The sequence below is a fragment of the Aegilops tauschii genome, chromosome 1, assembly GCF_002575655.3.
Source record: "Aegilops tauschii subsp. strangulata cultivar AL8/78 chromosome 1, Aet v6.0, whole genome shotgun sequence".
NCBI lineage: Eukaryota > Viridiplantae > Streptophyta > Magnoliopsida > Poales > Poaceae > Aegilops > Aegilops tauschii.
This window is the reverse complement of record NC_053035.3, coordinates 452,782,248-452,852,777: the sequence shown is the minus strand read 5'-3', so window position 1 is coordinate 452,852,777 and position 70,530 is coordinate 452,782,248. Positions and strand designations below refer to the sequence as shown.

Below are 70,530 nucleotides of genomic sequence, written 5' to 3'. Positions count from 1 at the left end.
AGAGCTATATAATAAAGTTTAGTTTGAGTTTTGTCTCTTTATTTTTATGTTGCAATCAAATAAAAATAAATAATGAAAAAGTTCATATGCTAATCTTATGGTAAGTGATGACATCACATAAGGAAAAGTGTAAGTGGTAAAATTTGTTGAAGGTTGACAAACATAGCATTGGTCAATGATGCAACTCATGAAAGAATTAATAAAGAAAGAGAAGATTCACATTCAAATACACTATCTTGGACATCTTTTATGATTGCAAGGCCCCATTAATTATTATATGTCAAAATTGTTGATGTTGGACAAGGAAGACAACGTAATGAATTATGTTTATTCATATTCACACAGAAGTTATATTGTCATAGATCCTTCAACATGTGGTGCTTGCTCAATATCTTTTCTAGCTAAAAATTATGTACTAAGTAGAGATGTTAATTGTGCATCCAAAAACCCTAGACCCAACTCACTATTTGAGAGTCCACCATACCTACCTATGGATTGAGTAAGATCCTTCAAGTAAGTTGTCATCGGTGCAAAAAGACAATAAAAATTGCTTCTAAAAGTGTTTGATCATTTAGTTAAGAGAAAATGGAGCGTTGTATGAACTTGTGATGGCAAAGTAATAAAAGCGACGGACTGCGTAATAAAGGTTGCTATCATAAGGGGCAATATAACGTGACGTTCTTTTGCATTAAGGGATTGAGCATACAAACAAAAAGTGCATGAAAACCTCTCCTTCCCTCTGCGAAGGGCCTATCTTTGACTTTTATGTGTTTACTTTTATGCAAGAGTCAAAGTATCCGTCCCTATTCTTTTTTATTTTCTCTTTTCGCAAGCATCATGTGGTGAGGAAAGATCTAGGCACATATATCTAGTTGGATGTGAGTAAGCATGAGTTATTATTGTTGACATCGCCCTTGAGATGAATAAGTTGGGAAGCAAAACTATAATCCCCTATCTTTCTATGTGTCTGGTTGAAACTTTTTGTTCATGGGTATGTTGTTGGTGTTAGCAATCATAGAAGACTAAATGATGGTTGAGTATGTGGACTTGACAAGAGGCTCTGATACGTGACCCTTCCTGAAAATATGATGAATTGTAGTTGCAAAGTTGACTGAGAACATACTTTGTTGGTCTTCAATAAAGTTTATGCTTTTACTTCGATGTTGTGATGAATTGTCACTTGTTCACGAGAAGTTATATGATAAAATTTATATGACAAAGCTTTGTGATAAAATTTTGTTGATGTTACAATAATAAGCATGATGCTACTATGTCCGTACTTTGATTTTATCGACACCTCTCTCTCAAAACATGTGGACATGATTTTCGATATCGGCTTTCGCATGAGGACAAGCGAGGTCTAAGCTTGGGGGAGTTGATACGTCCATGTTAATTTGCATCATGTTTTCTACTATTATTTATAATGTTTTTATGCATAATAATGCTTTATGGAGTAATTCTAATGCCTTTTCTCTCATAATATGCAACGTTTACACAAAGAGGGAGAATACCGGCAGCTGGAATTCTGGACCTGAAAAAGCTACGTCAGGACACCTATTCTGCACATCTTCAAATGAGCTAAAAATTTATGGAGAATTATTTTAGAATATAAAAAATACTGGAGCAAATAACTACCAGAGGGGGGCCAACTGGTGACCACAAGACACCAGGGAGCACCAGGCCCCCCAGGCGCGCCCTGGTGGGTTGTGGCCAGCCCGGCCCACCTCCGGTGCCCATCTCTGGTACTTAAGGTCTTTTGACCTAGAAAAAAATAGGAGGGGACTTTCGGGATGAAGCACCGCCGTCTCGAGGCGAAACTTGGGCAGGAGCACTTTTGTCTTCCGGCGGAGCGATTCCGCCGGGGGAACTTCCCTCCCAGAGGGGGAAATCGAAGCCATCGTCATCACCAACAACCCTCTCATCTTTGGGAGGCCAATATCCATCAACATATTCAACAGCACCATCTCCTCTCAAACCCTGGTTCATCTCTTGTGTTCAATCTTTGTACCGGAACCTCAGATTGGTACTTGTGGGTGACTAGTAGTGTTGATTACATCTTGTAGTTGATTACTATATGGTTTATTTGGTGGAAGATTATATGTTTAGATCCATTACGATATTTAATACCCCTCTGATCTTGAGCATGATATTATTTGTGAGTAGTTACCTTTGTTCTTGAGGCCACGGGAGAAATCATGTTGCAAGTAATCATGTGAATTTGATATGTGTTCGACATTTTGATGATATGTATGTTGAGATTCCATTAGTGGTGTCATGTGAACGTCGACTACATGACACATCACCATCTTTGGGCCTAAGGGAATGCATTGTGGAGTAGCTATTAGATGATGGGTTGCTAGAGTGACAGAGCTTAAACCTTAGTTTATGTGCTACTTCGTAAGGGGCTGATTTGGATCCATATGATTAATGTTATGGTTAGATTTTATCTTAATACTTTTCTCGTAGTTGCGAATGCTTGCGAGAGGGTTAATCATAAGTAGGAGGCTTGTTCAAGTAAGAATAGTACCCAAGCACCGGTCCACCCACATATCAAATCATCAAAGTAGTGAACGCGAATCAAACTAACATAATGAAAGCGACTAAATGAAATTCCCATGTGCCCTCAAGAACGCTTTGGTTATTATAAGAGACCGTTTTGGCTTGTCCTTCGCCACAAAAGGATTGGACTAGCTTGCTGCACTTTATTTACCGATACCGTTACTTGTTCATTACAAATTACCTTGCTATCAAACTATCTGTTACCGACAATTTCAATGCTTGCATACATTACCTTGCTGAAAATCGCTTGTCGTTTCCTTCTGCTCCTTGTTGGGTTTGACGCTCTTACTTATCGAAAGGACTATGATTGATCCCCTATATTTGTGGGTCATCAATCCAACACATGTTCTTTCTTTATACAAGTATGCTTTTTCTAGATTTCGTTGGTTTGTCTATAGAGACATGTGATTATTTTTCCCGTTACTTTTGTTTCCTTTTAGTATTTCATATCTCCAGTCACGGGGGTCAAGTTCAAGATGAAGCAAGAGGTCATGGACTAAGATGGAGGAACACTACATCGAATCTAATGACCGTGTTGCTTGTAGCACGCCTCATGTATGTGATACGTCTCTAAGGTATCTATAATTTTTTATTGTTCCATACTATTATAGTATCAATTTTGGATGTTTTATATGCAATTTATATATCTTTTTTGGGACTAACCTGTTAACCTAGTGATACGTCCCAAACGTATCTACTTTTTCAAACACTTATGATCTTATTTTAGACTCTAATTTGTATGATTTGAATGGAACTAACTCGGACTGACGTTGTGTTTAGCAGAATTGCACTGGTGTTATTTTTTTGTAGAAATCAAAGTTCTCGGATTGAGCTGAAAATTTATGAAAAATATTTTCAGAATATACTAAAAATACTGACAAAATGAACTACCTTATCTCCATATCTTTTCTTATTAGTTGAAAGCTACATAACATCCATCAACAGATACACTTACAGTATATTTTTGGTTGGCATTAAAGCTACACTTTACATTTAACTCGCATATGTCCTCTTGTTAATGATCTGAGTATCCGTTCTCACTGCTCCGTGACAACTTCAACTTCGTATTCATTAGATTGTAGATGGATATTTGATCTTATTTGGTTGTCTACTCCCTCCGTCCTTTAAAGAGTGTACTTTCAACTTTATTGGAGGATCAAACTATCTCAAAGTTTGACCAAGTTTGTGGAAAAATATATCAATGTTTGTGAAACAAATAGGTATATGATGAAAATATATTTTATGATAGATATAATGCTACTAATTTGATGGCGTAAATATTGATGTATTATTATATAAATACGGTCAAACGTAAAAATGATTGATTTTCCTACAAAGTTGGAGGTACACTCTTTTAAGGACGGAGGGAGTATGCTTGAAGAAAAATAGAAACAGCAAAAATGATATTATTTTTACTGTTTCAGTCTTTTATGTACGTTAATATTATCTTTAATGTAGATTTTATTTTGTAAGAGATAATTATCTGGATCATTGTTCTCTATGAACACATCGTGTTGTTAGATTTTTTTATCAACTTAAATCACAAGTTAAGTGGATTTCAATTACTTCTTCATTGTTATGGGCTATCATTTCTATACATACAAAATTTTGCATGCGTTATATGCAACTGGTATCTATGGCCCGTGACAACGCACGGGTATTCTACTAGTATATATAATATCTTCGAAGATGTTAACTGAATTGAGATCAAAAATATTTTGGCAGTAGTAGAAACTACTATTCCTTCCAATTCAAATTAATTGATGCAGCCCCCGCCTCCCCCTAGCGGGCACTGTATCTTTTTTTAACACAGTGCAATCGAAGTCGCTTACATACACGAGCATGCACTCCTCCTCTATGAATGGACGCACACACGCCCAGTGGCGGCGCCAGGGGTCTTCCCTGGACTTCTATGGAATACCAAAGAATTGCTAATCCATTAGTATACTGCTGCTAGCTTGCTGTATATTTGTTGTTATATTGCTATAAAAATTGCACAAATGAATACCAATGAATACCAAGGAAGAAATTCCTGGCGCCGCCACTGCACACGCCCTGTCCTTATGAGCACCTCCGAGAGACTAAGCCACTGATCGAATATCGCCGGAAGCCTGAAATAAATTTAGAAATAATATGAGTACCAATATCAATTCTAAGAGCATCTCCAATAGACGGTCCAAATGTAAAAATACCTAACTTTTGGACCGTCTGAGGCAAAAAACGCTGCTCCAACAGACGGTTCATATGTAAAAAATGGACCGCGGCCTCCTCGTGATGTAAAATACAACACCTCGCGGTGCAAATTTACATCACGAGGTGCATCTGGCCCAAAACCAGCCGCCGCCCGTGAACGCCCAACCGCCAGTTCCTTTCCTTTCCCGCCCGCCTGTGCCCATCCGCCCGCCCGCGACCCGCCCTGCCGCCGCCGCCCCCCGCCGTCCGGCGCCGCCATGGCCGAAGGCGACGACCCCGCCGCCTTCTCCGCCGCCGCCGCTGCCGGTGGGCTGACCCACGTGGCCGCCGCCGCTGCCATCTCGCCCGCAACCGCTGCCATGTCGCCGCCGCTCGCCCGCCGCCCCGGATTCGCACCGCCCCGGCCGGTGGCCACTGCACCGGCGGCGAAGCCGGCGAAGCCGGCGAAGGGATGAGGCGGCGGAAAACGGCCGGCCAACCGCAGCCGCAACCCGACCAATAGTTCTACGCGGCCGGTGAAGGTCTCCAAGGCGGCCGCGGCGGCTCGGGGCGACGACTCGCAGCCGGTGCGGCCGGCGGCCTCCTCCAGCAGCCACACATCCATTCCTCAACCTCCCCTGCCGCCACCGCCTGCCGTGGAGGAAGATGTGGCCACGCCGACGGCCACCGCCTCCAACATGTTCGACGAAATGTCGCAAAGGTATAAATTTTCCGGTTGTGCTCTCGTTTGTTGTTTCAAATTGTATGTGTTCTTGATTGTTTGTGCATCCAATTGTAGTCTTGATGATGAAGCTTTCATGCACACGACAAATATGGCAAATGATGATTACATGTATGCGTCACAAGAATAGGAAACCCAATATGATGATGACAATCTTGATGTGGACGACGAGGGCTTTGTTGTCAAGGGAAGAAATGGAAATTATACCACCGCAGAGGATGTGTTGATATGCACCGCTTGGAAGAAAATCTCTCAAGATGCAAGCATTGGAAGCGACCAAACGGTGAACACCTATTGGCAACGTATCAAGGAGTACTTCGATGAGCGCAACACAAGTGGTCACTTCCGTTCGAGCGACTCTCTACGCCAACGTTGCTCCACCATCAACGCCGAATGCCAAAAGTGGGTCGGTTGCTTGTCAAACGTTGCTCGCATGAACCCAAGTGGTTGCGGTGATAGTGACTTGGTAAATATCTCCTCTTCGTGCGTGCTTTGTCAAATATTTCCTCTTTGTTCCACATGTTGATGATGATGTGTTGCTTGTTTTATTGTAGAAAATGATTGCACAAGGATTGTTTGGAGAGAGGAACATGAAAGGCGAGAAGAAGAAAAGGAAAGGAAAAGCTTTCACTTTTCATCATTGCTACAAAGAGCTCAAGGATGAGGAAAAGTGGAAAACTAGAGAGACTTTTGAATCGTCGAAGAAGAAGAGTGTGGTGCTTGAGGATGAAGAAGATGTCGCCATTGAGGAGACGAGCCCCACTCCTCACTCCGCGACAAAATCTTATAGGCTCAATGGAAACAAGAAAGCGAAGGGAACCAAGGCCGGAGACAATGATCTCAAGGAAGGATTTGATTCCATTGTCATGGCGAGGAAAGAGTATGCCGAAGAGAAAATAATCTTGAAGCTCAAGGAAATAGAGGAGAGAAGTGAGGCCGGGCGGCTGATGACCCACAAGTATAGGGGATCTATCGTAGTCCTTTCGATAAGTAAGAGTGTCGAACCCAACGAGGAGCAGAAGGAAATGACAAGCGGTTTTCAGTAAGGTATTCTCTGCAAGCACTGAAATTATCGGTAACAGATAGCTTTGTGACAAGGTAATTTGTAACGAGTAACAAGTAATGAAAGTAAATAAGGTGCAGCAAGATGGCCCAATCCTTTTTGTAGCAAAGGACAAGCCTGGACAAACTCTTATATAGAGAAAAGCGCTCCCGAGGACACATGGGAATTATCGTCAAGCTAGTTTTCATCACGTTCATATGATTCGCGTTCGTTACTTTGATAATTTGGTATGTGGGTGGACCGGTGCTTGGGTGCTGCCCTTTCTTGGACAAGCATCCCACTTATGATTAACCCCTATTGCAAGCATCCGCAACTGCAAGAGAAGTATTAAGGTAAACCTAACCATAGCATGAAACATATGGATCCAAATCAGCCCCTTACGAAGCAACTCATAAACTAGGGTTTAAGCTTCTATCACTCTAGCAACCCATCATCTACTCATTACTTCCCAATGCCCTCCTCTAGGCCCAAACAATGGTGAAGTGTCATGTAGTCGACGTTCACATAACTCCACTAGAGGAAAGACAACATACATCTCATCAAAATATCGAACGAATACCAAATTCACATGACTACTTATAGCAAGACTTCTCCCATGTCCTCAGGAACAAACGTAACTACTCACAAATCATACTCATGTCCATAATCAGAGGGGTATTAATATGCATAAAGGATCTGAACATATGATCTTCCACCAAATAAACCAACTAGCATCAACTACAAGGAGTAATCAACACTACTAGCAACACACAGGTACCAATCTGAGGCTTTGGGACAAAGATTGGATACAAGAGATGAACTAGGGTTTAGAGGAGATGGTGCTGGTGAAGATGTTGATGGTGATGATTTCCCCCTCCCAGAGGGATGTTTCCCCGGCAGAACAGCTCCGCCGGAGCCCTAGATTGGTTCCGCCAAGGTTCCGCCTCATGGCGGCGGTGTTTCATCCCGAAAGCTTGCTTATGATTTTTCCAGGGTAAAAGACTTCATATAGCAGAAGATGGGCATCGGAGGCCTGCCAGGGGGCCCACGAGGCAGGGGCGCGCCCCCACCCTCGTGGCCAGGGTGTGTGTCGAATTTCGGGTTCCGGCAAAACCTTTGAGGTTTGAACACTGGGGTGCGCGCGAAGATCTCCCCCTACCTAATCACGCCCTCAACCTCGCCACGATCTCAAAGGCTAGCTCGACGAACTTGCAACACAAGAGACACAAGATTTATAGTGGTTCGGGCCACCGTTGTGGTGTAATACCCTACTCCAGTGTGGTGTGGTGGATTGCCTCTCGGGCTGAGGATGAACAGTACAAGGGGAAGAACAGCCTCCTGAGGCGAGGTGTTCTTGTGCTTGGTGGGTGTAAGGATGGGATGGATCTAGTCCAAGATGAGATGGAGCCTACTGTGGTGGCTAGTCCTATTTATAGAGGCCCTGGTCCTCTTCCCAAATATTGAGCGGGAAGGGAGCCAACAACGGCCAATTTGAAAGGGGACACCTAGTACAAGCTATCATGACTAAAGGTGGTCTTCGCCTGCCAAAGGCTCTGGTGGTGACGCCGTCTTGGGCTCCATGGTGACCTCCGTCCTGCCGGTCTTGGTATCGTTGCACCGATATGGAAACCTTTGCCTGATGCCTCGGTACTCATCGCTTGCGCTTGCCTCTTTAGCACCAAAGAGGAAACGAGGACACTGTGCGCGCTGGCGCCCACCTAGCGCCCTCCTGGTCTTGGTCATCATGGCTGACGCCATAGGAACCTCGCGAGGTTTGCCTTGCCTTGATCTCTCCGCCCTTCGCGAGCCAGCCTGGTGAGGCCGCTCCAGAGGAGGTCTCGTGTCGTCCTCCTCGCGAGGCTTGGCCCCTCGCGAGGGTCTTGAGTGCTTGTTGGTGAAGACGGGCCATACCGGGCCGCGAGTGGAGCCACGCTGTGGGCCGCAGGTAGGCAAGTCTGGGGACCCCCGTTCCCAGAACGCCGACAGTAGCCCCCGGGCCCAAGGCGCGCTCGGACTTGGCTTCGAGGCGAAGCCAAAGGGCAAGTGCGGAGCGTCGCGGGCCCCAACAGCCTGCGGCCTTGGTTGACGCGTGGCGACTGATTGGACGTGGGCGGCCCCGCTTCCCCACGCAGCCTTGAAATCCGCCTGGCTAGGCGGCCACGGCATCCTATACAGTTATTCCCCCACTGCTGGCGATGCATTCCCCAACTTCTCCGCTTCCTTGTACCTCTGCTTCCTCTTCCAATCAGACTCGAGCTCAGCCTCTCAATCGCCATGGTGCCGAACCAAGCGGATAAAGGGAAGAAGCCCTTGTCCTCAGCCAACTCACCTCCGGCCGTCGAGCCCGCCGTCGGCCGATCGCGGGTGCTCAACCAGGAAGCCATGGATAAGGTCCGCCCTGCGCTTACTACCGGCTTCAACAAATGGGGAGGGACGGTGGCCTGGCCTGCGTCCCGAGCCTCCATTGATAGGACGGCCACCGAGGTCCAGTTCTTCATCGGCGCCCTGTGGGCTGGCTTGGTTCCTCCCTTCCCCGCCTTCTTCGAGGCCATGCTTTCCCATTACCAAATCCATATGATGCATCTTGATCCCCAATCTGTCGCCCTTCTTGCTGTCTTCGCTTCGTCTGCGAGGCCATGGTGGGCATTGCTCCTTCTGTGGCCCTCTTGCGCCATTTCTTCTCGCTGCACCTGACCGACCCCCGGCAGTGCTCGGGGTGTCTGAGCTTCCAGGCCGTGGCGGCGACAGCCGGCTCGGGGATCGACTTTGATCTCCCGCCGTCTTCGAGCGAGTTTCGGAAGCGGTGGGTGTACGTTGATGTCGGAGTACACAGTCCCCTGCTCTCGCCTCCTTCGTCCCCCGCCATCCCCAGCTCCGGCTGGGGTCACGAGGAGCTCGTGAGCTCCTGTCTCTCTTTCGTCTGGTTCCGGCTGAGGAGGCTGAAGGATCTTGGTGTGACCGCGCCCATGGTGATGGAGGAGTTCCTCCGGCGCTGTATTGCCCCACTCCAGCGCCATTCCCAGCCGATGTGGGCTCTGACCGGCGACCAGGACCGTATGAGGCTTCAGGAGTCGGGGCTTCCGGCCGAGGCGCGAAGGACGGTGCTCGAAGTCCTGGCCGGTGACCCCTCGCCGGGCGATTTTTGTCGCAGGGGGTAGTTGCTTGTACAACTGCTCGAACAGGGTGGAGTTTGCGGGGCAGATGCCCCCTTTGATGAATGGGGGCTGCGTCCAGTCGGCCTTGTGGGGCCTCGTGAGAATCCCGTCACCGTGGTTCCTCTCCGTGTCGCCGGTGCCGAGCTTGCCCCAAGAGTGGGTGCAGGGAGGCCGGCACTGCTAGAGGGCGGAGGCGCGGGTGCCGAGGCGTCGACGCCGCCTGAGGCTCCCGAGGCGTCATCCTCGGGAATCTATGGTTCTCGCCCTGGGGCGGCAGCTGAAGGGGTGACGCAGTCTGCTGCTCCTGAGGCCGAAACTCCTGAGGCCTCGGCGAGTCATCGCGAGGCGGAGCCCGTTAGCTCTGTTCAGCCTGGCGCTCCCGAGGTCATCTCCTTGGATGCTTCACCAGCCGCGCACCGCGCTGGTCGCCACGTACAGCGATTGGGCCTATTCCGCGTGGACTTTGAGGCGCTCCGCAAGAGGAAGGGGTCTCCAAGCTGCAACAGTAGCACTGTTCGGTCGTTGAAGCATAGGAAGTACATCGCCATAGACGAGTAAGTACCTTATCCTTGTAATCCTTCAAGTGTTGCTTCCCTTCCTGACGGTGGCTCTTCAGGATCCCTTCTGCCAAGGCTGTGGAGCCTCCTGAGGAGCAACTTCCTCTTGCCTCATCTTCCTCGCTAGCCTTGAGCGCCCCAAGCCGGCGCGCCGCCTCCGGCGTGGGGTCGGCTGGAGAAGCAAGCAAGCCTGCAATGCGCCTTGAGCCCGTGCCCTTGCTAGCTCTTATCCGCGGCCTCGCTTGGGGTGCGGCCGGCGTGCCAAGGGCTCCTCCTCTAGTTGTGGACGGCGGCTGGATGGCTTCGATCTTGGGCTCCTCTTCAAGTTGTGGGCTTACGCCTACCCGGGCCCCCATGGGGCCCGGCCAGCGGTCGAGGGGGCGGCAGCCCTAGCCCCCTGTCGAGAGGGGGCGAGTCGCTTCGAACCCCGTCGGCAGTTCCCGTGGCGGGGGACGGAATCGGCCGCGCGCTTGAGTTTGCACACGAACGAAGCGTCGTCCGCCACGAGCTTTTCCAAGAGGCGATGGGCGCGATGAACCGGCTTGGCGAGGAACTTCCGGACATAGACGCACGCCTCGAGGCCGAGGGTCTTCGGCTGATGGAGGAGCGGCATAAGTTGAAGGTGGCAATCAACCTCGGGCGCCACCAGCGCGAGCTTGACAATGCGAAGGCCGAGGCGTCCCTCGCGACCTCGCGCGAGGCCTGCTTCCGAGCCTTGGAAGAAGCCCGGGAAGCCGACCGCCGCCGCGAGATCACAAAGAAACGCGCGTGGGAGCTCCAGGCTTGGAGCGCCTCCTTGGAGCAGCAGGTGGAGGCACGCCAAGCCGCCCTTGCCTCGATGAGGGGGACGCCCGCCGAGGAGGAAGAGATCTTGAAGCGCGAAGAAGCGCTAGAGCTGGAAGCCATGGAGCGCAGCCTTGAGCTTGAGCGGCTGGAGACGAGGGAGCGCCAAGTCGCTCTGGCGGAGGATGTCGTCGGCGCGCGCGAGGCCCGAGCCCAGGAGGATGTCGACTGCAGCGTGGCCGAGGCTCGCGCGGATCTTGCGGGCAGGTACGACCTAAAGCTGAAGCTCGTAGCGGCCGAGGCTGCGGGCAGGACTGCTGCCCTCAAGTCTAGGCTAACTGAGGTGGAACGGCGTGAAGAGGCCACTGCAGCCGCCCTGGCCTCGGCGCAGGCTGAGCTGGCCTCCGCCCGTGCCGAGTTGCTTCCTCTTCAGCAGCGGGTCGCCGACGCCGAGTCCATCACGCAGCAGAACAGGGAGGAAGTGCTTCAACGGCGAACGCTGGAGCGCGTGCACGCCCCCATGCTCGAGGGCCTCAGGAACAGGGCCAACGCGGCGCTGGGCCACATCTGTGATGAGAATGCCCCTCATCCCCACACGAACGACTACGCCAGCCACCTCCGCTTCTTTACCGACGTGGTGACGCGCCTGGAGAATCGCTCTGAGAGAGCTCGCCAACTTGTTGAAGAGAGGAGTCGCGGTCTGCTTGGGCGTGCGTTCTCACGCGTCTTTAGCCATCTCCAAAACACCTATCCCAACTTTGATTTTGACGCCGCCATTGCTCCCGTACCCGAGGCCATCCGAGGTGACCTGGCGCGATGGGTGGAAAATAATGTGGACGCGCTGGTCAGGGCCTTCACTTCCGATGATGATGCGGTGGTGGTCGCGGTAGACGTGGTCGACGACGGCGAGGGCGGCGCTGGTGACGGTGACGGGGACGCCAGCGATGCGTCTGAAGGCGACCCGGGGGACGCCGTGAGCGACATGTCCGATTGAGCATGTGCTTCTCTGTTGTTTATCCTGCATGCTAAAACTCGGGCACGGCCCCGGAAGTTGTAAGAGCATTTTGGGAGGGGAAGTCCCTCGTGTAAACAAATTGTTGTCTCTATTTCTTAGGCCAAGCTGAATATATGTCTTCACGAACCCGTGAACCCTGCGGCGAGTTTGTTGTTGTAGTTTACCTTAACCTGAGCAGGCCCCGAGCTGGCCCGTGAGGTCGCGAGTTTCTGAGGAGCCTGTGAGGAGCTTGCCGATCCGCCCGAGGGGGCCTCATGAGAAGCAAGCGCCAGTTATGACAGGGCATGTGTGCAACGCTCGCATGCCATGCCCAGCCCCGCTCGCGAGGGGCTCGCGAGGAGGAGGCAGCGGGCGCAAACTCTGAATTAAGGCAGGAACCAAATTGCGAGAAATCGCACGAACGAGAAAAGGCACCCCCCGCGCATGTCAACGAAAATTCAACTTCAACTTAAATCCAAAGCCAAAAAGCAGGGCTACAGAAAAGAGGTTAAAAGCAAATGGCCGCGTCCGGCACCTAGCCTAGTCTTCTTGTCTTCTCACCAGGGCGGAGCTAAGTGCTGCCACTAGGACGTGGGAGGGAGCCCCCGAGGCCCGAGGGCGGCACTCTTGAGACTCCGGGGCGTGTACAGCCCCACCATTATTACGTGAGAGTGTCATGAGCGGAGACCTTCACAGGCGCGAGCCTTGCTTCATATCGCCAGACGAGGGCCCCGCCTTGCGCCGCCCTCGACCACCATTGGGGGCGTCTGGTAACCAGGACGTCACCAAGGGGCAAAGGGGACGCCAGCGGCGCCCTCCGCGACCACGGGTCCTCTGCCGGGGGGAAGGCTCTCCAGTGCCTCCCCGGCAGAGGGCCTACCTCCGGGGGACGCCTTGCTCCGTGCGGCGCGGGGAGGTGCCTTGCTCCCGCCCCGCTCCTGCAGCCCCCAGTGCGCTCCTCCTGGCGGAAGGGAGGCTGTCGAGCTAGGGCCGCCATCCGCCGTTGTGACCTGATCCTCCTGTGACCCATGGTTAGCGTAAGCTTGCTCCTGGGAGACTAGTGGTACCCTGTAGTTGTTGTCGCCGGCGCGGTTGGTGAGGCTCCCGGTAGGCTCCTGGAAGGTCTCAGCTTCTAGCGCCTCCTCCTCCCAGCCCTGCTCGAGGAACGAGTTGGGGTCGTCTTCCAGCGCATACTCCTGGTCCACCATGCGGGGCACGTAGGCCTCCGAGGCCGTCGCCTCGAAGACCTCGCCGTAGTGCCCCATGCTCCACGTCGCCCGGCCCAGCGCGCCGCCCTGAGGATGGTGGGGCGGCATCCCACCGGGGCTGTAGGTGGCAATGCTCGTACCCGCGCTTATTGGGAGTGGCACGGGTACGATTGGGCGTCCGGTGCCGTTAGTTACGCCGGTGTCGATGAAGCCCAAGGGTGCGCCTGGGGGCACCCGGGCGTGGCGAGGCCCGCCATGCGATCCGGCCGTGGCATGTGGTGCAAGCAAAGAGCAGAAGGGTGGTGCTCCCGAGGCCGCGGCGTCCAGGAGTTTGGCGACACGCTCCAGCAGCGCATCCCGGCCGCTCTCCATCAACCGGCACCGCAGCAGCTCCCGAGCCACCGTGAGCGCGGCCCTCATGTTTGCTTGTTCCCGTCGGGTGTGCGGTGTCCTGGCCGCGGCGTGGCTTGATGCCCTTGCGGCTGCTCGCGCTTGTCGAGGAGTAAGGGCGGATGGCGCGTGACCGCGTCGCCCGCGCCCCGCGGTGTTTAGCGGCGCGCGCGATGCTTGGGGCGCGGGGTTGAGGTCTTCTTGGGCAGACAGCGCCGCCCGGGCCGGCCAAGCTGCCCAGCGGTCGGCGTTGGTCCTCGGGTCGCCGGACATCGGAGTCGAGGAGTGTCGGCGGATCAACTGGCGGAAGGAAAGCTCCAGCGCACCCCTACCTGGCGCGCCAAATGTCGGATTTCGGGTTCCGGCAAAACCCTTAAGTTTCGAACACTGGGGTGCGCGCAAATCTCCCCCTACCTAATCATGCCCTCAACCTTGCCACGATCTCAAAGGCTAGCTCGACGAACTCGCAACACAAGAGACACAAGATTTATACTGGTTCGGGCCACCGTTGTGGTGTAATACCCTACTCCAGTGTGGTGTGGTGGATTGCCTCTCGGGCTGAGGATGAACAGTACAAGGGGAAGAACAGCCTCCTGAGGCGAGGTGTTCTTGTGCTTGGTGGGTGTAAGGATGGGATGGATCTAGTCCAAGATGAGATGGCGCCTACTGTGGTGGCTAGTCCTATTTATAGAGGCCCTGGTCCTCTTCCCAAATATTGAGCGGGAAGGGAGCCAACAACGGCCAATTTGAAAGGGGACAGCTAGTACAAGCTATCCTGACTAAAGGTGGTCTTCGTCTGCCAAAGGCTCTGGTGGTGACGCCGTCTTGGGCTCCACGGTGACCTCCGTCCTGCCGTCCTGCTGGTCTTGGTCTTGTTGCACCGATATGGAAACCTTTGCCTGATGCCTCGGTACTCATCGCCTGCGCTTGCCTCTTTAGCACCAAAGAGGAAACGAGGACACTGTGCGCGCTGGCGCCCACCTGGCGACCGCCTGGTCTTGGTCGTCATGGCTGACGCCGTAGGAACCTCGCGAAGTTTGCCTTGCCTTGATCTCTCCGCCCCTCACGAGCCAGCCTGGTGAGGCCGCTCCCGAGGAGGTCTCGTGTCGTCCGCCTCGCGAGGCTTGGCCCCTCGCGAGGGTCTTGAGTGCTTGTTGGTGAAGATGGGTCGTACTGGGCCGCGAGTGGAGCCACGCCGTGGGCCGCAGGTAGGCAAGTCTGGGGACCCCCGTTCCCGGAACGCCGATAGTGTGGGCCCCCTCTGGTTGATTCTTTCTCCAGTATTTTTTATTAATTCCAAAAACTGCCTCCATGAAGTTTCAGGACTTTTGGAGCTGTGCAGAATAGGTCTCTAATATTTGCTCCTTTTCCAGCCCAGAATTCCAGCTGCCGGCATTCTCCCTCTTCATGTAAACCTTGCAAAATAAGAGAGAAAGGGCATAAGTATTGTGACATAACGTGTAATAACAGCCCATAATGCAATAAATATCGATATAAAAGCATGATGCAAAATGGACGTATCAGTGGCGAAAGGCGGCGGCCGAGGAGAAGAGGGTGGCGGCCGAGGAGAGGTTGGCCGCGGCCGAGGAGAGGAAGGTGGACCTAGAGGAGAAGAAGGCCGCGGCCGATGAGAGGAAGATGGTTGAGGAGAGGACACTCAAGTTTATGTTTATGGACACATCAACTCTTGATGCCAAGGCAAAGGCATATGTTGAACTTTGTCGCGATGAAATGCTCATGAAGAAGCAAATGCTCATGAGGCAAATGATGATGGGAGGAGGCATGGGAGGTGCCATGGGAGGAGGCATGGGAGGTGCCATGGGTGGTTACATGAACATGATTGGAGGTTCCATGAATGGTGCATTTGGCGGAAACATGGGAGGTGGCTTCGGTGGCAACATAGAAGGTGGCTTTGGCGGCATGAGAGGTGGCTTTGGCGGCAACATGATGGGTGGCTTGGGAGGTGGCTATGGCGGCAACATGAGTGGCGTTGGAGTTGGCTTTGTCGGCAACATGACCGGTATGGGACGCAATGGAGATGCTTCCGGTGGTGCTCACGGCAACGAAAGTTCACCGCTTGTTGAGAACGTCGACAAAGACGGTGGTGAAGATGATGATCGTACCACCGTTCACAACGCCGGTGGTGTTGATGACCCGCATGAGTAATATTCATGTGCATTTCAATTTCTAGGGCGAAAAACTTTGATTGACGATGCTCTTTTGGTAGAGGGATTTGATACTAGGATGGTGATGCACTTTTGATTGAAACTATGATGATGATGCACTCTATTTTCGAATTTCTGATGCTATTTCAATGCAAAACCGCGGCTGAACAGTGGCTGGCAGCAGCCGCGCGGCCGTTTTCAGATTTTTACATCTTTGGTTTGGACCATCTATTGGAGTTGCTCTTTTGGACCATCCGTTGGAGTTGAGCGTTTTTTGAAGCTCCAAAATGCACTTTTTGGCGGTTCAAATTTTACATCTCCGGTTTTGAACCGTCAAAATTTGGACCATCTATTGGAAATGCTCTAAGGGTGTGTTTGAATTATGGCCAAAATGCACCCTATCAAAATTTTGGTCATGGTCCAAAGATTGGTCTTTGTTTGGATTGCTGCCTTTTTTGACAAGTCAATGAACTCTAGCCAACTTCAGTTTATTTATTTTTTTTACCAATGTTGATCAAATCATGGGCAACCAAAATTTTGGCTAGCCAACGCTTTGACGAGGCAACGTTGGGCATAAACTAAACACACCCTAAGACTTAAATCCTGACCACGATATCACTCTCCTCCTCGGCACTGTTTCTCAACAAGTAAAAACGACCGGAGGCTTATCGTCTCAACGTGCCCTCGCTAGCTTCCATCCACTCTCCAGCCGAAGACGTCTGTCTCTGCTTCGTTCGCGTCTTTCCTCTCGTCGGGCTGCCTCGCCTCCATTCATCAAATTCCAAAATGGCATCCTCTTCTTCTTTCCTCCGTTCTCCGGCCTCCTTCCAGCCGGCCACCGGAGCCTGCGGCCACGTCCGCTGGGCCCAGCCGTTGGCACCCCCCAAACCGCACCGCTCGCCACTCCCGCCGGCGGCCACGCCCGGGGTGCCGCGCAGGCTCCTCCTGCCGGCGGCCGCTGGCATCTGGGACTTCCTCTCCGGCGGTGCGGCCGGTGCAGCGGCCGCGCCCCTTGCCGTCCGGCGAGGTATGCAGCTCTTCCAGCAGGTCAGAGCCGCAGAGGATCAAATATAAGCCTCCTTCCACGCCTTTTCCCCACTCTGCTTCCGTAACTACAACTACAGAGGATCCCCTCCGCTCCCTCGCCTCATGTTCTTCCGTTGCGTTGCAGGGAGATGTGGCTGGGTCAGTGGCGGAGTTCGATCGCGCGATCGAGCTGGATCCGCGGCAGAAAGCATGTACGTACGTGCTCCTCCTAATCCACCATTGTTGTCAGTTCAGTCAAAGAAACAAGATCACCAGCTGCAGCCATGACCGTGTTTGTGTGGGTGTTTTCAGATCTCTGGCAGAGGGGGCTGTCGCTGTATTACCTCGACAGGTGCATAATCCAATGAGTAATCAGGCACCTGACATCTGCAACTGCAACTATCCTACCCACCGTTGGGTTTCAGTTTTCTTTCATTTTCGGACATTGGCATATTACATATACAGGTTCGAGGACGCCGCGGAGCAGTTCAGGCTGGACGTTGCTGCCAACCCCAACGACACCGAAGAGTCGATATGGTGTTTCCTCTCTGAAGCTCAGCTGTATGGGGTGGACGGGGCAAGGAACCGCTTCTTGGAGGCAATTCTCTTCTCTTTATACTGTAAACAAAATTCAGTTATAACACTAACACATGCTCCCTCTGTAAATAAATATAAGAGCGTTTAGTGGTGATCTAAACACTCTTATATTTCTTTACAGAAGGAGTACTTATGTGTGTAATTTGTTGTATGAACCAAATGTGGTATGGACATAGGACATAACCGTGTCTGACATGTACAACTTTTTGGTACTCTATACAACGACCCCTAACAAAAAGGGCCACCATGTACAAAATGTTGACCGCTGATGATCAAATGGTAACTCATTCTGAATTTCACTCTTCAGGTTGGTTTAGATCGAAGACCCGTGATGCGCGAAGCTTACGCCTTGTTCAAAGATGGTGGGGACCCTGAAAAGGTGAGCTTATTTGAGCTGCAATGCATATATCTGATCTGATCTGCGTCCTTGTAAATTTCCGCAGAAAGTTAACTTTTTGTGGTTTTCATGTCTCCAGTTAGCTTCAAATTTTTCTAGTAGCTCTGGTGGCGAACTCTTCTATGCATCATTATACGCTGGACTTTACTATGAATCTCAGGTACAAATCAATTGAACAATCTCTGTGTTGATATTTGTGTTCTTGTCAAGGCCATTTACGGATCTTGTAATACTTGTAGCTGAGCTAATCCGCGACAAGCTGCTATTTCAAAAACCGTGTGCTGTTTCTTTGTAGAATGACATTTATACATCTTTATTTTGTACAATCACCTTCCTCGTTGCACCCGCTTAAGTCCATAACTTGCAGCTATAAAAAATTTATCAACACATCACCGCAGAAAGTAAACATCTACTCCCTCCGTTCCAAATTACTCGTCGTGCTTTTAGTTCAAATTTGAACTAAAACCACGACGAGTAATTTGGAACGGAGGGAGTACATCAACATGTAACTCATCAGATTATTTTCTTGCAGCTTGTAATTTTGTGTTAGAACTGGGACAGTTTACACATCTTGTAACCAGGCTAATATATTATTTTATGAAATTTCATGATATCCATGGCTATGGACTTACCGCACTATAAACTCCCTATGTTCTAATAATCAAATGATTTATTATTTTCATTGCTTACGGAACAGAAGGACGCAGACCTGGCAAAATCTCATATTGTTGCTGCATGCAAGACACCTTATGGATCAAGGTCTTGCTTTCATTCCCCTTACACCTAGTTCAGAGATAAACTAAGTGACAGCTGAGGCACATTTTACTAACATTATACTTCCTGGAATAGGTCTGGTGATTACATGGCTTCCCTTGCAGTGGTTCATTGTCAGTGCCGCAACTGGACCCTCGAGGGATAGGAATCTTGAAATAGAAATGATACTAATCATCGTCATGGATTGCATTGGAGCCAACAAATAGGCAGCACCTTACAGAGAAGGCAGCCGGTGCTAAGGCTATAGATATCAAAACAGAACCAAAAAAAAGTAGCAAATGGAGCCTAAATTATTGGTCAATTTTGTTTATGGTTATCTGTATGGTATGAGAATTACTAGATCATTTTAAATTCGGTTCATTTGGTAAATTCTCGGGAAATCAATGGTTAACCGAACTAGCTGAACGTAAGAATTATAACCTTGATCTTTCTCAGAGTTGTGCACCAACAGAGCAAGTATGGGTAGGCCTTGTAGTTCGCATTGCGTGTGCATTGTGTATGTGTCATGCACACATGTTGTTGAGGTGTTTCTCGTAATGTACCTAACAACAGTGCGGAAGTCGCACGTAATTTGTATGACTGTCAGACGTCACGTCAGGTTGTTACAAGCTCTTCTATTCATGGCGGTCGTCTGGTTCTCTTGAAGGAAAGTGGGCGTCGAAGTGTTTTTCGCAATGCACCTACTAACAGTGAAAACTACACGTAATTTGTGGTGCTAGATACATCCATTTGAGGATCAAGCTTTTTCGGACGGAGGAAGTATGACAGTGTGGCATCACCTCAGGTTGCCATATGGACATGGGGCCTAGATTTTATCTAGGTTCAGGCCCCTGCAATGCGAGTAACAATCCTGGTATCAAGTTGCTTTGAGTGGTGGCCTCTTGAACGGAACCCACATGTGGAGTTGCACAGGGAACTTTCAGATTGCAGTATTGGGAAATGCTATAGAGTTGGTTGATTTGAATGAAATGAAAAACAGATTTGGATATGCATTATGTAAATGTGGGTGACATACCCTTAAGCTAATAGTTTGAAAAACGATTTTCTATTGTGGGACGGAGGGAGTACATGCTAATAGCAGTTGCTTCACGTGTACGATCGTTTTGTACTACCTCCCTTTCCAAAACCAACCTTCGAACAACATAGTTCGCACAAGGCCCCGCCCGCATGAACAGTACATTCAAAAATATAGCAAGGCAAATCAAAAATCCGGAGAAAAATGGCATAAATATGCTTAGTGTTCTAGGTGTGTGTGCACAGTTTTACGAAGAAATGACATTTGTGATGCTCTGGACAAAGAGAATAAAATCAATGCTCCAAAATGTCTATTTCCAAAGCCTTTTGTAGAGCCAATTTTTCCTTTTTGTCTGCAACCATCTCCGAGGACTTGTCTCCATGAAATTTTGAACGCTCCTAACATCTTTGGCAGCAAAGAAAATAAATCGGAATTTTATTTATTTGTCTTTTTTTTTGAGAAACCAGAATTTTATTTATTTGTTTTTCAATTTGACTATTCCTGAGGGAGCATATGAGCTTGGGCTTCGAAAACAGTCACCGGCATGTTTCATTCATCATACAATTAAGCAACACAAAGTCAGGAACTGCCGGGAACCATAATAATTGTCCTCATTCAACTCCACCCACAATAATTTCACTACATTTACAACCTAGATAACAATCTGGATCGTGCTTGCCAGTACGGGAAGACTTCTCAATCAGAATTTTACCGAGCACACAAAAATAGCAAGATGTTTGAACTCATAGCTAACCTAACACTAGACTGTAAGACTGTTGCCACCAAAAACGTGGTAACATTCAGCTGCTATCCTTTCCTATCCTTCGTAGAACCACTAGACACACATGTTGCTGCAAGCACTCAACACGTCAGGATAACCGACAAATCTGTCTGAGTGGCAATCACGCACGACTTAAAACAATCCGAAGAAACGATGTCGCTCCTGGCTTCTGCTGCTGCTTCGTCCAGATCCTGCTGGAGTCACTGATATCCTGTCCGCATTGGCGAGCGCCCACCTGTTGAAATCCGGCGAGGACAGTAACTGCTGCATACCTTTTCTTGTCTCTTCTTTGGTGACTGCTTCGTATTCCTCTTTCGTAAACTTTCTCCTCTCTGGGGTAGTGTGGTAGGTCGAATAGTAGCTGTCCCTATCAAGAACTTGTGACGATATTTTCTTCTGTGAGCCTGGACAGGTAAAATCAAGTGGTACGCTGAGACAACAATAGTGAACTTGGAGAATCATGCGACAGAAGGATGGCAAACCTGAAAGAGGTGAATTTCTTCTTGGCGTATGTTTCAGGTATTCACCATGAAGCTTGCTGAACCCATCTTGGTGAGTTCCATTCGTGTTGGAATACCCTCCCAAATCTTCATAGCGGGAGAGACCGCGTGTGATTCCCTTGGAAAGTCCACTGCATAAAGATATTCAGTCAGTCCCTTTATCTTTTCAAGAGAAGATATATTCATTTAAGTTAGTTGTGATTTTCCAGGAGATGCAAATAGTTCTTGTCGTGACAACTGACAAGAATGTTTATCAAACGGAAAAGGACCACTTTCAAACCTGACGTATTAAAATCATTTAAATTGCAACCTCGAACTATTGATACTATCCACTTTATCCCTCAGGTCAATTCATTAGTGATATTGGGTGGCATGGTCAACATCCCTGCCACATCGTTCCCATGATCATTAAAATTTCATTCCGTATCCAATTTTTACCGCTTCTTTCTTCCGTTCCTAGCATTTCTTTTTGTGGAAGTAGTTTTATCTGAATGGTGTAGTTTTTTTTTTTTTTGCAAGTGAACCCCAATTGCTTCTGTTAAAACTGTGTTGGCCATGTACCCAGGAGCTTGCTAGCTTGCTCCTGGCTGATACCACCACACTGAGTTACATAAACCAGCTGGTTCACCCGAAAGACTAGAACCATGAGCATAGGTGGGTAATATACTTCAACTGTGTGCTCCTATAACAACAATAAATTACATACCTAGAGATACTAATATTAACAATTAACACTATTGATGAGCAGGAGTATACCACTATACCAGCTTCTGCTTAGCGATATTACATAGTTTTAAAACCATGAATAACAAAAGGTTGTAAGCCTGTAATTAGCAAGTTCGTATTCAACTTTAGATAATAGAAAGGGGCATATACAATAATAATAGGATATACTACATCATAATTTGTACCTTGATAAATGGCGCATAAATCCTGACATCCCTTCAATCCTTGAAACTGTCTTGATGATTATGCAAAAGACTAAAGCTGCAAATGCAAGGAGATAGTCCAGAGAACTCTACAGGAATCAAAGATGCAAAACTGCCAGTCAGTGAAGTGATAACTAGTAGAATAGTCAGCAAACAGCCATCGTTACAAAAAAAAATACCTGGAGGATCAAGACAGCAGAAACAATCAAGATAGCCCACTCGACGAAATAGGCCACGCCAGCATCAACAGATCCTTCTTCCGTTAGAACAAGTTTACGGACACCCCAGAAACCAAACCAGGCTCCAGCTAGGATGACGCAAACGAGAAGGAATATACCCAGCTGCAAATGTATTTTACATGTTCTTATGTCAAATTGTCAATAGAGCAATGATAGAAATGAAACTCAAACAGAATAATGATGTTAAAACATTAATGATGCCTATATGGTACTACAATTTAAAGAGACTGGTATAACAATATAAAAACATTAACAATCCCTTTCTAGGGCAATATAATAGAACCCGGCTATTAGACAACAGGAACTCAAAAAGACAAGCATTTGTAACATATTGAGAAGAATCGTAAACTGTAATTCAGTAGTACAGTTTATACTTCATAGTGATCTATCAAGACAAAACAGAGAAAATATAAGCCTCAAGAATGTCAAAGTCATGGGGCAATTTAAATTGTTATGCCTTAAATAAGTGGCAATGTAAATGTAGGTGGAAATTAAACAAGCACAATGAACCATAGCTGACATTATTCCTGGATGGAGAACTTACATACAGGATTATGCATGTCTTCGGCGATTCCCATTTCCACAAGAATTGAACGCAGAAGTCCCGACAAATAGTGCAGAAAATATGTTGTCATGCCAACCTGTTGTTTTGAGAAATCATCATGATGTCCAAGAGTGTGAAAATGAAATTAGAAAAGAAAACTTTCTCAATGGTCAAATGAATACTCACAACTGAAGAGTATGCAAAAATAGCAAGCGAACTCTTTCTGCCAGTAGGCAAAAGCTTCATTCCCTGAAAGAAGATATACCAAAAAGAGGCAGGTAGTGAGAAATAAAAATAACATCTCGGAAAGTGACTGCCTAACCAAGTAGCAGACAAAAAGACTTTACAAACCAAGCATGACTTCTGGGAAATTAGGCATCATAAACAGCACAAAGCATGTGAATACATTCAGGAAAAACAAATGAACAGGGAAAGAAATTGCAGGATTCTGTCCAATAGTGCCATATATGCTACTCTAATTATCATGGCCCAACTGGTATTGTGAAGTACAGAGAATAAGAGAACTTCACTCAACCATTATGAAAACTGACTCATCCACCAATGCTAGTTATCTCTACTTATCAGATTAAGTGGCACTCTACAGAGAACAGGGCATAGAGGAAGAGCTTACCTGAAAGAGTATAATCAGCACCACAAGGAAAATGCCGATGGTCATGGCGCCACCATAGTAGAACACCAGTGACTGGCTAAGCGTGTGCGCCAGAGCCATCAGCACCATCCCCAACACCAGGAACACCACCCTATGGAGCAAGAACTCTGCAGAGACAAACACAAAAGCACCAATTCCCAAATCAACATCTCGCGAAACAGTTGCCGTCAAGGTGCACATACATACAACAAGCAAAGCCACGGAAATGCAAGAAGAACGAGAACCACACACCTTCCTCCGTGGACACCACGACGGATCTCGAAGGGTCCGCCGGCATCCGGAAGTCGAGGATCCGGTTGTCGTACGGCGAGAGGGACTGCGCCCAGAGCCCGCTCTTGGGCACCTTGTGCCATTGCGACGCGGCGCACTTGCAAGGGCCAATCGTGGCATTCCTGCGGACACCACCACCAAGAAATCAGGCCGAGACGTCCAAGCAAGCACGAGAAGAAGAAAAGGTAGGTAGGGTTTCGGTTCGGAATTTTCGCTTACCGGTGGAAGCAGAGCTCGAGGGCGTCGGGGCGGGAGGCGTTGGCGCGGAACCGCAGGGCGTGGAAGAAGCGGGACGGGTCGCGGAAGCGGGAGGCGCGGCCGCGGAGGTGGACGCGCGTGCAGAAGGGGCCCCGGGCGTCCCCGGCGAGGGGCTCCGCCGGCGGGAGGCGGAGGGAGGCCGGCGGGTGCGAGGCGACTGCGAGACGGTTAGGGTTAGGGTTTAGGGGGATTTGGGGGGGCGGGGTGCGAGGCGTAGAGCTTACCTGTTAGCTCGGCGGCGGCGGTGGCGGGGATGGAGAGGGCGCTGGCGGTGCTGCCGAGGAGGACGGCGAGTAGGAGGAGGAGACGGCGCGGCGGCGGCGGCGGCGGCATGGCGTCGGCGGTGAAGTGGTGGATTTGGGGATTTTTCTGGGGGGAGGGGAGGCGGGAGAAATCAAGTAGGCGAGGAGCGTGTGTGTTGGCTTTTTCTTTTTTCTTTTTTTTGAAACGCGTGTGTGTTGGCTTTGAAACAACGCTGTCTGTGGGAAACTGGGAGTCGGCAAGTCTGTCCGGGTTTTTTTTTTTTTTTTGCCTTCTCTCGTAAGTCATCTCCTCTCCTCGGAACGCTGCTTCTCGAAGGAGAGAGCAGAGCTGCTTACGGGAGAAGCCATCAAAAGAGAGATAGAGCGGAAATGCTTTTGGGAGGCCGAGCTCCGTGGAGGCCTTCAAGTGCAAAATTCAAAATCCGTGAAAATTTATACTTTTACATTTTAGAAAATCCTGAAAAAAAATACAGACATAAATGAAGGCATAATGCACAAGTGCGTAAATTTTTAGAACGAAATGCATTGAAATGAGGGTTGTGCAAAAAAATTCTGGGACTTTTAACACACGATACTATTTACCGTCCCAGGCCATGAATTTTACACACATACACCTCACATCCTTGTTTACTTGTATAAAAACATTCAGTTTTTTTAACCAAAAAATTTTGGAATTTGGATTTTATTTTTAGAAAATCGACCTCCATCAAAACGCCATACTCTATATAGAGCAACTATATTTGGGCCTGGCAAATCGGCCCACAAAACATCAACGGACGCGCCCTGTCAAACCCTTAAAAGTGTTGCTACACAGTCGCACTTTCCATGTCAAATCCTTAAATCCATGCACGTCGATCATATAGCATAAATTCATCACAATTCAACAATGCAACGAAGCAAAATAAATCATAATTACACTTTGGACATGCTAAAAATGAAATTCCACGTCCAGACCAGGGCTGACCATTTGGCTTTGAAACAGTGTTGTTGGCAGGTTGACTGATATTCGTGAAACCTAGGCAACCAGGACCCTTTTTTTTCGCTTTGCTTTCCCTACTCTCGTAAGTCACCTCCTCCCTGAATGCCTACTTTCGTAAGTCACCTCCTCCCTGAACAGGGAACGTTGTGCTTCTGGAATGGGAGGAGGCGAGTGGCTTATGGAAGAAATCAACAGAAGAACTGGATCTAGGGCCGGTGTCGCAAGCACGCCGTGTGGTGTTGCGCGACTGGTGGCCGCGTGAATGCTGCAAGCCGGATGGGGGGCGCGATGCTCAGAGGTTAGGCCACCTGGTGTTGCAAGGGTCAGGGCCGCCGCGCTGCTGCAAGGGAGTGCTCGTCGGTGCTGCAGCAGTAAAGGAGTGACCATCAACATTGCAAGCGGAGGATGTGGCGATGTGAGCAGCAATGTGCTAGGGGAGAAGGGGGCTCGTCATGAACCACTTATGCGAGGGGAGGGGGGGGCTCATCATGAGCCACTCGTGCAAGGAGCAAACACCCGGCAATGCTACAAGTGGGAGCGTTGTTGCATGGCCATCACCACAGCTGCTGCAATGGGTACCTGGGTACAACGGCACCCCTGATGAAACCCAGCAGTGCTGCAAGCCCAATAACATGAGGATGTGTTGCTGCAACGAGAGGAGAAATGACGGCATGCTGCATCGACAGATCCAACAGACTCACAAGCCAGCTGATGCCGCTGTCCCCATATTATCACTCGCACCGTATCTGATGGATCACTCGCATCAGAGGACAGTAGAAACCTGAAGATGACGGACAAAGGAAGGAGCAGTTCATAGCCTACAAAATTCTGATAAGCGACAACCATCGGATTTACAAAGTCATGACAGACACAGGGATGAATGGTCCACATGCAGCAGAGTTATTTGTTTCAATATAGGATCCGTGCAGAAATATATGGTGATAGGAAAATCTAAACTTGACAGCGTCGATGATATTGGTAAAGGTGGCACTTGAGATGGTACAGCAATCTCACTTCCCACCGAGGGTTGGGAACTGGTTCTGGTCCTGAATTGCCGGTGCGGGCGGTGGGCCGTGATAACCCCCACCACCAAATCCGCCTCTGAAGCCTCCGCGGTCTCCACGGCCCCTGCCGCCACGGCCACGGCCGCCATAGAACCTTTCTCCTTCAGCAGGCTTCAGGAACTCGTTGATGCTCACAGACTACAAACATCAGAGAACAATCCGCAGTTAGTAATTGTTATCTAGCAGGAAGACCAAAGTGCAGGTATAAAACTGGGCGCACTAAGCAAGAAAGGTAATTGCTGTTTTAACAACAGGACAGGGGAATAACAGATGAATCCAAGACACTAACATGTCCAGAAAGGCCTACAATTTAGCACTTCAGTAACTAAGGGCGTGTACAATGGTTCTATCTTAGGAGTACCACATAGGATAAATGATGAAGTGGAGGAGAGAGAAACAAGATTAAGAGATGATTTCTTAGCATAATATCTCCAAACACATATTTAGGAAAAACTGGTTACTAGAGATTATGCTAAGAGATAACCCTTGTACATCTTTTTTTATTGTCATATCTAAACTACACGGTGGCCTAAGATAAGACTAACTTTATCAACCACTGTACATGCCCTAAGTGGTTATTGACAATATGTAGCATGATGTCTAGAAAGACGCAAACTGAGAATCAGAAAAGTTATTGCAAGATTGCACCAGCATCACAACATTACTGTTAGTATTTAGGCAGCTTAACAAGAAAAGTACAAATATTTCTAAATATTGCAAGAGATGTAATGTCAGACCTTCTTAGCACGCTCTTCACGTTCAGCATTCTCTTTCTTCTTCAAAGCCTCCTTATCAGCACCCTAAGGAAATACATAAAAAAAATCAATCACACGTCTCCAGGGAGTTAAGAGACATGGAGTACAAGGCATAATGGGTTAACTTACCAGTTTGATGAAAACTTCATCATTTCCTTTCTTGGTGGAAAGTAGTTGCATAGCCTGCAGATCCTTATCAATTTCAACCTTCCTCTCTTCAGACTTCTTCAAAGCAGCAAGTGCTTTCCTCTTCTCCTCCATTACTTTCTCAAATTCATCAAGAGTCATCTCCTAAGATCATCAAACATTTCATTCAAATGATTGCAACAAATATAGGTATACTCTTTAGAAACAAGCATAGCATACAGCATGACCTCAACAGATATATGATACAATAATACAAAAAGGAAATGTTTAAATACAATGAGAATGGCTGCATAAATCATGTCTGAAAAGAGCTACTGTGTGACTTGCCTGATAAAATGTACATGTGTGTAATAAACTAATAATCATTCAGCCACCACGAACACGAACAGAAGAAATAGCCATAATCAACATTAATTTGAAATTCAGACGATGGTATTGCATATCACGACCAGACTGACAAACTGCTGTAAATAATTATCTGTTGGTCTATGAATATCAAAAGCAAGGTGAAGAAATTAGCAAGTCCTTCCAAAACAGATGTTGTACATGATCAGTGAAGTGAGCAGAGCAAAGGCCTATGGCAAACTGCTATGCTTACTTCTGTCAGTCCTATAAGTACATACCAAATGCAAGGCATAGCAAATGGCAACTTTCGGGATGTTACGAGTCCAAACAAATCAATTAGACAAGCATGCACTTGTGAATGCACTAATTGAACACTCAAAGAGAAATATTGCAAAAATCTCACTGGCTCGCAGAAGACAACAAGATTACGAAGTTATCTCTATATTTAAAAATCCATAATAAAAGAATGAAAATTCCAAGCTAGCAAAAAATGCAAGACATAATAGTGTGTATGAATTAAAGCAAATGCATGCTGCATAAGACTCAATATGACTGACAAACCATGAAGCGAAACAAAACAAAAAACAATGGGGCGAGATAAGTAAAATACAAAAAGGATAACTATAACTAGACTTAAAAGTAGCAAGCCAAAACCCACACTTTGTTCAAGTTGAGAAGAGAACTAAATGTGCATGTCATTATGCCTTAGAAATATAACTATAACTAGACTTAGAAATATAACTATAACTAGACAACTTTATCAAAAAATTATCATTCATAAGGACCACAGCGTGAAGGAAGCATACATTATCCTCTTCCTTTTCTTCTTCCACAACTGCAGCGCCATCTTTGGTGGCCTTGTTCTCATCTGCCTGTGGTGCATCCTCTGGTGCGCCCTGCTTCTCAGGTGCAGGGGCCTTCTCATCCTGCTTCAGGGCCTCAGTTTCCCTGGTCACCAAAACAACACCACAGGTTACCTCCCATTTCACCACTCTGCGTATAAATAGCCTACATCATAGAGCAGCAGAGCAGATATCTTACTGGGCAACAATTTCATCAGAGGTAGTTCCCCAGTTCCCACGGCCAGCACCCTCGCGTTTTATCTCATACCCACGGCCTGTGCCGCTTTGGCGCTCATAGTTCCTTCGAGGTGGCCTCTCAGAATCATCACCAAACTCGCCTTCACGATACCCACCACGACGGCCTCCCCCCTGGTAGGGTTGCCGAGGGGCCCTCTCTCTATCCTGGGCGCCTTCCTCACCTCCAGTTCTGGCACCATAACCTCCCCTGTAGCCATTTGTGTCTTCACTGGCGTAGTCGCGATTCTGACCGTACCCTCCTCGGCCACCTCTGCCTGAGCCACGTTCACCGCGACCATATCCTCCACGGGAGAGTGGACCACCACCACGAGACTCATTGGCTGAAATACATACACAGAACAGGAGTTAAACCCGCACAAAAAAATGGTCTTTCACGGCAGCAATGTCTAGAACTGAATCAAAATCGCCAACTTCAAAACAATCTTCATCAACATGAATCTTTAGTGTAATTGCAGATACTACTAGTAACTAGCAACAGACTATCCTACAGCAGTTGCCGGAAGGCCACCTTTCCGCGAAAAAAAAAACTTCCCGCGGACCCTAAACCCCAGATCCAGCATCTCCGCAACTCGCTACTAAACCCGGACCCTGGACTTACCAGCCTGACCAGGCGGAGGCGGCTTGGTGGGCAGATTGGCGACCGTCCGCGCGCCGCCCTTGCCGGCGGCGGGCGGCGCGGCGGCCTTCTTGGCCTCGGCCTTCTGCGCCAGGGCGGCCGCCTTGGCCAGGAGCTGCGTGGGGTCGTCGCCCTCGTCGTCGCCGAGGAGGTCGAAGGGGTTCACGGTCGCCATGGATGGCAGAAAAAGTCAGGTCACTCTGCGCTCGCTCGCCGGGATTTGTGTGTGGGGTGACCGGGGAACTGCCCTACTCGCTACCAGTCTCTCCCGCCGGACTTCTGCATCGCCATCGCTCGGCCCGGGGAGGATTCGCGCGAGTCTAGGGCTCAGACGGCGGCGGCGGCGGCGGCGGCGAGGGGATGGGGACGGAGCAGGTTGGGGGAGAGGGGGTGTGTGTGGGACGAAGAAACCCTAGCCGCACTATCCCGGACTAGTACTAGTGCCGCGAGTCCCTATCCCCTCGCTGTCGTCTTGCCGGCCGAAATGACCGCCGTGCCCTCGCGCCGATGGGCTGTTTAGCTGGAGGTGGCCCGGGGATTTGGGGTGATTACGGGATTTCACGGGTCGGGTAGGGCCCTCGGCGCTCGTGGGGGCGCTGGGCCGTGGGATTCCGATCGAGCGGCTGGGATCGCCCCGCGGGGGTTCGCCTGTCGGCGTTGCGGTATTCCTCGTGGTGACTGCTCACTCGCGGCTCGCGAATCGTGGCTTTAATCTAATTTTTAATTGAAAAATAATGCCTGTTGATATACTGCAGGGTTTTGGTGACCAGGCTGCAGAATTTTTGAAAGATTCAAAATTCAATCTTTTTAATTTCATAAAAAAATTAAAAACAATATGCAAGTGTACAAGGATGAAATGTATATGTGTGTAATAATTCAGGATAAAATACCTTGAAATGCGATATGTACACAAAAAAGAACAAATTCTTGAGGATGAATAGTAGCATCTGCTTAAAAGCTCCATATTTGTTTTTTACGCACAACCCTCATTTCAACGTGTTTCTTCCTGGAAATTTACACACATGTACATTGTGCCTCCATGTATATATGTATTTTTTTAAAGAGATTTGGAACATATAAATATGAATTTTAAAATTTGCAAATGGAGGCCTCCAAAAGCAATTTTTGGTTCTAGCCACTAAAACATCCCACATTTGATTACATAAGGTTTATATAGAACTAACGGAGACCCAGACCAAGTTCATGAGCTTATTATCCTAAGGCGTAACAAATGTGATAGGATTCTTTTTTTGACGTCCTTGTGTCCCCCGAGATGAAACAAGAAAATACAAATCTTAACTCTCCCAGGGTAGAACAATCTTACAGGAATACGTATAAGTGTATAGCCAAATTTATGTGGCCACTAGATCATGTAACAGTATGCACGAACCTAAAGAAAGAAATATGTGCAACACCTGCATGTATAAATAAATACCATATCACTGATGATAAGGGGAACTTACATCTATATGAAGTATGTTCATTGCAATTTTTCTTCTTCCTTGTTGATGATCTTCTGGGCTTCAACGAACTTTCAAGTGTTTTGCGAGCCTTCACATTCTTTCTCGGTTTTTTGCGGAAAATCTCATGCTACGAGGAGAATTAGCTAAATATAAGCACCAAATATCTATAAATTGTTTGTTTATAAAAATTTCAAAACTTTAATGATGTCAAAGCAGTATATTGTTTGATAAAGTTGAAAATTCAAACATTTGGACATGTATTTGACTAATTACATAATATATTCGCAATATACATAACTACAAACAACACAACATATTATGCAGATTTTTTTACACTTTTAAGCTGACACATTTATGATATTCAATTTTCATGTTATGCTGGTCTAAGCAGCAAAATATGCAATATCAGTACCATGGAGACACCGCTCTTACAGGAAGTTTTGTAGGCTGTTCAAAGATACCAACACACCAGTAAAGAAAAAGAATGGTGGTTAGTTCCAAGTATGGTCTAATGAAGGTAGACCAAATGCATGCATATTTTAGAAAATGAGTTCCTTTTGTTATATTATTAAATTACATTACATTTGCATCGAAAAAGCTATGTTGTCCCTATTGTAGAGAAGAAAGTATGTTTAATTCTGGTGTCCACACAATGAAAAGAAAAGCAACATTATTTGTTATTCCAACCTATGATGGATATACTTTTTGGCAGAATGGTTTGATACAAAATAATTTTCCGTATCAATATAGTCGAGGTGCACACACATTTGTATGATGGGAGGGCAATCCCAAAATACATGGTTGCAAAAAACCGAATCAAGGATAGTCATTTGGATATGGCACATGGAAAACATATGAAAACTACATCAGTCATACATGAATCTTCCATGAATAAATGAACATGTGAAACTAGAATGATAACGTAAATTCCTACAAAATGAGAAGTAGAAGAATGCATTCCATAAGAATCCGAAAGCATCAACCCTATGACCCGACTTCAATAAAAGATAGATCAAATGATCATAATCATATAAAAAAATAGAAATTAAGCCAGCCTAACTTGACTATTGATTTCAAGAATAACACAAAAAGCAAAATTTGCATGATAACAATGTCAAAAAGATTTTCGATCCACAACTTTTGGGATATACCTTATTATTTACACATGAAAGGATGTGTGCATGAAGTATATATTCACATTTTAAACAGTATAATATCAAAATAGGTCAACAATGTACCTTCTTCTAAGGCAAGTGAAGTCTTTAAAATGAAAACTTTACTTTGAGATGAGATATTGTTGGAAGACCATGACTCGGATAAGACATAATGTTGGAATGTTACCATATCAGCAGACTTCTCAAAATTGTACACTTCATGCACGCTTGCCCTCTGAACAAGTGCATGTTTTTTAACTTCCCCGGTATTAATGTAGTGAGTTGCATAATTCAATGACCTGAATACTTTGTGGCTAACAGGATCCGTGAAGTACTGCATCATTAATCATGATCAAAAATTGAAAAATATTTCAACAAAGAACGAAGGAAGGGTTTTATTTTTAATTTTATATACCGAGTCTTTCCTTATTCTTTCCTCGGATTTTCTGTATACGACCTCTTTGACCCATCCTTGTGGCAGCCCATGTGGGTTGAACTCCACTGTTGCTAGAATCTACAAAGTAAGGCATCAAAGCTTTGGGAAGTCAATTCATCATAGACATAAATAATTGCTTATATAGGGATAGTAAGAAATGCACATTATCTTGAGAGTCTGTGTCACATTGCCCATCTGTATCACATTTGAATATTTTCTTTTCCTTAGTATAGAGTAGTACATCCTCTTTAGAAAATACTCGTACTTCCAATGGTGAGAAAAGATAAAACTGCAAATAATAATAATAATACAATCAAATCAACATTATTTACAAAAGTGAGTAAATTATCATCTTGCCATTTTTAGTTAGTGTTTTTCTAGGGCGTGTGAAGGGGATAAAAACTACCTTGTACATCTTCTCCATCTTTTCTCCCCCTGCTCTGACCTCTACCAACCATCCATCCGGAAGCCATTCGTGTGCCTATGCATATAATGATAGAATGATATAGATAATGGATATAAAAGTATACAATGGCCTCGTCATAGTAAGAAAATATACATGAGGCGTGCTACAAGCAACACAATCATTAGATTCGATGTAGTGTTCCTCCATCTCGGAGAAAAGGTAGTCCAAGACCTGTTCCTTCAACCTGAACTTGACCCCCGTGACTGGAGATATGAAATACTAAAAGGGAACAAAAGTAAAGGGAAAATAATCACATATCTCCAGTAGACAAACCAACAAAATCTAGAAAAAGCATACAAACTTGTATAAAGAATGAACATGTGTTGGATCTATCTAACAACATGTATGTGTGCATATGTTTGGTAGTACACATCATACCTTGTAGAGGGCGCCATTATCATCACGTCTGACCTCCATGATCCAGCCATCTGGGAGCCAATCTGGTGGCTGCTCCATGCCATCTTCCAACTTCTCCTTAAGATCCTCCAGTAGTGTCACTTCCTCATCATCTGAGATTGATTCTTCCATCCTAGAACCCTCAAACTCGAGACCTTCTCTTTCAAACCCTCGCCTTGTTTTTTCAGATCCAAAAGAGCATGAGAACGAGAGTGTTGGCAAATCTGGGAGTGGCTAGAAATCTAAACTATTCGGTGGTAGAAATTCGCCGCCGCCGCCGCGACTCGATTAGGGCTAGAGAGCACACCAATCACCCACAATTGCTCTGTTCGCTACCTTTTATAGACCGATCTTATTTCCCTCCCTGGCTTGGGCCAACAGCTATGCTAGATGGGCTTCTTGGGCCAGTTAACCACAAGAATAACTGCCCTTAGGAAGCCACGGGGATGGTCATGCTCAAGCTAATTCTATGGCTATCCAATGGACAGAGATGGCCATGGCATGTGATCTGACGGCTAAAAAGGCTAAATGCATGAGAAGGCTAGGAGAGTGCCCAGTACTGTTCTAAATGTGCAGGACCATTGTTGTGAATCATGTGAACAACGCCGAGTGACATGTTATGATAGATAGTACAAATAGACAACTAGGGCTGGACCAAAAGCTCATAGCTGGCAAGCTTAATGAACGCTCGATAATTCGGCTCGTTAAGCTCGTAGCTCATTTCTTAATGAACAGAGCTAATCATTGATTTCAGCTTGTTAAGCTTAACGAGCGAGCTAACGAGTTTCACGAGTAGCTCGTTAAGCTCGTTAGTAACAACACAACACATATTTTCATCTTACGTGACAAACTTTTTGTAGCATCTCAGCGCATCTATTCAATCTAATCGACATATGCGGCAACAAACTACTGCAATTTTTTTTTGTAGTCACCATATTTCATCTTGGAATCCGCACCTACACATTCATGATGTACAACGTAACACATTATAATTTGTTAACGAGCGGTCGCGAGCTTAACGAGCTTCAAACGAGCCGAGCCAAGCAGGGTTTTCTACTCGTTAATCTTAACGAGCCGAGCCTTAACGAGCACGAGCTTAACGAGCCGAGCTACTCGTTAGTCCACAGACAACTCATATAATGGGGTGGTTGGAGTATCCGAATTTGGATTTTAGACTTGGGGAGGGGGGGGGTTGTGAAATTTGGAACAATGTGGAGAAGAAAAACAAGTTGTAAAACGTCAAGGAAAAAAGGCTGAATTCCTTACCAAAAGTGAAAGATTTGTTTCCACTTGTTAATAATGAGATGGAGTATAGATTTGTTTTCTGAATCAGATGGAGTATAACTCGTGTTCATATTTTATTCATAAAATGTGCCCCCTTTATTGTGTATGTTCATTACTAGAAAAATAAATGTTTGTATGTATGTGCATATCATATTGAATTTCACTAATTCTTGTGGCCAAAGAATTACATTTTACAATGTTGATGCAGATAAGTCCTTTCCATGTCATGCACTTGCCATGTCATTTAGATATAAACTCGTAGCAAGTTTTACAATGCATCGTGCCAAGTTTGATGAACGATCTTTAAGAGGGAGTTATGTTTGATAGTTGGGTTCAATCTTGCAAATAAGCTACCATAGTGACATAAAGTGAAAAGGGCATGTATTGTATTGTTGCCACTAAGAATAAAAAGAGAGTTGAGTAGTTGTCCTTTAAACGCAGTGCAAAGACAATATATTATCGACATTATGTCGTCTTACTTGATGCAATGCTCTATTTTGCTTCACTACTGCAGGATGGCCCAAACGCGACACTACAATCAGAGACCCTTCAACGAAACTGTGTGCGATGCCATAATCGCAAATGGTGGTGTAAAAAACCCGTCAAAAAAGGTGCAAAACGTTTGCGATGACGGATGCATCAAACACGGTTCAGATATTAGTTGCGTGTGCGATGCAGGGCATAAGGTTCAGCTAAATTAACTGTTTGGGATGAGGAGGAACAAAAGAAATGGGCAGCCAAATGAAGGCGTGTGCGATATACAGCATACGGTTCATTAGGATGAACCGTGTGTGATTAGGCAACACAATGGAAACGGTTTAACTAAACAAGATGTGTGTGATACGCGACAAACACGTCCATAATCAGAAATGTGTGCAAAGACCAATAATAACACAGACGATTGCTGCTAATAAGCGTGTGATTTGCTCTGTCTATAGTAGAATAACATGTGTATATATATATATATATATATATATATATATATATAACTTGAATAAACATCCAATTACATAAGTGACTATACAGATCATTCGCACACACCTCAATAAACAATTGCATGCATTCTAAAGTAGGAGAAATTATCGTCTAGCCAGGGCCATCGCCCGCTCCGCCGCCGCGGCTCGAAGGCGGGAGGTGGCCGTCGTGGCCACCACCCCACTGCCGGCCACTGTGGCCATCACCCGCTCCGCCACCGCGGCCCGAAGGCGGGAGGTGGTGGTCATGGCAGCCACCCCGTCATCGGCCGACGTGGCCGCCAGCCCAACGTCGACCGCCGAGGTCATCACCCGCTCCGCCACCGCCGCCCGAAGGCGGGAGCGGAGGTGGATGCCCGCACGTGCGTCAGCGACCTTGCGCGCTACACCGAATTCCTGCGGGAGGAGGAGGAGCGCCTCGTTGAGCACGCAAAGAGCCTTACCACCGCCGTGGCCGCGGCACACGCCGCCTCAAAGGCGAGGAATCAGGAGATCTACGAGGAGAACCACCACTTCGAGAGGGGTCGTCTGGAGTGGCAGAGGGCGTTCAGGCGAGCGTCGCTGAAGCTGCAACAGTGGCAGACACCGTATTGCGGTTGCCCAGCTCGTCGGTAGGCTCCTCCTCCTCCGCCTCTTACTGAGCGCGCTCGGCAGAGGAGAGACAGCCGGAACTAGTACAAAGCCCCTCCGTAGTAGTAGTAGTATTTATGGGCTATTTTGTTCAGTTCATCTGACTATAGATGTGGTGGAACTGTACAACGTACTTAAAATTAGCTAGTATATATAGTTGAACTAGCTATTTCAGTACGTGGTTGGCAATAATTGGGGAAAAGTTTGGTTGGTTCAGCTGTCGAATTGAACGGTTTGTATAAATTAAGAATGACTGCTTAATCTATGAATGAAATCTATACTTAATTACTGAATTTTAGTTGCAAAAATTAGATAGTGCTAGTGATTTTTAGCTGCATATTTTGACAAATCATAGTGTTACAAGGATTGACAAATCTTACCAAATTTACGTGGTTGCACACGGGTCATCAAAAACAACCGTTTGCGTTGAAGGGATGCACAAATCCTGCGCTGCTCTCACTTTGCATACGGGTGTTCTATCTAAAACGTTTGCAATTAAGAGCTGCAGAAATCCTGCTCGGCACATTTTCTCTTGGCTTCCTGGGAAAGTTGTCGGTTTTGCATACGGGTGTTCTAACTAAAACGTTTGCGATGAGTGTTTTATATTTAAAAAACCGAATTAAATTGCGGCTTGGGCGCCATTAATGGAGAGGATGCAAGCAAGCACTACAAAAAAAGACACATCAATGACATTTTGGGCCGAACGAATTTTTTTCCTGTCATACATATGACACTTCTATGACGATAATTGTGACAAAACCCGGTATCATCATAGATGTGGTGGGCTCCTACTTCTATGATAAAAAATCATGACAAAAAATGGGCTTTTCATCCTGGGCGGGCCGGAGACGCAGCTGCATGACATTCTTTGGGCCGTCCATGACGGAAAAAACCGTGGTAGAAGCGAGGGCAAGGAAAATTTCGGGGAGTTCCCGGTTACGGTGGGAGGTCGGGGGCCGAGCGATGCGCGTTTCTCTCGTACACGTACGCGCGTGTGTGCGAGGCGTTGGCTCTAACTGAACCTGAGCGAGGTGTTGGGCTCTAACTGAGCGATTGCACTGCAGGCTACGCGTTACTGAACCCGAGCGATCGATCGATGGCTATTAACTGAACCCAATCGAGCGATTCCTTCGCTACTGCTGCTAACTGAAGCCGATCGATGCTGCCTCTGGGATGAACAGTGAGCGTTGCCGGGGGGGGGGGGTTGGATGAACAGTGAGCGGTGGCGTTGCCTCTGGATGAACAGGACCCCGTGGTGTGGTGGAGGGCTGGATGAACAGTAGACGGTGGAGGGGTGCCCATGGAGGGGTGGTTGAACAGGACCCCGTGGTGTGGAGGGCTGGATGAACAGTAGACGGTGGAGGGGTGCCCGTGGAGGGGTGGTTGAACAGGACCCGGTGGTGTGGAGGGCTGGATGAACAGTAGACGGTGGAGGGGTGGTTGAATAGTAGCCAGTGGAGTAGCGCGCGGTGGAGGCTGGATGAACAGGAGCCCGTGGAGGCTGGAGGAGGTCGACGGTGGAGATGAATAGTATCCCGTGGAGTCCCGTTTTGCGGTACGCCACACCGCTCCCGATGAACAGGACCCCCGTTTCGACCGTAGGAGTTCCGTTTCGTCCGTTTTGCGGTACGCCACACCCCTCCCGATCAACAGGACCCCCGTTTCGACCGTAGGAGGTCCGTTTCCTCCGTTCTGCGGTACGCTAGGCCTCGTTTCCATCGCCTGTTCTGTCCAAGCCCTCCCAATGAACACGACCACGCATTCCGTTCCGACCCAGCCGGTTGGCTCCCACGCGTTCCGTTGCCTCCCGATGAACACGACGCATTCCGTTGCCTCCTCATGAACACGACGCATTCCGTTGCCTCCCCATGAACACGACGCATTCCATTGCCTCCCCATGAACACGACGACGACGTTGTTTCTCCGTTCCGACCCAGCCATGTACACGAGCCCTGGCCGTACGTATGCGCGAGTAGGCGTTCGAGACCCCGCCCGTATGTACGCATACGTGGCCGTATTTTCTTTCTTGCACCCTGGCCGCTGTACGTACGTGTACATGCTACGTGCGCGCCTCTACTACGGCACGTACGCGCCTCTACTACGACACGTGCGCGCCTCTACATCCACCAGTATATATGTACGTACACGTTCGCGACCAGAATGACAACGCTACGTACGCTTTGACTAGGTGGGTCCCGACTATCAGGCACTTCCTTGCGTGCGAAGATGTAGCTGGTGGGTTCGAGCAGTCAGGGCGCGAATCGTTTTTTTTTTGCCTGGACGCACTTCCTTGCGTGCGAAGGTGTAGCTGGTGGGTCCCAGCAGTCAGGGGGGAACGTTTTTTCGCGAAATACGGTGGCCCGTCCGGTGGGTCCCCGCTGTTAGGTGGAGGAATAATTATTTTGCACGTAATAAGGAGGCACTTCCTTGCTGCGGCCGTGGACCCAGCTGTCAGCCTCTCCACGTACAGTCCACGTCCGATGGAAGCCGTTCCTTGACCACGTTGACCACGCCGCGCCGAGAGCACCAGGGCGGTGGACGACGGCGAGGCCTAGGAAGGGGACGACGCGGAGCCGGGGAAGACGCGGCAGTGGATGCCCACGCGTAGAGGAGTACGAGGGTTCACTGGTTCGCTGCGGTGTGAGGAAGCCGTCGCCGCAGAATAACAGGGGGTGTGGGTGAGTAGAGGGATGGCCTGGCCAGCGTTGGGAGTAGTAGGGGGTGGTGAGGCCTCCACCGCATCGCAGCCGGCCACGGGAGGCAGGAGCACGAGGCACGACCGGCGCTGGTTTGGGCGGCTGGAGCAAGAAGACCAGAGGTTGAAGAAGCACTACGGCCGTTGGATGGACATCGTACGGTCACTAGAGCTAGAATCGTGCATATCGACTAAGTTGACAAAGCCCTCCGTCCCCATCAACTTAGTAGGCCCACAAGTTAGCCTGCCACTATACTGGGTCCCAGCTAACATGGGGAGTGTTCATTTTTTTGTGCGTAATAAGGAGGCACTTCCTTGCGTGCGAAGATATAGCTGGTGGGTCCGAGCTGTCAGCGGCGGTAACGTTTTTTTCGCGAAATACAGAGGCCCTTTCGGTGGGTCCCTGATGTCAGGTGGAGGAATCATTATTTTGCGCGTAATAAGGAGGCATTTCCTTGCGTGCGGCCGTGGACCCAGCTGTCGGCCTCTCCACGTACAGTCCACTTCAGATGCATGTCGGTCGTTGACCACGTTGACCAGGCCGCGCCGAGAGCACCAGGGCGGTGGACGACGGCGAGGCCTAGGAAGGGAACGACACGGAGGCAGGGAAGACTCGGAAGTTGTTTCCCACGCGGAGGGGAGTACGACTGTACGAGGGTTTACTGGTTCGTCTGCCGTCGCCGGAGGATAACAGCAGGTGTGGGTGAGTAGAGGGATGGCTAGGCCAGCGATGGGAGTACGGTGGGGCGGTGAGGCCTGCGCGGCAGCAGAGCCGGCCGCGGGGAGGAGGGAGCAGGCAGTCCCGCCGGCGCTTGTTTGAGCGGCTGGAGCAGGAAGAGTAGAGATTGAAGAAGCACGACGGCCGTTGGATGGCCATCCAACAGTCACTGCTTGTGCGTCAACCTTTTTTTTAGGAAAGCCTCAAATCTGTGGAAAACAACATACAACCCATCTGCCATTATTTCTAATAATTTACAGCCCATTTGCTAATTATTAAGGTTTTTTTTGGAGCCCATGTTCTTTTTGTTAGCATTACAGCCCATATTGTGGCCACGGTTAAAAAATTATACGAAATTTTGCATATTTCGGTGCGGTCCGAACTGTTTTTAATCCCGAAATTTCGACTCGCATTCAAACTGATTTTAAAAATAAATGTATATCAATATAAAATCCAACAAATTCTCCACGCATAAAAATTAATGTAATTTAAAATCTCGAAATGAAAAAAAAATTGAAACTAATTGCCGGTTTGATGTGTTTTAAAAATGTACAGCCCATTTCTCATTACTGTGGGCCATTTTCTCGGCCAGCCGAATGAAAGCTCTCCTCGTCTTGAAAGATTTGCAGCCCAACAGGCCTGACAAAGCGACTTACTTGGCAAATCACAAAAAAACTGGGATGTGGCCGTGGACCCAGCTGTCAGCCTCTCCACGTACAGTACTCTTCCGATGGAAGTCGTTCCTTGACCACGTTGACCACGCCGCGCGGAGAGCACCACGGCAGTGGACGACGACGAGGCCTAGGAAGGGGACGACGCGGAGCTGGGGAAGACGCGGCAGTGGAAGCCCGCGCGGAGAGGAGTACGAGGGTTCACTGGTTCGGCTGCGGTGTGAGGCTGCCGTCGCCGCAGGGCCTGGCCAGCGGTGGGAATAGTAGGGGCGGTGAGGCCTCCGCGGCAGCACAGCCGGCCACGGGAGGCAGGAGCATGCGGCACGACCGGCGCTGCTTTGGGCGGCTGGAGCAAGAAGACCAGAGGTTGAAGAAGCACTACGGTCGTTGGATGGACATCGTACGGTCACTGGAGCTAGAATCGTTCATATTGACTAAGTTGACAAAGCCCTCCGTCCCCATCAACTTAGTAGGCCCACAAGTCAGTCTCCCGCCATGGTGGGTCCCAGCTAGCAGGGGGAGTATTCATTTTTCTGTGCGTAATAAGGAGGCATTTCCGGTGGGTCCGAGCTGACAGCGGGGGCGAACGTTTTTTTCACGAAATACGGTGGTCCGTCCGATGGGTCCCAGCAGTCAGGGGCAAACGTTTTTTTCGCGAAATACGGTGGCCTGTACGGTGGGTCCCAGCAGTCAGGGGGAAACATTTTTTCCGCGAAATACTAGTGGCCCGTCCGGTGGGTCCCTGCTGTTAGGTGGAGGAATAATTATTTTGCGCGTAATAAGGAGGCACTTCCTTGCGGCTGCCGTGGACCCAGCTGTCAGCCTCTCCACGTACAGTACTCTTCCAATGGAAGTCGGTCGTTGACCACATTGACCACCCCGCGCCGAGAGTACCACGGCGGTGGACGACGGCGAGGCCTAGGAAGGGGACGACGCGGAGCCGGGGAAGACGCGGAAGTGGATGCCCACACGGAGAGGAGTATGAGGGTTCACTGGTTTGGCTGCGGTGTGAGGCTGCCGTCGCCGCAGAATAACAGGGGGAGTGGGTGAGTGGAGGGATGGCCTGGCCAGCAGTGGGAGTAGTATGGGGACGGTGAGGCCTCCGCGGTAGCACAGCCGGCCACGGGAGGCAGGAGCATGCGGCACGACTGGCGCTGCTTTGGGCGGCTGGGGCAAGAAGACCAGAGGTTGAAGAAGCACTACGGCAGTTGGATGGACATCGTTGACCACGCCGCGCCGAGAGCACCAGGGCGGTGGACGACGGCGAGGCCTACGAAGGGAGCGACACAGAGCCGGGGAAGACATGGCAATGGCTGCCCACGCGGTGGAGAGTATGAGGGTTGACTGGTTCGGCTGCCGTCGCCGGAAAATAACAGGAGGTGTGGGTGAGTAGAGGGATAGACAGGCCAAGGATGCGAGTATGATGGGGCCGTGAGGGCTGCCCAGCAGCACTGCCGGCCACTGGAGGCGAGAGCAGGCGGTTCCGACGGCGCTGGTTTGGGCGGCTGGGGCAGGAAGATCAGAGACTGAAGAAGCACGATTGCCGTTAGATTGACATCTAACGGTCTGACGCTGGTAGAGTCGATTGTTGACTAAGTTTCTTTTTTGAGAAACCTTGTGTACGCATGCACTTAGTAGGCCCACAAGTCAGCCTCCAAATCTGTGGCAGACAACATAAAGCCCATTTGCTATTTTTTTATAATTTGCAGCCCATTTGCTAATTCTTAAGTAATTTATTACATCCCATTTTCTGCCGAGGACCACGGTCAAAAAGTTCAACCTTATTTTGCATATTTTGGTGGAGTCCGAACTGTTGTAATCCCGAAATGATAAACATTTTTTTAAGAACTTATTGATTTGCCAAAAAAATCGTTTTGTTTTTGTAAGCAAATAAGACGTGGGACAATTGAGTTGGTTTAAGGGAAAACCAGTGGTAAAAAAATCAGCGCTGGGTGGGAAAAAACAACAAAAATAAGGATGTAAATATGAAAAGGAAATTTTATGTGTTTTCAATATAATGATACGTGTATATGAACTAGTAAAACTATAGGTAGAGATTAGAAAACGGATGTAGGACATGCATTTCAAGAGGAAAATAGAACTGGGATGTGTGTTTGATTCAGTAAAAAAAAACTGCCTGCGGATGTTGTAAGACAAAATATAACTAACGCTGGCGGGCCAGAGGCCAGTAGATACCTGCTGGATCTTTGTGCCCCGTTGTCGTCATGGGCTGGGCCTGTTAAAAACAAAACCAACCCTGAGCAGTCTACAGCCCAGTTGAAACTTGCTCGACCTGAAAAAACAGTATACGTGCTCAATAAACGAGAGAATTCTGCAAGTACAGACTGATAACTGGGATGCAGCACAGATATTGTTTTTTTATCGTGATAATAAGTGCATGCACTTGTTTCGAAAAAATTGGAGAACTGGGAATTCGAACGGCGGGTGCTTATGCTACCCATCAAATAAAAATCAGGTGCCTGAAAATTCGTTTCGAAACAAATGATTCAGCTTTATATCCACGTCGACCCTCGGCATGATGGTTGGAAGCAAATGCAAGTTCATACCAAAAGATCGTTAACAACAATACCAACTTGCGGATGACAAGGTAGTACAACTACCAATACCAAACTAACTTATAATCTTTTTACTCCTGGCCCTAGTGTTCGTCTGGTAGAAAATCTTGCAGAGGACCAGCTCCCGCTCCTACTCTTGCTCCAGGTCCCCGAGGTGGTACTGGTGCATCACCCAGTTGGTCCTCTGCTGGTCGAAGTTCTTGTTGGTGTGCAGCACCAGAACCTTTTTTGCTGCCCGTCTTGCCGGCCGTTAACCATCACCGGCAAGGTATTGCCGGTCTTGTGCCACATCGCGTGCATGCCGCACTCCGACTGTATCTTGCGACGCGTCCACGTGCCCCTTTTGAACGCCCTGGAATTGCGCTGGAAGAAATGCTTCCTTAGGCCACTCAGTGTGATACCTGCAGTATTGTGGAATACAGGTTTTAGTGTACCTAGTTGGCATTTTCATAACATCTTTGGCATGTTGCAGTCACTTGTTTCACTTTTTATTAACTGTCAAATTGTAATTGCTTCACCAGGTCTGCGTCTAAAAAGAAAAATAGAGCTATAAGCAAAGGAATATGTTTGTGCAAGTAGACGGCCGATCGGTGTCTTACCTGGAAGTTTCTCAGGTTGGGTGTAGCATATGCCGTGCTCGCTGTCGATGGTTGGTATGAACAAATCGATGAGAGACTGAAATCTCGCGCTGTCAGCACTCACTTTGGCCTCAAGGTGCTCGATCAGCTCCTGATCCATGGGATCGAACTTGACGCCAGCCGGCAGCACCGACCAATCCTTCTTCGACTTGCATCGGTAATTCCAGTTATATGGTACTCAATGTATGATCAATCGACTGTTTCAAGTGAATGATGAAAGATTTCGACAGATAAGTGGTACTCCAAATCTGAAGTCCAGAATACCCGTACACACCGCCGGGATTCTTGTGTCACCTCACGCGCAGCGTGTTGTCACGTCAATTCAATGTGTGGACATGATGAATAATTTGACCGACGTATACTAGTACTGCTACTGTACTACTTACTAGTCGTATTTAGTGTCACAATTTATACATAGGTTTAACTAACAAGTACGCACTTGAAGCCTAACTGATATATATATGGCTTCTGCACAGCATCTCCATCATCATTATCAGTACATCCTACGCAGGTGAGTTAGGATGCACTTGATCCCAGGAAGGTATCTATCCTTCAAACCAGAGGAGTGCTTCAAACTAACAACAATACATAATATCCAACAAAAGAGGGTCGTGCTACAGCAGCAGAATACATGGCTCAGTCTAGATATCAGCACGAATCAAGTTGTGCATATTTGTTGTTGGCATGAACCACATCGCCGCATGTCGGGTTTGCAAAAGCCATCCATCACATGGAAGCTTGATGCCTTTCACACACTGAAGATTATCTGGCAACAAGCTGTGTCGACGAATCTCTGGATATGGTGATTCATGAAACCCATGGTATGATGTGTAAACACAGCCCCCCTCGCGAATGGAAGTTGCATAGCACAGTAATCATCGCCGGTGATATGATCGATGATTGGTTGGATGATCGGATAATTGAGCCCGAGGAATAAGGAGTGGTTGCCGAGGCTGTAAACCCACCTCCAGTTGAATACGCCTGGCCCAACGGAGCTGGGATCTTTCTTGAACACGAAGCAGCCATAGCCATCAATGTCATGAACGCCCCACGCATTGTACTGCATGTGGTTTGATGTAATGGTTTGGTCAATTTGGTACGTGCGAATGAGCATCAAATGACCGCCGTCAGCTGAACGAGCGATAAACCACCACCCATCGGCTGGTATGATTCCAGGTCCTGGAATCATGAAGGCCAGCGCATTTGCGTCTGCTCCAACAATTCAAATTGGAGACCAAAAGGACAAAAATAAACAATCATGTTCAGAGTATGTGTGGAATTAAGATTATTATAACAGTGACACATATCATAGACAGAGAATTGCAATGCCGTGGTCATAATCATACCCCAAGTTAAAAAAAATAAGCCAATGACTTTCATATTCTAGCAATATGCCATGGTTCAAACATCATGTAACAATGAGAGGAAAACATCTATGACATCGCCTACACATATTCTACCATAGCACTTACTATTACTGTTCTCATATCAACTCTAAGCAATAACATGCGTTGTTATAAAAATCTTGTAAACGAGAGTAACATATAGCAATCATGATGTTATGCTCATAATATGTATTCTAACAATCATTAGATGCCAATTGTTCTCATATCAACTCTAACAATAACATGTGTGGTCATAAAAATCTAGGAAATGAGAGGAACATATAACAATGATGTGGTTATAGACATGCTATGCATTCTAAATTTGTAACAAATGAACAGGTAGTCGTATTCATAAGGTAAAGATGAGATGAGATAGAACAATTACACGACGATAGATTCCACCAGTATAGGCAGCCAATCTGTGCGTCGACCGCCTAAACGATGCCATCGTGCACTATAGCATCAGACAGAAATGTTGCCTCAACAGGATTGATGATGAGCCATAACCATGTATGGCGACCGGATTCCAGATAGACTAATCCCATGTTGAACAAGGCAATGATCTTGTAATCCATGTAGTCTTCTGATGGTGTGGGCACTTCGCAGATTACAACTTTCTGCAAACAGAGGTCGAGCCAAAAGCTTGATGCGTCTCGTGCGTAGTAGGCAGGAGTGTCCGGCGGGCCGCGAGGCTCGATGGCGGCGGTATCCAACGATGGAAGGGTGATCTCTCGCTGGGTGTAGATATCCACGAGACGCCACGGACTACCGGTGTGGTGGATGAGGACGATCTAGTTGGCCTTCATGCCCGCCCAGTAGTGGCCGCGCATGAAGGATAGGTGGACGGGTAGTGGTAGCATGTCGAGGGGAACCACGGCTACCTCCGTAGGATCGTCAAGTCGGTGTCTGGGCCACCTGCGAGGATCGGGCATCAGCAAGCAGGGTGTCTTGAAAAGAGCCGGCGGGTTGCAGACGAGTAGATGGTACAAAGACACCGAGCATGCAGCCAGACGGACGGTGCTGAGTAGGTCCATACGACTACAGATCTGCTCCAAGAGAACATCGGGGAGGGAATTCCAATCGCGGCTCTGCGTGTCAGTCGGTTCTGCCATTGGGGTTTTCGGTGCCTGCGAGCCAGCGGGGAAGTGGATTCCGGCGGGCGAGCGAAGAAGCTTCTCCTCGTGTGGCCGAGCAGTGAGCGGGGGGATATGGTACGCGCGAGCTACCAAGGAAGATGGCGCAGGCGGGTGAGCAGTGAGCGGGGGTAAATGGTGTGCGGCCGACGATGGGGAAGAGAGGAGGAAGAAGAAGAGAGGAGGAAGAAGAGTGGAAGACGGGGAAGAGAGGAGGAAGAAGAGTGGAAGACGGGGAAGAAAGTGCATTCAATCTCAATTCTACTAGTACTACTACCAGGATATACCGTCCTTCGGAGTGTAAATAGTTACACCGATGACATGTGGGTCTACCACAACAGGGCCCATATGTCAGTTAATGGAGGACAGAGGTGCGTAGGCGTATTTGCGGAAGCGTGCTCTACTGGCAAACATGATGGCAGTACTGGGTAAGGCTGATTTAGTAACACCAACACGCTGGTTCAGCTTATTAATTACGTGTCCCATCTGCTGCAGCGTGTATTGTCACTTCACTGCGAAGACTAGTTGAATAGTTCTCTCTGACCGAGATGGGGAATAATGGATCGCGAGGACTTCCTTTCTACAGTATCCCTATGCCTCTACACTCACTTCACTCATTTTGCTCCGTACCTAGTCACTTGTTGAAATCTGTAGAAAGACAAATACTCCGTATTTGGGAACAGAGGGAGGCTTTTACTCCGTACTATTTGGGAACAGAGGGAGTATCACCATATGGAGGGAACAGAGGAAGCTTGAAATATGAACATGTCAATGGGAGGGAGTAAGCCCCATGCATGCATGCATGCATGCAACATGCAACACTCACACGTACACATGGACGCACGCAACACTCACGCACCCATGCGGTACACAGCACACGACGCAACACACACGCTCACGCTCAAGTGCTCAACCTACTCCCTACGGCCGTGAAAGACTGTACATTTAGAGATTTACACATTGACCAGGGCATAATTAACGCCCAAAAGTAGCAGACTTATGTGTGCATGCGACCATTGAGATAAGAAGATTAAATGAAGGCCGTTGCATGCTGTAATTAAGGATAGACATGTAGCCTATACCTACAGCACAAGTTGGTGCATTAGTCAATCAATATCGATTTAGATTAAAGGCTAAATGCATTGGAAGTGTAGATGTACATCATGTACTACACTCTTTGTTTTATAGCCGATGTACACTCTTTGTTGGAAGACCGAGGGAGGACACGTGCATGCACTCACATACACAGCCAGGGCGGTTCGCGCGCAAGGGTTGGACTCGTGTCGCGCCTGCGTAAAGTTTTGTTTAACTGATTTCTTTGCTATGCCAACTAACAGGTGGGACCCAGAAACCAGGTGACAATTTAACCAGTCAACAAAGTGCCATGTCGACTATGTGGCCGGTCAGTAGGGTGCAATACGGTGCTCTACGATGAGCTAGTGATCGTATAATCGCCGCAAAACTATATGTAGTGACCGTAAAGAGCGTATTGTTACATACGTTGACCGCCAGTGTATTTTTCTCGTTTCAAATTAAGCCATATTAATCGGAAAGGACGCAGTATGGACTACTACTACTAGTACTAGTACTGCTTTGATGTGTCCCGTCAACTCGCCGAACGAGGAGAAGCTTGCTTACTACGCCTCTCCCTCGCCCACGTGCGCGGTGGTTCGCAGGACGAGGAGAGGGTTTTGACTACAGCGCTCTCTCCCTCTCCCTCTCCCTCGCCCTCGCCCTCACGGTGGACGTGCAGCAGTTCAATCGGTGTCAGATTGCCAGAAGCATATTGTACTGTAGTATCATCATTGTTGGACCTTCCGAAGAGGCGAAGAGCCAAGTGCAAGGTTCACACGAGTACGAACTGTTGAACCTCCCGAAGAGGCAAAGAGCCAAGCGGAAGGTTTTATAGGAGTTGTTGTCCTAGTAGGAGTGTACTACAACTATAGCGAACGATGCTACTGTATGATGCCGCCACGTCACGTATATCCAAAGCTGTGCCACCTTTTTTTCTCAAAGAGTGTGTTGGAGCCCATGCAACAACCACACAAGTTGCACGCACACATAACACATTTACTAGTAATAAATTCTAAAGGACAAATGCCGGTATGCCACACAAGTTCATCTCCAATTCATGTGATAAATTTGTGCACGACTAGTCTACATATATTCACTGCGCTACCGTTCACAATTACCGTAGTCCACTTACACGTTATAGATGGGCTACATGTCCTCCTCCAGGTTCCAGTCCCAGGTGTTCTTCATGGATGGCACGATCCATAGCGGTGAGCAACGGGAATCATTGTCGCAGCTTTCTAGTCCGGTTCCACACGATGGAGACTCATCCAAGCTGAAGCGGCATAAATCAGGGATAGTGTGTCCCAGCATGACGTTCATCCGGCGGTGCGCACTGAAGACACAACCATGCTTCATTAACGGCAGGCCTTCCGTGTCGTGCACGGAAGGTGGCATCCGCTTCACAATGGGGTAGCTGTCCCCAATGAAAAGCGAGTACTCTCCAAGAGTGTTCCTCGGCACCCACGTAGCATCACGGGGGTCGAACTCGGCGCCGTTCATCTGGTACACGCGGCATCCCAGATCTGGACACATGGTGACGTACATAGTCAAGGTCCATGCATAATAATGTTGTGCTCAAATATGGCGGTCAGTAATACTGTGCAGCAAATAGTACTACTCCGGTATAGAGGAAGTAAAATAACCGGCTTATTATATATAGCCACTCTTGGCTACATGGATGAGATAGTAAGACATGGAAAAACAAAAATGGTGGCAGCTAGTGGGTTCAAGTCTTCAAGGGCCTAGCTAGCTATACGCGTCCTCCAAGGTAAAAAGTACTCCTACTAGTACTACAAAGTATACTACTAGTACAACAATGAAAGAGAAGGCGAGAGGGTTAAAAAATGGAATACCTGGGTAGATGGTGACGGTCCGATCGTGGTAGATTGTGTGACCATGTTGCACATCAGTGGTACCATGGGTAACGACTGCTAAGATAGTTGATCCCAATATGCCAAAGTCAGCTACAAGGTTCCAGGTTAGACCGAATCACGGATGCAAATGCACATCCAGGATCGGCGATCTTATTTTGATCGGGGGATGACTGGTCCCTGCAAAATAATGGAGTACCGTTAGGGATGCAAATGATGGTTTGTGCATTCCGTTTGTAATCTCCCGTACCGTAGGATGGCACCAGATGAAACAAGTCCCCTGGCTTGTCACCGCGAAGATGCGGCCTAGATGGCGCACGACGTCTTCGAACGTGTAGGGGTACAAATCTGCCGCCGCCAACATGCTCCGTTACTGCCTCTTGCATTGATGGTAATCCTTATGTCGAACACCGTGATGAGATAGTAATCGTCGTAGCCGCATCGCTTTGTCGGCGGGTCCGCAATTGCTATCTTCTTCAATCTCATGTAGTGTCAGGACCCCGATTCCAAGTCACACCGATCTAGCCCGTAACACCTCATATCACATTGCGGCCTCACGCACGGTACTCCCACGGGTGTCGCCTTACCATGGCCCGGGACCGTTTGCGCCTTTTGGCTCACGTATATGACAATGTCGCTAGCATCCATATGACAGAGAACCCGGGCCGACATGGCTAGTCGTGAACCCAAAGCGGCACTAACGTATGGGGACATGCATACATGAATCAACATCGAACGTGTCGGTCAGCAGCGTGTGAATCTGGGCTGTAGCACTGGGCTAACAGGACTCCGGGAACCCGGGCTGTAGCAGGCTAGGCAGGACTCCGGATGTCACCGCGTGACATTTCCCCGAAGGGACAGACACAGGAACGATATGAATCACATGCCGGCCAGTCAGGTGTCCAGAGTAGTAGTGCTGGGCTAGCAGGACTCCGGTGAACCGGGCTGTAGTGGACTACTATGGCTCAAGGAGGCACTAGACTACATTTCCCCATAAGAGAGGCTACCAAGGATAAACAACTAGATTGTCGGATCCCACACATACCAAGCATTTCAAACATACACACAATATGCTCGATATGTGCAAATACAACATGGCATCACAACAAAACTCTACAACTCAAAGTACTTTATTTAAAGGGCTCCGGAGAGCCTTACATAACTTGTTCATACAGATAGGGGTCACATGACCCGACACTCAAGTCATACAATCATACAAGCACATGCGGAAGCAAACTGTCTGGGTACAGACACTAGAAAGAAAGAAGGCTTGACGAAGCCTGTCTATCTACATAGGCCCTTCACAAGCCTAGATCACCACCTGGGTGGCAAGTCACTCGTCGTCGTCGAGTTCTACGTAGAACCCATCAGAAGGGGCGGTGTTGTCGTCTGAAAACAGTAATTGAAGCAACATGAGTACAAAGGTACTCAGCAAGTCTTACAACAGATCCTACTGTACATGTTCATTCTCAAGAAGGTAGTGGGGTTATTGCAGCAAGCCAACTTTGACTCTTGGCTAAGCTATCCTACGACACACCACTTGTGAAATAGTTTTCGCACTCGAGTCCACTAATCACCATCTCAATACCCCACCGTGGATCCTCCCTCGTCATCCCACGAGAGGGCCATCCGCGGTACTCACACTTATCTTGAGGCTTCTAGTAGTATCCATTTACTTGTCTATGAACTGCATAAGCGACCAAGTAGTCCTTTACCGCGGACGCGACTATTCGAATAGTTTTATACCCTGCAGGGGTGTACTTCGTCACACACGCTCTCACCACTTATCGTTGCTACACGACGTGTACTCGGCAACCTTCAAGCGGAAGCCCAACGTGGGTGTCGGCCACAGCCTACCTAAACACTCGAGTCTCTAGTCCAGGTTTATCGCCTATTTAGGTTCCATCCGCAGGGATTCCGGCCGAGGTTTCCACATACGGCCCCAAACGATGTGTGCAGGGTTCCCGGACACCAAACGGGCGACTCGGTACACCGTGCCACGAGCCTACCGCATCACAGCCCACCCCTTGGTCAGCGCTGTCCACGGCCTCCAGCTTACTACAAACACCAGAAACTACGTGCAACTCCTGGACAGAGGACAAGGGTGATTAAGAAGCCGAGGGGGTCCATTGGTTTCGGGCCCAATGTGTGGTAGTAGCTGAATCTTAAATCACGCATACAGATCTCAGTTCTTAGGGACGGTCTCAATGAAACAACCCACCATGTACTCCTACATGGCCTCCCATCGATACCTTTACCAAATCGTATTCAACACTTCACTCTCATTATCGACACACACACTTTCACTCTAGTTCATCACCCTGATGAGCCAGACCTGACACAACTCTAAGCGTAGCAAGCATAGCATTGTAGGAACACAACATGGCTCAATCAACTCCTACACATGCTAGTGGGTTTCATCTAGTTACTGTGGCAATGACAGGTCATGCAAAGGAAAGTGGGTTCAACTACCGCAACACACAGCAGTTTGAATCGCGTTGTCTTAATGCAGTAAACGAGAGCAGAAGCGAGAAGATGGGTTTGTATCGAAATGATCAATGGGTTGCTTGCCTGACGGAGTGGTGGTGGGATACTGCCCTTCAGTTGGATACTCGTGAATATCCTCGGAGGCAGGACCTACCACAATGAACACATCGAAGCACAATCAACACCAAGCAAGTGCAACAATATGATGCATGCATGAGACATGGCAAAATGGATGTATTGGGCTAATGCAACTAGGACCAGATGGGTTTGGACTATTTTGAATCAAAGATTCAAATTCCAAGTTCATAAATGGCCCATATTAGTGCTTTATCTTGTTCTGTATAAAACAGTAGGTTAACTTGCTTAATCATGCATGAAACCAGTACAGATGGATAGAATGGATTTTTCTGATCATTTTTCATATATAAATCTTTTCATTCTGAGCTATAGATCATTTTCTATGATTTTTTGAAGTTTGTGATAATTTCTGGAATTTCCAATATAAGAATAATTCCAGTAATGCTTTACTGCGTCAGCCTGACGTCAGCAGGTCAACGGGGTCGTCCAGGTCAAACCTGACGTGTGGGTCCCCTGTGTCAGTGTCACTGTTAGGTAATTAGCTAATTAGGATTAGTTTTAATCTCTAACTCAGATTAATTAGCAGGCGGGCCCCACTTGTCAGTGACTCTGGGGGGGTCAACCTGTGGTCAAACCACGCTGACTCGCCGGCGTTTAGCCGCCGGCGACGTCCAGACGCGGCGGTGGAGTGCGGGATCCCTCCTCCGGCGACCAAATGGACGGCGGAGAGTACCTACGTGTAGCTGGGGGCGAACAGCGTCGACTGGTGGTGGTAGTGGAGCTCGGGGTCGCCGGAATCGACGCCGGCGACGAGCCGTGCGGCTGCCGGGGTACGGGCGTAGTTGAATCCGTTGCTAGAGAGCACGACGAGGGACATGCGATGGTGCTACAGGTTCCTGGCGTTGCGGTGGAGCTAATGGCTACGGTGGTGCGGCCGTTGGATGGCCGGAGCCTCGTCGGCGACGAGCTCGTGCGGCGGCGCGTACGGGTGAGCTTCGTGCAGTGGCTGCAGAGCTCGAGAGGGAGAGAGGAGAGGATGGGAAGGTGGCCATGCTCACGGCGGTTGCGACGGAGCGGACGGCGAGGTCGGAGGCGAGCTGTTGCAGTGGCGACGGCGGAGGGGATCTCCGACGGTGAGCGGCGAAGGCGAGGTCGGAGGCGAGGCTTCGGGGCAAACGAGCGCTCGGGGCTCGACTTGCTCGAAGGAGTGGGCGACGGCGGAGCTGTTGGACACGGTAGAACGACGCGAGGTCGACGGTGGGCGCGGCTACTCCGGCGAGGTGGCTGCGGCGGCGTCGGCCATGGTGGGGGAAAGGCGAGGGAGAGGCGACGGGGGAGAATGGCGGTGTCCAGAGGCTCGGGGGCGCGTCAAGGGGTTCGTCCAGCGCATCCACGGGCGAGGGCGGCAAGCAGGTGGCACCGTGGCGAGCTCGCGCTCGCCGGCGTCACCTCTCTGCCTGCTCTGGCGAGAGCAGGCAGCTGACTGGCGCGGGCCAGCACAGTGCTGGGCCGCGAGGTGGGCTGCCAGGTAAGTCCTTCTGCTTTCTGTTTTCTCTTTTATTTATTTATTTCTGTTCTGTGTTTTGAAATAGTAAAAATACTATTTCATTTGGAAAAATCCTGAAAATATTCTGAGGCACCTATGAAATTATTCTCAACAGCCTAAAAATACCTTCAAGATTATTTGGGCATTTGAAAATATTTATAGAATTAAAAATGCCCAAATGCAAATACTTATGGCTTGTGCAAAAATCCAAGATGGCCTCCAAAAATATGAAACCATTTTTGGCAGAGGTTTTGGCCAGAACCAAAGATGGTGAACATTTATGGAGGGCATTTCAGGTTCATTGAAAAGGATTTTAGTAAACCCTAGTTGTTTCAGGGGGGGTGCTGGGGGTTTCTGACATCCCCATTTCAAGTTTCTGTGAAAATAGACATGATGCAACACTCTAATGCATGAACTAGCTAGGATGTGACAACTCACCCCCACTCAAAAGAATCTCGTCCCGAGATTTAGCATCCGTTGGGAAGAAGGTGGGGTACTCAAGTCGAAGACGATCCTCCCTTTCCCAAGTAGCTTCTTTCTCGGAATGGTGTGACCATTGAACCTTGAGAAACTTGATGTTTTGGCGTCGAGTGGTACGCTCGGCTTGATCAAGGATTCGAACGGGATACTCCCGGTATGTGAGATTATCTTGGAGATCAAGCGTTTCGTGGTCCACTCCACGGATAGGATCCGTGAAGCAACGCCTGAGTTGGGAAACGTGGAAGACGTCATGAACCTTGGAAAGATGCGGAGGTAGTTTCAATTGGTAGGCAACTTCTCCTTGCTTGGCAAGAATGCGAAAGGGTCCAATGTAACGAGGAGCCAATTTGCCTTTGATACCGAATCGATGGGTTCCCTTTAAAGGAGTCACCCGAAGATAAGCCTTCTCGTCAACCTCAAAAGTCATAGCCTTATGTTTGCGATCATAATGGCTCTTTTGGCGAGATTGGGCTGTTTTCAATTTCTCACGAATAATGCGAACCTGCTCTTCTGCTTCCTGAATCATATCCGGGCCAAAGAGTTGTCTTTCCCCGATTTCTGACCAGTTAAGAGGCGTTCGACATTTTCGCCCATAGAGAACCTCGAAAGGGGCTTTTCCCAAGCTAGCTTGGTAACTATTGTTATAAGCGAACTCAGCGAATGGAAGGCATTTCTCCCAATCCATGCCAAACAAGATGACAGAAGCTCGGACCATATCCTCCAGAATTTGATTAACTCGTTCTACCCGACCACTTGATTGAGGGTGAAAGGCGGTGCTAAAAGATAGACGAGTTCCCATAGCATTTTGGAAACTTTCCCAAAATCGAGAGGTGAAGAGACTTCCACGGTCTGAATTAATTTCCAATGGAACACCATGAAGAGACACTATTCGGGAGATGTACAAGTCTGCTAGCTGGCTAGCGGTTATACTCTCACGAACAGGTAGGAAGTGGGCTACTTTGGAAAGACGATCGACAACAACGAAGATAGCATTATTCCCTCTCTTGGTCCTGGGAAACCCGGTAATGAAATCCATACCGATTTTATCCCATTTCCATTTAGGAATAGCCAGAGGCTGAAGGGTGCCAGCAGGCCGTTGATGCTCTGCTTTAACACGGCGGCAGACGTCGCAGTTAGCAATGTATTGAGCAATTTCTCTCTTCATCCTAGTCCACCAAAACCTCTGGCGTAGGTCTTGATACATTTTAGTACTACCGGGATGAATGGTGAGAGGAGATTCATGAGCTTCCTTAAGGATCAATCGCCTCAGGTTGCGTACCTTGGGAACCACTAGGCGGTCTCCAAAGAACACAACACCTTGGTCATCAACGGAGAAACAATCCGCAACTCCTTTCTTGATGTTTCTCTTAATACGGGAGATTCCCGGATCTACCTTCTGAGCTTTAATGATCTGATCCGTAAGGGTAGGTTTCCCCACCAGGGTGGATAGAAAACCTCGAGGAACAATGTGAAGGTTAAGCTTACAGAATTCCTCGTGGAGAAGTGGTTGACTTTGTTGTAACATCAAGTTGTTACAATAGGATTTACGGCTTAGCGCATCAGCCATGACGTTGGCTTTGCCCGGGGTGTAAGTTATTCCTAAGTCGTAATCTGTGATCAACTCGACCCAACGTCTTTGCCTGAGATTCAAATCCGGTTGGGTGAAAATGTATTTCAGACTCTGGTGGTCGGTGAAAATCTCGCAACGATTACCGAGAAGGTAATGTCGCCATGTTTTGAGTGCATGGACTACGGCTGCAAGCTCTAGATCATGTGTGGGATAATTATCCTCATGTGGACGCAACTGTCGGGAAGCGTAGGCAATCACATGACGATCTTGCATGAGTATGCAACCTAGTCCTTGTCGCGAGGCGTCGCAATAGATAACAAAGTCCTTAGAAAAATCTGGTGGTACGAGTACGGGGGCAGATGTCAGGCGTCTTTTCAGTTCCTGAAAGCTGAACTCGCACTGTGGGGTCCACTCGAACTTTTTATCTTTCTTGAGGAGTTCGGTTAGAGGTTTAGCAACCTTGGAGAAATTCTCGACGAAGCGGCGGCAGTAGCTCGCTAAGCCAAGGAAACTCCGAACTTGCTTAACCGATTCAGGGGGAGTCCAGTCAAGGATGGCTTGAACTCGCTCGGGATTGACAGCAATACCTTTACCAGAGATTACATGGCCTAGATAGGTCACTTCTCGCAACCAGAATTCACACTTAGAGAATTTAGCATAAAGGCGATGCTCTCGAAGTTTCGTCAGTACTAGCCTTAAATGCTCGGCATGTTCTGCCTCGTTCTTGGAGTAGATGAGTATATCATCGAGGTATACTACGACGAATTTATCCAAATACTCCATGAAGATTGAGTTCATTAACCGAGAGAAGGTGGCTGGAGCATTGGTTAAACTGAAGGACATGACAATATACTCGTATTGGCCATAACGAGTAACAAAGGCCGTTTTAGGAATGTCCCCGTTCTTGATTTTGATTTGATGGTAGCCCAACCTCAAATCCATTTTAGAGAAGACTGAGGATCCAGCGAGCTGATCATACAGATCGTTGATCCTGGGAAGCGGATACTTGTTCTTGATTGTGACTAGGTTGACGGGTCGGTAATCTACAACCATCCGATCCGTACCATCCTTCTTCTTGACGAAGAGGATGGGGCAAGCCCACGGAGAAGAACTAGGACGGATGAAACCCTTTTTCAAGGACTCATCGAGTTGTTTCTTAAGCTCGGCTAGCTCTAGGGGTGCCATCTTATAGGGTCTTCTAGAGATTGGGACGGTTCCTGGAACAAGGTCTATCACGAACTCAACATCCCTGTCAGGTGGAATACCTGGCAGTTCTTCAGGGAAGACATCCGGGAAGTCACGGACTACCGGCACATCTTCGAGGTCTGGAAGAGGGTTGGCATTTAATGAGTAAAGCTGACGCTTAGACACTCGGGTCAAAACGTTGACTGTCTTGCCCGACGGATGGGTGAGTTGAACAGTTCTAGTGGAGCAATCAATCTTAGCATAATGAGCTGACATCCAGTCCATACCCAAGATGATGTTTATGTCCGAGGACTTGAGAGCTATTAGTGATGCAAGGAAGACCAATCTGTCAACAAGAATTTCATTTCCATGGCTTATCTTAGAGGTTTGCCACTTAGAACCAGGAGTTTGAATTACCATGGAGGTGGGCATGTCACAAAATGTGGTGTTGTGTAATCGAGCATAGCTCTCAGAGATAAATGAATGAGATGCTCCAGTATCGAAAAGAACAGTTGCCGGATGGCAATTAACAAGGAGCGTACCAAGGACGACGTTGGGATCCTCATGGGTTTCTTCAGCTGAAATGTAGTTGACATGGCCACGTGCAGTGGTGGCTGGCTTGGCGTAGTAAGTCTTTCCTGCTGGCTTACCACGGCCAACGGACTGTCCAGGTTGATTGAGGTTGTTTCGGGGGCACTCGCGCAAATAGTGACCCGTTTCTCCACACTTGAAGCATGTCACAATATTGGGGCGTGGAGCAGCATTAGCAGCGGGGCCACCATAGACCTTGGGCGGTGCATGCTGCTGGTTGGGGCGAGGCGCCTCGAAGGATGGCCTCGGAGTGAACCTGGGTGGCAGAGCAGTGTTTGGAATCCAGACCCGGCGCTTCTGGGATCCGGAGCCGGATGAGGAACCAAAATCGCGAGAGTGCTTGCGTGTAGCGTCGTAGTCAGTCTGTCCTGTCTCGGCACTGATGGCCTTATTGACCAACTTTTGGAAGGAGGTGCACTCATGGAGACGAAGATCACGGCGAAGTTCAGGGCTAAGTCCCTTGCGGAACCTTGCCTGCTTCTTGGCGTCGGTGGATACCTCTTCAGGAGCATAGCGTGCTAGATTTCCAAACTCACGGCTGTATGCATCCACGGTCAGTCTGCCTTGGGTGAAGTTGCAGAATTCTTCCCGCTTACGATCTATGAGACCCTCCGGAATGTGATGCTCACGGAAAGCCTCACTGAATTCAGCCCAAGTAGTGATTTGGCCAGCTGAGCGCATAGCCTCAAAGTTTTCCCACCAAAGGCTAGCAGGGCCTTCGAGGTGATAGGCAGCGTAGGTAACCTTATCCGCTTCAGCTACGTTGGAAGAACGTAGCTTATGGGTGATACTGCGAAGCCAATCATCCGCATCAAGGGGCTCGACGGAATGATTAAACTTTGGTGGGTACAACTTGATAAAGTCATTGATGGACACCAGGTCGTTCCTCTGGTGACGTGCAGTATTCTGCTCAATTTGCTCTAGCAAGCGGTTAGTCTCACGCTTGTTTCTTTCTGCCTCCAGCATAACTTCGGCCAGTGAAGGCGGTTGGGGCAGATTCTCCGCCCTGGCTGCATTGGCTTCACCCTGCGCCTGGACAGCAGGGTTGTTGCGGGTGTTAACCATCCTAGGAAGAACAAAACAACGGTTTAGACGAGGATGGCTAAATCTTGATAGGGAAACGCGGAATGTAATGGATAACACGGAATGCGGAGATGATCATCAGTATGACATGGTAACATAGCAACATACATATACAACGGTCATACACGCCATACATAGTTTAGTACAAGCCCAGGCTAAGGTACAACTACGATGAAAGACGATACATCTCATCAGAGGCATTCCAAGCTCCTATACATTATTTTTCTACACCTCCGGAACGTGATACACACCAAGTCGTATCCCACAAGACACGCAGGACTGTGGAGATTACAACTGTTACAATACTAGTGGAACCACTACCAACTCAGACGTCTCCGTAGTAATCTTCATAGAAGTCACCACCATGTCCTGGGAGCCGAACATGATCATCTGGAAACAGTCAGTCCTGTGGAGCTTGCGGTCCATAAGGACTCGGGTGTGGCCTTGGTCCAACAAACGGTGGCAGACGGGGTCCACGAGGAGGGGTGATGCCTCCTACATCACACCATTCCATACATTCTGGCAGACCAGATCGCACGGGGTACAAGTCCCTCATGTCCATAAACCCAGCTTGCACGGCAGGTGCAAACCGTGTCAGAGTGGCCCAGTGATTAGCACGAGCATTAAAGAGCTCCATTCACAAGGCACGATTCTCACGGTCCTTGTCCTCAAGCATCTCGGTGGTGGTGCGGAGTAGTGAGTCCTCATGGGTAGAATCACAGTAAGTAGCCTGATAGTACCCCTGTGCCCCAGGGAGTGCTGCTGGCATATAGCGGAAGTCGGTGTTCTGAAGCAAGGCAGTTCTGGCTCGCATGATAGTCACCATTGAGTAAGCTGCGTCCTGCACGGACATCTCGATAGTAACCCCAAGTCCATAAGAGCAATGGAGGGGTTCAGTGGCTCCAGGATAGGATGGGTAAATCCTGACTGTGCAAAGATATTGACTTTGATTAAAGTCTCGAAACTGCTCCTCGACGGTATACTCGGGATACCAACGATAGCCTGTCTCAACCATCACTCGGACCAACATGGCCGTGTGACCAGGTACGCCGATGCACCGGGTCAGACGAACCACTTGATTCTGGGAACGGGTGGCCATCTGAAAGCACGAAATAATGCAAGGCATTAGTATTTCTAGGAGAATTCGGACAACATAACAACTGTAAATGCTCGAGAAAGGATTTGAGACATCCGCAATAGTTTTGCAATACCACTCAACAACATCATGTCAAGGTTCTGGTTCAACCGACAACATACTAGGATAGTAGAGACTGAACCGAAGCATGGAACCAACCATCCTATAAGTTACTACGGATTAGTAACACGTGAACCTGATAGAGAGGAGAGAGCCTAGTCCTTAACCCACGTAGAATGAGAAGAGAATGACTCAGATCAGAGGGCATGAGGTAAAGGAGTAAAAGCACCTTACGTTCCCTCCCACAATCAATTCCCCTACATATAACTAAAGCATTTCTAGACTCGACATCGACCAGTTTGGCTTATCGCACCTACAGGCAGTCCGGCTCTGATGCCAACGCTGTCAGGACCCCGATTCCAAGTCACACCGATCTAGCCCGTAACACCTCATATCACATTGCGGCCTCACGCACGGTACTCCCACGGGTGTCGCCTTACCATGGCCCGGGACCGTTTGCGCCTTTTGGCTCACGTATATGACAATGTCGCTAGCATCCATATGATAGAGAACCCGGGCCGACATGGCTAGTCGTGAACCCAAAGCGGCACTAACGTATGGGGACAGGCATACATGAATCAACATCGAACGTGTCGGTCAGCAGCGTGTGAATCCGGGCTGTAGCACTGGGCTAACAGGACTCCGGGAACCCGGGCTATAGCAGGCTAGGCAGGACTCCGGATGTCACCGCGTGACATTTCCCGGCCATGAACGATATGAATCACATGCCGGCCAGTTAGGTGTCCAGAGCAGTAGTGCTGGGCTAGCAGGACTCTAGTGAACCGGGCTGTAGCGGACTACTATGGCTCAAGGAGGCACTAGACTACATTTCCCCATAAGAGAGGCTGCCAAGGATAAACAACTAGATTGTCGGATCCCATACATACCAAGCATTTCAAACATACACACAATATGCTCGATATGTGCAAATACAACATGGCATCACAACAAAACTCTACAACTCAAAGTACTTTATTTAAAGGGCTTCAGAGAGCCTTACATAACTTGTTCATACAGATAGGGGTCACATGACCCGACACTCAAGTCATACAATCATACAAGCACATGCGGAAGCAAACTGTCTGGGTACAGACACTAGAAAGAAAGAAGGCTTGACGAAGCCTGTCTATCTACATAGGCTCTTCACAAGCCTAGATCACCACCTGGGTGGCAAGTCACTCGTCGTCGTCGAGTTCTACGTAGAACTCATTAGAAGGGGCGGTGTTGTCGTCTGAAAACAGTAATTGAAGCAACATGAGTACAAAGGTACTCAGCAAGTCTTACAACAGATCCTACTGTACATGTTCATTCTCAAGAAGGTAGTGGGGTTATTGCAGCAAGCCAGCTTTGACTCTTGGCTAAGCTATCCTACGATACACCACTTGTGAAATAGTTTTCGCACTCGAGTCCACTAATCACCATCTCAATACCCCACCGTGGATCCTCCCTCATCATCCCACGAGAGGGCCATCCGCGGTACTCACACTTATCTTGAGGCTTTTAGTAGTATCCATTTACTTGTCTATGAACTGCATAAGCGACCAAGTAGTCCTTTACCGCGGACGCGACTATTCGAATAGTTTTATACCCTGCAGGGGTGTACTTCGTCACACACGCTCTCACCACTTATCGTTGCTACACGACGTGTACTCGGCAACCTTCAAGTGGAAGCCCAACGTGGGTGTCGGCCACAGCCTACCTAAACACTCGAGTCTCTAGTCCAGGTTTATCGCCTATTTAGGTTCCATCCGCAGGGAGTCCGGCCGAGGTTTCCACATACGGCCCCAAACGATGTGTGCAGGGTTCCCGGGCACCAAACGGGCGACTCGGTACACCGTGCCACGAGCCTACCGCATCACAGCCCACCCCTTGGTCAGCGCTGTCCACGGCCTCCAGCTTACTACAAACACCAGAAACTACGTGCAACTCCTGGACAGAGGACAAGGGTGATTAAGAAGCCGAGGGGGTCCATTGGTTTCGGGCCCAATGTGTGGTAGTAGCTGAATCTTAAATCACGCATACAGATCTCAGTTCTTAGGGACGGTCTCAATGAAACAACCCACCATGTACTCCTACATGGCCTCCCATCGATACCTTTACCAAATCGTATTCAACACTTCACTCTCATTATCGGCACACACACTTTCACTCTAGTTCATCACCCTGATGAGCCAGACTTGACACAACTCTAAGCGTAGCAAGCATAGCATTGTAGGAACACAACATGGCTCAATCAACTCCTACACATGCTAGTGGGTTTCATCTAGTTACTGTGGCAATGACAGGTCATGCAAAGGAAAGTGGGTTCAACTACCGCAACACACAGCAGTTTGAATCGCGTTGTCTTAATGCAGTAAACGAGAGCAGAAGCGAGAAGATGGGTTTGTATCGAAATGATCAATGGGTTGCTTGCCTGACGGAGTGGTGGTGGGATACTGCCCTTCAGTTGGATACTCGTGAATATCCTCGGAGGCAGGACCTACCACAATGAACACATCGAAGCACAATCAACACCAAGCAAGTGCAACAATATGATGCATGCATGAGACATGGCAAAATGGATGTATTGGGCTAATGCAACTAGGACCAGATGGGTTTGGACTATTTTGAATCAAAGATTCAAATTCCAAGTTCATAAATGGCCCATATTAGTGCTTTATCTTGTTCTGTATAAAACAGTAGGTTAACTTGCTTAATCATGCATGAAACCAGTACAGATGGATAGAATGGATTTTTCTGATCATTTTTCATATATAAATCTTTTCATTCTGAGCTATAGATCATTTTCTATGATTTTTTGAAGTTTGTGATAATTTCTGGAATTTCCAATATAAGAATAATTCCAGTAATGCTTTACTGCGTCAGCCTGACGTCAGCAGGTCAACGGGGTCGTCCAGGTCAAACCTGACGTGTGTGTCCCCTGTGTCAGTGTCACTGTTAGGTAATTAGCTAATTAGGATTAGTTTTAATCTCCAACTCAGATTAATTAGCAGGCGGGCCCCACTTGTCAGTGACTCTGGGGGGGGTCAACCTGTGGTCAAACCACGCGGAGTCGCCGGTGTTTAGCCGCCGGCGACGTCCAGACGCGGCGGTGGAGTGCGGGATCCCTCCTCCGGCGACCAAATGGACAGCGGAGAGTACCTACGTGTAGCTGGGGGCGAACCGCGTCGACTGGTGGTGGTAGTGGAGCTCGGGGTCGCCGGAATCGACGCCGGCGACGAGCCGTGCGGCTGCCGGGGTACGGGCGTAGTTGAATCCGTTGCTAGAGAGCACGGCGAGGGACATGCGATGGTGCTACAGGTTCCTGGCGTTGCGATGGAGCTAATGGCTATGGTGGTGCGGCCGTTGGATGGCCGGAGCCTCGTCGGCGACGAGCTCGTGCGGCGGCGCGTACGGGTGAGCTTCGTGCAGTGGCTGCGGAGCTCGAGAGGGAGAGAGGAGAGGATGGGAAGGTGGCCATGCTCACGGCGGTTGCGACGGAGTGGACGGCGAGGTCGTAGGCGAGCTGTTGCAGTGGCGACGGCGGGGGGGATCTCCGACGGTGAGCGGCGAAGGCGAGGTCGGAGGCGAGGCTTCGGGGCAAACGAGCGCTCGGGGCTCGACTTGCTCGAAGGAGTGGGCGACGGCGGAGCTGTTGGACATGGTGGAACGGCGCGAGGTCGACGGTGGGCGCGGCTACTCCGGCGAGGTGGCTGCGGCGGCGTCGGCCATGGTGGGGGAAAGGTGAGGGAGAGGCGACGGGGGAGAATGGCGGTGTCCAGAGGCTCGGGGGCGCGTCGAGGGGTTCGTGCAGCGCATCCACGGGCGAGGGCGGCAAGCAGGTGGCGCCGTGGCGAGCTCGCGCTCGCCGGCGTCACCTCTCTGCCTGCTCTGGCGAGAGCAGGCAGCTGACTGGCGCGGGCCAACACAGTGCTGGGCCGCCAGGTGGGCTGCCAGGTAAGTCCTTCTGCTTTCTGTTTTCTCTTTTATTTATTTATTTCTGTTTTGTGTTTTGAAATAGTAAAAATACTATTTCATTTGGAAAAATCCTGAAAATATTCTGAGGCACCTATGAAATTATTCTCAACAGCCTAAAAATACCTTCAAGATTATTTGGGCATTTGAAAATATTTATAGAATTAAAAATGCCCAAATGCAAATACTTATGGCTTGTGCAAAAATCCAAGATGGCCTCCAAAAATATGAAACCATTTTTGGCAGAGGTTTTGGCCAGAACCAAAGATGGTGAACATTTATGGAGGGCATTTCAGGTTCATTGAAAAGGATTTTAGTAAACCCTAGTTGTTTCAGGGGGGGTGCTGGGGGTTTCTGACATCCCCATTTCAAGTTTCTGTGAAAATAGACATGATGCAACACTCTAATGCATGAACTAGCTAGGATGTGACATGTAGGCATCATCATACGTATTCAAGCCCAGCCAGTCCGGAAGGCCGATCCCAATGGTGGAGAAGGGGTCTACCGGAACGGCCGCACTGCTGTGGATGTTGTGCAAAATGATGGTGGTATCCGGCCGGAGGTATGCAAGCCAATCTTCGTTGGCACCGACCCAGACCTATATATAAGACGGTGGGCAGCGGAGAAATTACGGGATGGAAATGGAATAACTAAGTACTACATGATCAAACTCCATTACTAACCTGCTCATCGGACAAAATCCGACTACCTCTCAACGTCGGCAACTCTAGCGGAGTCAACGTAACCATGGCCAGGGAGCGGTGGATTGTTCGAAGGATTGTCCCATAGAAGAACCTTCTCCTCGAGGACGCATGGAAGACCAACAAGCATGGCCTTTTCCCAAGCCTGTTTAAGCAGCGTCTTGAAAAAGTTGGTGCGGGAAGCACCGAGTCTTGCGGCGGTGAGGACGTCGGAGCGGCGTGCGATTTCTCCCAGAGGATCGTCGTCCAATGTCTCCCAGCCCCGACGAGGAGGAGAACCGCCTAGCGAATCCATGGGTGCAGCGACGAACTGCCTTCTCTTCGGGGGGAGGGGAACTGGCGAGGAGGAGATAAGAGCGTAGTAACCGCAGGGCCTCGTCCCTTCCAACTGTAGATCGTTCCTCAGCGAAGGGGTGAGGCTATTATTTACTACTAGTACTAGCATTATGGAACGTTATGGGATTGCATTATACTGTAAATAATAGCACTAGTAAGAAATTTTTGGCACTAGGTAGTAGTTTTTGGCGTGGATTAAGAAATTTTGGGTATGTTTTTGCCATTTTTTGTACACGCCAACTAGTGTCAAAAAACGTCTTACATTATGTGACGGAGGAGTACGTACTCGTACTGTAGCAGTACTAGTACTACTTTTCTCAACTAGTAGTGCGATGTACTGTACTTCTAGTCTAGTCTAGTATAGTGCACCAGTTTTGAACTCTTGAATCTCAGGGCCAAGGAGCTACAGTTGGAAGTGGAGGGTACTACTGTTCTCTAGAACCATCGCTGTACTATCAATGCAGGGGAAGTACACCTGCGTAGTGGCCTAGTGGGTACTCTCGGTGCTCTATTCAGCCGCTCCTCTCACGTAGCTGGCCTACTCAGTCGCTCCTCTCACGCACACACTAGCAGCCTGTTTATCAGCGACGGTTACTGCGGGGGCAGAACATTTGAGTTATTTGATACAACGAGACTAGGCTTTTCGCTTCCTTTTGTGGAGGTGTAATGGATCTCGTCGAACTTTGTTAGTAGTTCCTTCTTTATGAATGAGATGAAGCAAAGCTTTTGCCTCCGTTTAAAAAAACACGTCAAGAGGAATTTCTTTTATAGTAGAGCCGATAATGGAGTGAAGTCCATGCGTGCAACGCCACAAGCTACAGAGTAGTAGTAGAGCACTTTACGTATAGAGCCATATTGCACAGTTCCCAATGCCCCGCCAGGCTTTTCCGGCTCCTCGGGCTTAATTGGGAGGTGCTAGTTTAAATATGCTACTAGCTGGAAGCTGCAAGCGAGGTGCGGCTAGGGCGAGCACGCGAGCCACGGGATGCTTGGAAGGAAAACCCGTTCACGTGGCTAGGCTGTCCAGTGCACCTAGATTGTGGGGCCGCACGTCCGTTTGACTTCAAAACTCAAACTACCCGTGTAAAATATTGGCTCGCAGCGAAGTGTAGTAGTACTATTTTAAAAAAAGGCCGCCGTGCGTTCGGCCGGGATCGAACCCACAAAACAAGGTATACACTCCCGCGACCACTAGTAGTACTCGTTGGAGTACAACGCAACCTAGAATCGCCTTTTGTCGCTAGTAGTACGTACATTGTTCCTTACAAGAAACCCCTAATGGTTAATAGTATAGCCAGCTGCTGGCTATAAGCCAGTGCTATGTCATCTACAGCCCATCTTATAGCCAACATGTACAATAATAGATCAAAAGAGTGTACTACTTTTTTATTATGTGGCCCACTTCTCATTCTCACAAAGTGCCTAGGAGCACGTGCTAGAGCTGGCTCTTCACGAAGAGCCCGCTTACCTTCTCTCTCCTCTTCTCTTTCCTCCAACTAAGCAGAAATATACTAGTTTATTTCTTATAGCCCGCTGACTCAGCTCTATTGTACTTGCTCTAATAATGCAAGAAACCACTAAAATGCCAAGAAACTACTACCACTTGCATACGTGGCAGACTTAAGATAAGACTACCTTATCAACCATTGTACATGCTCTTACCAACAAAAATCCTCGAGTGACCTCCTACCTCCGGCCCGTCCACCTAGTCATCCTCGGTCATGGGACGCAGCTACCGCCGCCGGCAGAAGGCGAGGTCAAAACCGCCGGCGGTGCGGAGCCCATGTTGCGGCAGCCCGGATGCCGCTCCATCCCGCGCTCGCGGCCGCTAGCTAGCCAAGATAGCTTCGTTTAGCTGCTTGTCTGCAAGGTTTGCTAGCTAGATTGGCACGGCAGCGCGGCGGCTTGCTCGCGCGCGCCGCGCTAAGGCCAGCCATCTGGCTCGAGCAAAGGCCAGCGCGGCGGCTTGCTCGCTCGTGAGTCACGCTCGGGCCAGCCTGCCAACCCGTGCGGAGGCCAGCGCGGCGTCCGGCCCGTCCGGCGGAGCATCGGCCAACTCGCTCATCACCGGCGCCACCGACGAACACGCATCAGTACTGTTTGAAGTAATGTTCAGGAAAAATAATGATTTGAGGGGGAATAACAGGATAGAAGGTCAGATGTGGGTCCCTCGTGTCAACGGTCAAACAAAATGTGTTGGTTTAAGCTGCCTCTCAGCACGGACGTGTGGGCCAACCCTGTCATAAATGGGTTTAAACGAACCTAATCGGTAGGAGTACTAGGTAGTTTTTGGCGTGGATTAAGAAATTTTGGATATGTTTTTGCTATTTTTTGTACAATAGATTCTTCCTAGGGCTGGTTGAAAGTGGTAGTTTTTTGTTAAATACTCCACATATTGTAAGTAGGAGTGAAAGTTAAGCTTTGGAAGCCAATAAGCAAGGCTAGTTACATAGTGCATATGTGTACATGATTGAAAGTAAATATCAACCATGAGTGACTAATATCTTGATGGAAAACTCGAAACTATGGAATACTAGGAAAAAAATGCATGGTTGGAAATACTAGCAATGTTCATGTCCGTTGCAACGAATCATAATTAGAATAATACTTATTCACAAACTTGGTACAAAACACTCTAATTTTGATATACATATGTCACTAGAGATATATTATGTTTCAATTAGAATATAATCCTTGGGCTGTTTTGGTGAGGTCAGGGAGGGATGTGGTTGGTTTTAAGATACTAATTATGGGTTTTTCTGCAAATTGGTAGACAAGTGGGATGTTGGTGAGAAAAGGCAACAACTTACCTCACAATCGTCAGATGTAGATCTAATGGTCAGAAACGACGGATGGCAGACACACCAGCATCACCAACTTAGTCTTGTGTAGGAGTACTAGCAAGATCCGTGCATTGCACGGAACATCAAGATGCATTTTTTTATAAAACACTTGTTGTGATTGACCCTTGCGGGAGTAATCCCATGTGTAAAAACTAATGATATCTCGAGAAATATGAGATAAGGTGAAGAGGAGTGGGTTGTGGTGGTCGGACTGAGCGGAGGCATGGGGATTGACGACGCCGGCAGCGGCCACCAGGCCAGTTTGTTCCAGAGGCTTCCTTTCTTAATTGCTCAACAATGAGGTTTGTTGGAGATAAGGATGAACGAGGGAAGGCCTTGTCTGCAATGTGGAGAGGGGTGCGGGTATCTTTTAGTTTAATTTCCATCCGTCAGATATAGATCGGACGGTCTATATTGCAAGATGGCACACGTACCATCATCACCAACTCGGTTTTTTATAAGAGAAGAAATATAAGTATGGAGATACAAACGTATTATCGATACTTGCTTCCGTAAACTAGCATCTACATTCTATTCAACGCCTCGGCATGTGGGGCCTTAGCACAATGACTTCTCGACTGTGTAAAACAAAGATTTTCCCGTCGCCGACAAGGAGGGGGTGACGGCGGCGCGCTTTTTGGCTTGCTCTAGTCCTAGTAGTCATACTAGGTGGTCTAAGCACGTGTAGATTTATTCTTTTTCACGTCTCGTGTTCGCCGTACTGCCACGACTGTTGATGAATAGACGGTAAGTTATTCACGGGGAAACCCTTGTTGAGCGTGTTTGCGAGAGAGAGAGAGAGACAGTGTGCGTGTGTGATATGTTAGAGACTGAGGCAATGATAACAGATTCTTTGTGTCTATGTGTGTGGAGGATAGAGAGAGACATGTACATGGGGCTTTGTGTTGTGTAACGTGGAGACACATATACATAATTAGAGAGTGAGTGTGTGAGATACACATGCGGACATGAGGAGAGATGAGGATCCAGATAAATGGGTGTTTGTGCATGTCTGTGTGTGTTTGTGCACGCGTTTGTGTGTGAGAGGGAGAGAGTGTATGTGGAGTAGAGAGACCACTGATGATGTAAACCTAGTATAAGGGAAGGGGGAATGGTGTGACATGTGTAGTAGCGAGATAGCACGGGTGCGGGCGGGGGGAGCAGACTATTTGGAAGAGATGTCGAGTGTGTGTGTGGGAGAGGGGTGTGAGAGCGAGAGAAAGAGAGAGCTAGCGATGGAGAGAGAGAGAGAGAGGAAGAGAGGGGGCGAGAGGGGTCATTTGTGTCCATAAATGGCGTATAGATAGGGAGACAATGTTGATGTTGTCCGAAATTGGCCTATGAACGGAGACGCAAGGGAAGCGAGTCATCGTGTGTGTGATAGGGACTTCATGAGAGATCTAGAATAGATGGTGTAGAGAACAATGTGCGAAATCGAGAACGATTATACATTAGGGAGCTATGCAAAGAGTCACGTCATATATGTATACAGGGAAGGAGCTGGGGCGGGTCCGCATGTGGGAGAGATAGAAAGAGGAGAGTGGTGCACAAGGAGACAAAGTGTGCTTGTTTGCAGTGGGGGTGGTGTGTGAGGTGAGTGCGCGAGAACCACATGACTAGGGAGATAGACGTTTGGGGGCGACGTTTTGTGTGTATGGGAAATATACACTCTACATAGTGCGTGTGCTTGGGTAAGAGAGATAGCGGGAGACCTACAGAGTGAGGGAAGAGATGTGTGCATGCCCGAGAGACAAAGTGATAGAGACCTATGTTGGGGTCCGGACTTTACAAGAGAGAGGGGTGTTAATGTGCTCGTGTGTTGGTGTTTGGGGGAGAGAACGACTTCTCTATGTGTGTGTGTGTGTGTGGTGGTGTGTGGTGGTGGTGGGGGGGGGGTTGACTTCAGATAAAGAGTGAGGTGTCTATATTTGAGGGACTTTAGCATAATTGAGATATTGTGCACTCATGGTTGATCAATTTGTTTCACAGTTTGTACTATGAGATAACGATACTTTTGAACATGCGTGATATACCTTGATGTACTAGAATTATAAACCTAAGATTGGAATTTTGGAATTCGACTCCATCATTAGCTTTTGTAATTCATTTAAACGGAGGTACATTTTTTAAGCCGGGATTTCATGATTTCAAATTCATATATCAAACCTAGAGATATACACATACGGGCATGTTCAAACTTTATAATCATCCACTTTATTCATACACATACACATTTTTTCTTTTGTCATCATATTTAGGATAAACACATTTGGAATTTCATTTGAATTGGACCGTATGATGGTATTTGCTTGTATTAGCTCAATGATCCATATATGAATTGAATGGACAATCTAAGTTTCGAGTTGGAGACATTGATTTTCAAAACTTGCACATTTTTTTTGCGTGCAAAACAAACAAATTGTCGGCCATGATATCATAGTCGGCCGTACGAGAGCAGAATACTTATAATTTTAGGCGCCAAAAGCTTTCAAACTTCCCGCTCACATCGAAATATCACGCGCCCGAAAGTTTAGCCCTACGATATTCCTGTTTTACCCCTGCCACATGAACGGAAAAGGGCTGCTTTGGTAACTCCATTGTTTTCCCCTCTTTGCCCCCAACATTCTTCCCCAGAGCCCCTCCCCTTCCCCTCCCCGACCCCCCAACCACGGCAAGCCGCCGAATCTAGTCCTCCGCCGCAGCGGTGGACCTCACACCCCGCCGGATCTACCTTCCGCACCTTGGAACCCCCAACTGCCAACTCACCACTTCACCGGAGCCGCTTCAGCGACTGGCTTGTCCACCGCTCCAGATCTCCTTGACCGCCATCATGGTCCACCGCACCGGATCTGCTTAACCGGCGCCCTCGTCCACCACAGCGTAGGCCCTTCACTGACTCCCTCGTCCGCCCCTTCGTTGGCCCTTCATACAAGCCCTCGTCCGCCGCAATAGATCCGCCTCACCGAAAGCACTGTACAACGCGCCCGCCGAAGCCTTCGTCCACTGCACCGGACCCGCTCCACGGACGCCATATTCAACTCCACCGGCCCTGCTTTACTGACGCCGCAGCCTCATTAGGTTATTTTGATTTGTACTCCTTCGGTTTTTCTCTTTATCGTGCAACTGTTCACTTACCACAGATGAGCTTTCTTGTATGTCGATAGGCGCCGCAACCGTAGCACCGGAGCCGCTTCAGCGACGGCGACAGCCGGCCCAAACTCAACCGCAACATGAGCACTATCGACGATCCTTAGCTATCAAGTATGACAACGATACCCATACACCGCCGAGAATCAGGTACTATTATCCAATGGCCGGCGCCTACGTTCACTTTCCTAGCATAAGCACCGCACCTTTGAATTTCTTCAGGGCATCATTCAGTTTTTCATGAGACGCGTTATTCTGCTTGCACCTGTAGGGCCATATTTCTGGCAGTGAACATGTTACATGTGCTAAATTACATACCAGTGCACATATAGTTAATATGCTTTAGTTTTGTTCTGATGCCACCTGTTGGTTCCATCAGACTGCTTAATGTTCTCTATGCTTAATTACACATCAGCAAACTAGCATGTGGTTCCGCTGCTTTTTGTTCATTTTACCCTACATTTTCTGATGCTAGCTATTACATCACTGCTCCGAGCCTCTGTTCATTACTTGTTTGTGTGTTCTTGATCTTCCCAAGTTGCATGACTAATTTGATGCTTCTATTAATTATGGAGCTGCCAACCCCATCAAGCAAAATATTTGTTCGTTTGGGGCTGGCACCTCGAACAAGCATAAAAATAGAGGGAAGCAGATATATTGTCGTGTATGCACACACCCTTCTTTCATTAGTTTAGATGAACCATTGATGATCAATTCGGACCAGTGCATGCGAT

General features: G+C 48.4%; 4 protein-coding genes across 5 annotated transcripts; 1 reads left to right on the top strand and 3 right to left on the bottom strand.

Annotated features, from left to right (window-relative positions):
- Positions 1 to 16,396: 16,396 nt before the first annotated feature.
- LOC109735675 (uncharacterized) lies at positions 16,397 to 18,995 on the top strand. Of its 2 annotated transcripts, XM_020294883.4 has the most exons (8): positions 16,397 to 16,814; positions 16,939 to 17,005; positions 17,106 to 17,145; positions 17,259 to 17,391; positions 17,698 to 17,769; positions 17,867 to 17,947; positions 18,485 to 18,546; positions 18,637 to 18,995. In XM_020294883.4, exons 1-8 carry the CDS (start codon positions 16,554 to 16,556, stop codon positions 18,704 to 18,706), a joined length of 786 nt encoding a protein of 261 aa, XP_020150472.1. In that variant the 5' UTR covers positions 16,397 to 16,553; the 3' UTR covers positions 18,707 to 18,995. The 2 variants fall into 2 exon arrangements, with proteins under 2 accessions (XP_020150472.1, XP_020150473.1); XM_020294884.4 differs by having other exon boundaries at positions 16,939 to 17,009; positions 17,106 to 17,391.
- A 1,168-nt stretch (positions 18,996 to 20,163) lies between these two features.
- Positions 20,164 to 24,228, bottom strand: LOC109735676 (uncharacterized). Its single transcript, XM_020294885.3, has 10 exons — positions 23,992 to 24,228; positions 23,729 to 23,924; positions 23,471 to 23,631; positions 23,201 to 23,346; positions 22,756 to 22,818; positions 22,574 to 22,666; positions 21,966 to 22,127; positions 21,769 to 21,875; positions 20,840 to 20,988; positions 20,164 to 20,761 (listed from the first exon to the last, which is right to left on the bottom strand). The coding sequence occupies exons 1-10, from the start codon at positions 24,098 to 24,100 to the stop codon at positions 20,490 to 20,492; spliced, it is 1,458 nt and encodes a 485-aa protein (XP_020150474.1). The 5' UTR covers positions 24,101 to 24,228; the 3' UTR covers positions 20,164 to 20,489.
- Positions 24,229 to 25,819: 1,591 nt separating this feature from the next.
- LOC109735677 (RGG repeats nuclear RNA binding protein A) lies at positions 25,820 to 29,459 on the bottom strand. The gene is made up of 6 exons (XM_020294886.4): positions 29,019 to 29,459; positions 28,362 to 28,740; positions 28,127 to 28,268; positions 26,958 to 27,119; positions 26,811 to 26,873; positions 25,820 to 26,211 (listed from the first exon to the last, which is right to left on the bottom strand). The coding sequence occupies exons 1-6, from the start codon at positions 29,209 to 29,211 to the stop codon at positions 26,020 to 26,022; spliced, it is 1,131 nt and encodes a 376-aa protein (XP_020150475.1). The 5' UTR covers positions 29,212 to 29,459; the 3' UTR covers positions 25,820 to 26,019.
- Positions 29,460 to 30,404: 945 nt separating this feature from the next.
- On the bottom strand, positions 30,405 to 33,238 carry LOC120972808 (uncharacterized). Its single transcript, XM_040398337.2, has 8 exons — positions 32,934 to 33,238; positions 32,649 to 32,774; positions 32,496 to 32,570; positions 32,253 to 32,378; positions 32,069 to 32,167; positions 31,841 to 31,987; positions 30,500 to 30,626; positions 30,405 to 30,451 (listed from the first exon to the last, which is right to left on the bottom strand). Exons 1-8 carry the CDS (start codon positions 33,081 to 33,083, stop codon positions 30,405 to 30,407), a joined length of 897 nt encoding a protein of 298 aa, XP_040254271.1. The 5' UTR covers positions 33,084 to 33,238.
- Positions 33,239 to 70,530: the final 37,292 nt, after the last annotated feature.

Excerpts from the sequence above, each read along its gene's own strand:
- LOC109735675 (XM_020294884.4), top strand. The coding sequence starts at position 16,554 with ATGGCATCCTCTTCTTCTTTCCTCCGTTCTCCGGCCTCCTTCCAGCCG. Across the intron at positions 17,010-17,105 it reads CCGCGGCAGAAAGCATGTAC|ATCTCTGGCAGAGGGGGCTG; the intron begins GTACGTGCTCCT and ends GGGTGTTTTCAG. Across the intron at positions 17,770-17,866 it reads ATGGTGGGGACCCTGAAAAG|TTAGCTTCAAATTTTTCTAG; the intron begins GTGAGCTTATTT and ends TCATGTCTCCAG.
- LOC120972808 (XM_040398337.2), bottom strand. The coding sequence starts at position 33,083 with ATGGAAGAATCAATCTCAGATGATGAGGAAGTGACACTACTGGAGGAT. Across the intron at positions 31,988-32,068 it reads AAAGAATAAGGAAAGACTCG|TACTTCACGGATCCTGTTAG; the intron begins GTATATAAAATT and ends TTAATGATGCAG. Across the intron at positions 30,627-31,840 it reads TTGAGAAGTCTGCTGATATG|CATGAGATTTTCCGCAAAAA; the intron begins GTAACATTCCAA and ends TTCTCCTCGTAG.
- LOC109735676 (XM_020294885.3), bottom strand. The coding sequence starts at position 24,100 with ATGCCGCCGCCGCCGCCGCCGCGCCGTCTCCTCCTCCTACTCGCCGTC. Across the intron at positions 23,925-23,991 it reads CGCCGCCGCCGAGCTAACAG|TCGCCTCGCACCCGCCGGCC; the intron begins GTAAGCTCTACG and ends ACCGTCTCGCAG. Across the intron at positions 22,667-22,755 it reads TTTTTGCATACTCTTCAGTT|GTTGGCATGACAACATATTT; the intron begins GTGAGTATTCAT and ends TCAAAACAACAG.
- LOC109735677 (XM_020294886.4), bottom strand. The coding sequence starts at position 29,211 with ATGGCGACCGTGAACCCCTTCGACCTCCTCGGCGACGACGAGGGCGAC. Across the intron at positions 28,269-28,361 it reads TCTGATGAAATTGTTGCCCA|GGAAACTGAGGCCCTGAAGC; the intron begins GTAAGATATCTG and ends TTTGGTGACCAG. Across the intron at positions 27,120-28,126 it reads AAGAAAAGGAAGAGGATAAT|GAGATGACTCTTGATGAATT; the intron begins GTATGCTTCCTT and ends TGATGATCTTAG.